Genomic DNA, 72089 nt, shown 5'->3' on the forward strand with positions numbered 1-72089 from the left:
AAAAATAAAATAAAAAAAATAATCAAACTCTTAACCCCCCCCCCCCCCCCCAAAAAAAAAACAAACTCCCTTATATAATATTATGTGGATGCAGGTATATAACTTTTATACATTATATATGTTTATATATTCATCTCAAAAGCAGGATTGCTGGTTTTAAACTAGTCATTTTTGAGGTACTTTATAGCTTGCTGTTCGGTATGAGCCAAGACTCCGTGTTGAAGACCGTACTTTGACCTTTACGTAATGGTTTACTTCACAAATTATGACTTGGATGTAGAGTTGTTTCATTGACACTCATATCGCACCTTCTCATATCTAATAAACATGAAACATTTATTTATTCATAGGCTGTACATAGTATGTATGCATTTTTGTGGAAACGACATTTCCCTCAAAGAGACCGAAAAATAGATGCTACATAGAGAAAAGACTTTTGTTAAAGTTAATGGATAAATTATTATACGGAAACTTGAATCATCAAAATTATTGTACGATACAAAACACTAACCAACGAACCGACAAACAAAAACGTAGAAATAAGAATAAATCAACAGCGATCATATAGCCGATACAGACATTCAATGTGAAAGAATAAGAGGGACGGTATTTACAAGGTGGATTGATTGAAGAAAGAAAAAATATAGTTTCTTATGAAAACTCTCCCTTCAGGAAACCCAGTTTTATCAAATGATTCATGAGAACGAAATATTATATGTAATAATCCTTTATTAAAAATTTCATTTTTAGTTATATATTTTTAAACTGATTATATCGTTCAAAAAGAAAAGAAAATGATGTGTGAACATTTCCCGCCAAAAATATCGTTAATAATGAAAAAAAATAAAAAATAGTCCTAGATTTATTTAGAAAATGAAGTCATGAAAAAAATAAATAAGAATAGAACATATGTAATTAATGTTTATATCCTGAGGTATTAGTCACATTTCAAACACAAAAAACGTTTATTTCCTTAAGTCTAGAAAAATTGTCAATGGTCCTAATAGGTTATAAATCATGTTATTACAAACGAGCAAAAACTGCAACTTATCATTTCTAAAAAAAAACTGTGACATATTAAATGATTTAACATTACAAATACAATGATCAGGTGTAATGATTAGTATCTTGGTCAGTTTTCAGGAGACATATTCACTTAGCAAGAGAGTCGTGTGTTTTCCAAACGGCGCGCATTCTTGCCTCGAGGCTTATTTCCGATTGACATGATCATAGATCTGACAAACATATGAACATAGATAATTATTATTTATAAAAGCAAATGACAAGTAATTTTTAACATGGAACAATTGCGATAAAAGATGTTCTTTTGTTAATAGCATGTGTGAAACTATTACAACGGGTGGAGTCGTGACACTGTTGACCGCCATTAAACAATTTCAGGAAATCTATAAGTTTTTGCACTGTCCAATTGTAGATAGAAAAAGTCCACTATGAGATGTTTCCCATGTTTACTGTCAATCAATCCGTGGCAAGCTGTATCATAAATTAACCAAATAAATAAACAAAAAATTTACATATGTAATTAAATATAGATATAAAGGCAAAAAAATATTTTGATTGCAAACATTTGCCATATAAATGTGATTTTTTATTTGTGTTGAAACAACATGAAAAACATCATACAGATCAATTCATCTTGCCTTACTTTAACGCTCAGTGCAGTACGTTCAAAGAAATAGTAAACATTTCTGAAAATAAAAATATAACAAAAGGCAATACAACATCATAAATACAGTAGGGTCATGGAATGTAAAGTATTATTGTAGTCCCAATTATGACCATTTTATATCTGAGTCTCAAGTGCTGATTGAAATGTTCAAAGAAAATAAGCAAATCTGGATTTTCAGGTTATTGCTGTAGAGGAAAAAACTTTCAAAAATGCATATATCCAAATTTAGCAATATATTTTATCATGTGAAGAAAACGTTTAATTACTTGGAATTGAAATTGATTACCAACTAAAGTTTGATGCACATGTAAGTAAATTGTAGAGAAAGACAAAAAGCCGAATGTTCTGAAGAGAATAGGATCCTATATCACAAGATTGGATAAACTTACAATTTTCCATACTGTTTTGTACAGAAAAAAAAAATCTAAAAAAAAAAAGATAAATACTTTATTTTTGATTAATAACAATAATTATAGCTTTACTTTCAATTAGTTACTGAAATGTTTTTCTGCAATTTTTTGTATAAATTATTTTTTTTCTAGATTGTGTCTTAGTACTTCACATATATGCTTTATATAGTGTTAGCAAGATACACATACATGAGGGTAGTAATCGGGGTACCTTCATGACGTATAACGGTAATTTTTTTTGCCAAATGACGATAAAATGTACACTTTCTTTTAGACGATTAAAAAATCAGCTGATTTGACGAATCAAACTATTTATTTTCCAAAAATAATGGTAACGATAATTATTTGAGGCATCTGACGAATTACGATAAGGATATTTTGACGAATCACGGTAAAATTTTAACCAATTTGACGCTAACGGTAGTCGAAAATGACCGTTTGACGCCTGACGGTAAAGGGCATTATCACCCTCATACATGTTAGAGTTTATGTATAATTGCTTCTGTTTTATTATCATTTATTTGCATGCTGCATACATCTTTATTTATCATTTTACATATGTTTTTTTTTATATATTTGGTAAATAGCTCATCGTAGAGTTAACGAATAATAAGTTTGTCAATATGCCGATTAAAAATAAATTTTAAGTTATACTTACTTACTTAATAAAACTTATTGACAAATCTTTCTCCGAAAAAGAAAATAAATGATAAATAGATGAAATACATCACAAAACACCAAAGAAAATTCAAAAGAATGTCTCAGAACGTCCAAAAACACCAAAGAAAGTCTACATAACATCAGAAATACTTAAAACACGTTCTCCTCTACAAATGGAAAAAAACTGACAAAGTGTTTTATTGCCCTTTTTCTTGGGAATGTTACTATTAAATGAAAGCTTAAGAATTTTGGGAACCACTGAAACCTTGATAATACGTATTGTCATCTTGAATAATAAAAAGAATGTGTTTAATTGAAACAAAAAGGCATGTTTCGCCTGTTACTCACATCGGAAGTTTCTGATGTGTGCCTCCGGCAGTCAGTGCACGCTTTATAATGCAATTAAAATTAAGCAAAAGCCATGTAAAAGTATCTTTATGACATCAATGACTATCTCTTTGTTTGAACTAAAGACATAAGGTCTACATGATGAACGATATCACAGAGAGCAAAGGGACAATGGACTAGAGTAGCATTAACGTATTCAGTTTAACTATATATACATTTGACAATAAACATGTTCGTTAATGTAATTTGAATAAATAACAATAATTTTATACATTGAAAATATACCTGCTTTTAAATATCCATACGGCACCCTGTTAGAACCATATACATAAAACAAATATATTGTTCGGTCAAGTCAAATCAAATGTGCACACACCATATTTTAAGTCCCAAACGATGCATCTGAACAATTCTGTCCGCTGCTTTAAATTGTCAACACATAATGCTGAAATCTATTTTTATGCAACGCTAGTACAATACACAACAAGTCATAGTATATAATACCATTGATACTATACTATAATTAGGGTAATATACTATATAGAAATGTATTGGAATAACATTAAATTGTATAGTTGATGCATATATATATATATAAATTCTTAATATAAGCTGTTCCAGAAACATAGACAGTTCCTGTTACACTCAGCACAATGTTGATTTTTCCAAACATATGATAAAATCATTTTGTCAGTGTGGTATTCGGTTGATATTAGATGTATATTTACTTTATACTTTTCTAATGTATCTTAATTGTATAGTTTGCTTACATTTTGATGCTAATTTTTATTCAGCCCATCCCAAGCTTGCAAATATAAACATGTGTTGTAAAAGTTGATGTTTCATCAAATCATATTTCATTGTCTCAACCAAATTTCTTCAAATTGCCTCAAGGTATTCTTTTATTCAATACCTTTCCAAATGCCTCCTGGTTCTTCCGTTTTGGCGACCATTTATACTTTTTATAACAGACACATATACAACGAATTCAACATTAATAAAAACGATTATTAAAACGATTTTTCAAAACATATCACTACTATGAAATCTGCATTAATTCACGTATCAAAAAGTTAATTATGATTTAGCATTGTTTTACTGTCATCTTTGCTAAACCATTCAAATATAGTTTAAAGCCTTTTTTAGAATATGGAAGACAAAACCATGGATAAAAATACAACTAAATCTGAGACATTCTCTATATTTGACATGAGTATTGAACACTAATTAAAAACAAAATGTGTTTTGAATTACCTTTTTGTCTGATAATTGATCTTTCTAAAAGATCTTTTAACTTAACATGAATCACCAGTCTAGGTACCATCTAGCTAAAAGTCATGCATGAACGATTCTACCCAGAAAGGAAATGAACATCGTTTGTATAACCAAAAACAATGTTGAAACACGTTTTCACAAATTGGAAAACATCTATTTTTTTAAAAATATCTCGATGGGTGATCAGCTTAATGAAAATATTGCGTTATTCAAGTGGACCAAAAGGCTTAATTATGAGAAGATTAAGTAGTTTAGACGAATGCAGGTATTGTCTCTTAAGCATTAGAAACAAACTGATTCTGAACAATGATACTTTGTAATTGTTCGGTCAAGGTAGGGATATTGTAGGCAGATACTAGATAAGGCCATTCCAAATGGAAAAGTTTAAAATAAAATGCTATTTATGGTCACACGATGAAGAAACATGTATGATGTGTTTAGCCTGATATTTTTAGTGTTTTATCATTCATTTATAAATTAGAGATGCTGGGTTTTCGTTAATTGGATATACATTTTACAACCCAATAAAACAAGAAAAGACTTCTAAGAGTTCAACATTTAAAATGCAGGTGTTAATACCATATGGCGGACCGTGTCTATAGACAAGAATTTTTAAGTAGAAGGGAGGGCCTTTCGATCTTTTAAACTCGCAGGATATCAACATTAGGCGTAAACTTCTATGTTCCAAAATAATTGTTTTTAATATTTTTTGGAAGGTATTCTAATACATGTTATCAATGCGAATGCTAAAAAATGGCTCTATCCTGTTTTATTTGGAAAGATTTTGGGAAATTTGATTAGTAATCCAAAAAGATAATACAAAAGGGTATTCTGAACCAAAAACACAAATTAGATAAGAGTTGAAATTATGTATGACCATTCGTTTGTGACCTTCCGGTCAAGAGATTACACAATGAAACAAATATTATTATGTACGGAAATAATCTTTATCGACCATGCATATAGCGATACACAACACATATAATTAATGGTTGTATGTAAAATTGTTGAAGTATCTTTGAATTAAGTCATTTAGACTGTTTGTATATTTTGTAATTACTAGGTGCAATAAAAATCACAGACTTTAACACAACGAGGGAAAATAATAGAGGGACATTTTTCAAAACCAGTATATTTTATATGTATGACCAAGTTCTGCCGTCAACAGGATATCATCATAGTCATTCCAGGACAAAACATATACTGAGACATAAACTGCTGAACAGATTCTTGACTTTGATAAAATCTTTTTTCCACATAAAGACAATAAAAAATATCTTTATTTTAAATTGATTGAATCAAATCTATTTCAAGAGGAAAGTTGAATAAAACAATGGGTCACGGATTCAAAGTAACTTAAAGAATACATGAAATAAAAAGATACATATGATATTACAAAGTATGATGCAAATAAGCTTCTACATTGCAGAAATAAGTCTGTAAATGTTCAAAACCTCTTAAACTCATATTTCCATTATAACATGTTATCATCGGTTATTGTTTGTTAGTGATACGAATATTCGTCTATCTGTTGTTAGTGGTACATTCATTCATCAACTTTTGTTTCACGGTAAGTGATACGTTCATTCATCGTCTATCGTTTGTAATTGATACGTTCATTTATCGTTAACCGTTGATCTATTTTTAGTGATACGTTCTTTCGTCGTCTACCTGTTGTAAGCGATACGATCAGTCATCTTCTAACTGTTGTAAGTGATACGTTCATTCATCGTCTATCTGAGAGGTTTAGTTAGCTATAAAGGTTGCAGTCTTGTAATTGACTGCTCCATAGGCCTACATGCAAAACAGCTCACCTTTGAAAATGAAAAAATAAAAAATGCTACATAGAACAAAAAATTCATGTTCATATCATGTATGAACTAATGTGAAATTGTGATTTAATCGGAAAAAAAGTGGGTCTTGCCACGAAGAATAAAAAGTAACGTAACCCTGAAGTCAAAACATTTTTTTTCTACTTTCTGTTTGCTTTTTTTACTAGGTCGCACCACTTCCAGTAAACATGATATCCTTCCCCTTTCCTGGATTGATATCTCTAAAAAGATGCAAGATTTTTTTTCAATCTATATATATGTTCCAATTCAGTATAAACCTAAAATCAAACAGAAAAAATTGAGTACAGAAAAAAATTCTGAAAAAAATGGACTATTTTGTTTCCCTCCATGTTATGACATGCACCGGAAACTGGAGTTGTAACACAAGACTGGTACCTAAAACCAGGTTCAATCCACCATTTTCTCCATGCGAAAATGCCTGTACCAAGTCAGCTATATGACAATTATTATTCATTCGTTTGATGTGTTTGAGGTTTTGATTTTGCCATTTGATAAGAGACTTTCCGTTTTTTTTGAGTTCGGTATTTTTGTGTTTTTACTTTTTTGTAAATTCTATGTTCATTCATCGTTGTTCATCGTCTATCGTTTGTGAGTCTTTAATACGATCATTCATCGTCTACATCTTGTTAAGGATATGTCTCTTCCTCGTCTCCCTGTAGAAAGTGATATGTGCAATGGTCGTCTACCTTATTTAGTGATATGTTCATTCATCTAACTAACTTTTGTTAAGGATACGTTTATTTATCGTTTACCTTTTTGTAATTCATACGTTCATTCATCGTTTGCATTTTGTAATTGACACGTTCATTCATCGTCTACATTTTGTATTGATTTTTTCATTCATCGTCTACCTGCTGTAATTGATACTTGCATTCATCGTCTACCTGTTGTAAGTGATAAATTCATCGTCCACCGTTCGTTAGTGATACGTTCATCCATCGTCCACCGTTCATTAGTGATACGTTCATCCATCGTCCACCGTTCGTTAGTGATACGTTCATCCATCGTCCACCTGTTGTAAATGACACGTTCATTCATCGTCTATATATTTTGTTAGTAATACGTTAATTCATATTCAATCGTTCGTTGTGATCCGTTTCTTCACTCTTTGGTTATCGTATGCACGTTTGTCCTCATTCTGTGTGACTGTCGTGTAACATACTTTGTCATGCAATCTTCTATCAGGGGACACTCAATGTCCAGCATGGTAAATTATTCAATTGGACTCATTATGTAAACAAAGTGGAAAATTGGAATATATTTATGCAGATCAAGAACACTTACAAAATTGAGCGTTTTTTTTGTTCTTTTGCTATGAATCAACCAGCTGCAGAAATCTTCATAGTTATTCGTTTATGCATGGTATTATACATAAGTAAAATTAGTAGTATTACATAGACGCAATGTTATTTGATTATGAATTTTCTTGCTCAGTCTCCATGTAACATGATTTTCATTTTAGTCACATGACCCGTTTGATGTTGTTTATAATGATGATTAAAAATAGATTACGTTCAATTTCCTGTAAACAATATAAATATGGCAGCACTAAGAATACAATATCACGGAGTTCAAGTATATTTATTTGATAAACATATTCATACTGACGGTTCACAAAGAACTTCAATGTAAAGATGGAACATTATAAAAAACAGTCCGTCTCGGAACTGATGCAAATAAGTGAACAATTGTTCAATCTCTTTAAGAATCATTTCAATAGTGTACACAATTGTCTAATTCCTTTTTATCAGATTATCTGATAACCAATTAGTAAAGTATAACGATACAAAAGTAAACTAGTTCAATAGGCTTCTTGTGAATTTATTTAAGCATGTGTGTTCGGATATGGAATGTAGCAGACCTACTCTTAAAGAGGTCGTAGAAAAGTCATATTTTAAGACTAAATTCGAAATGCAAAATCGAGACAAAAGTAGATGACATAAGGGGGCAATTAAAAATACTTATACGATGAAAGCATATATTCTGGTGTCTATTTTGTTTTTAAATTTGCGATAATGATCTGTCGATTTTATCATGGATTGAACACGATGAAGGCATATATTCTGGTATTTGTTTGAAAAAAAAAATTGGGGATGATGATCTGCCGTTTTGATCATGGGTTAAACATATTTATCCAATGTTTCTGTGTTGGATATACACTCTGCACCCGTGACATGTCATGTAACTACATAACGATTAATAAAAATCGTTTTATCAAAAACTTGTTGAATATCATGTCAATTTCTTTGAACATTAGTGATACAAGTTTCACTGATACAGACAATATCCGGAGAAAGATATGATTTCAATGTAAAAGTCTCTTCACTATAGTGGACCATATGTTACTGGGGCACTTATCAAAATGTAGGGACACTTAACTTGTCAAATACAGCAGAATTATTAAATAACTAAAATATGTGCACTCAACATTTACGATGAGGATAAAGTATCTTTGTCAATATGAACAATCGATAAGGCTTCCGTCATATCAAACGAAAAAAAAGTTAAATACAGATACAACCTCTGTCCATGAAGATGGGTCAGTAATGCTATCATGTATACTTACCTATATAAAAAGTGCAAATCATACCAAATCTTCTTTTTTTATAAACACAGATAATAAGATATTACAGAATCATTCTTGAAAATTACATGGTGTATAACGATTATATGTATAAGTATTATATATCCATCCATTACAGTGCTACCTAGCTTGGTGTATCTTATTAACACAAAGATATTATGGTTTATGCAAAGTTATAAATTTCTACAATAATTTTGGATAATTGTTTTTTCACGCAATTTAACCTTGACTTCAGTAAAAAAAAAGTTTGCAGGATATGTTATTACATAAAGTTATTGACATGTTGGTGTTAATTAGATAGCGAACAGGACGACATAAAACGATCAATTTGTTTCTTCCTCTTTCCACTTTATTACTTCCACCATTATTTTAAAACAAAATGCTACTTAAAAACACATCAAATCTAAATAGATATTATAGCTGACTTTGCTCGTTGTTGAAGGACGTACGGTGACCCATAGTTGTGAATTTCCGTATCATTTGGTCTCTTGTGAAGAGTTCATTCATTAGCAGTCATACCACACATGTTATTTTTTATGTTGAAATAATATAAGTTATCTGCTATAGTCACACTATTCGGTCATATCCGCCCCTCTCCACATGTCCCCCCCAAAGTAGAAAAATATATACATACATGATAATACAGCTATTATTGAATAAAATCATTGAAACATGAATATTTACATTAACTAAACCTGTGATATATCGATTAAACTAACTTGTTTAATTATTTTTGCGTTTTAAAATAAGATACTCAAGAACGCAGCATCCTTGTGAATATTATCACAGTGATACTTTATTACATTGTAATAACTCTTTTAGATATGCCAATTTATACAATTTTAACAATGTATGACATTCAACAGTTCATAATAATCAGGATGATACAATATAATTACACTGTAAATCTTCACATGTAATTTGTTATTGAACGTTCATATTAATACCATAATGAAATCAATGAATCAGGATAAAATGCATAACGTAAATAATTACTGAATTTCAATTTCCAGTCTTGCAGGATGTTAATAAAATTACCTTAAATTTAACCATATTTGCTTGTCCAATAAAATAGAGAAATTAGAATTGTGTTGCAAAGATGTCGGAAGCAACAATCAATTGAAACTCCAAATGCATTGTTATTTGACGAAATGTTCAATTTTGATATCTGAATTGTTCAGGTTAGTATTGAAGTGCAGACCATGGATATAATTCTCGACAACAATACACCACCCCATGGATCAGATAAATATCGTCCTCATTTCAATCATTGTTACCTGACAATGACACGGATCAATTTATAGAGTCTGGTAAAAAGTGAATCCGTCCTATCATTGTAATTACTGGGTTTTGAACTAATGGTAATTGATAATAATCACGTTGCTGGGTTTGTAATGGGTTTACATTGGAATTGTCAACCATCTTGTCACAATCTATTGTTAGTGTTTGAAAACAGAGTACGGGGGAATTTTACAGATGATTTACACCGCCGACAGGTCTATAATACAAGCCATATTGAAGATTTACAGATCAAAAGAGATTCTACGGTTTTGTAAGCATACTATATTTATTGTAGAAGTGCGTTTATTTAACACTAATTTTAATTGTAAATATTGCCAATTTATCCAACACGATTGGGAAAATTAAGGACCTAATACACCATGAAAATATTCTGGATTGATTACATCTCCCAATATTCAACATCGGTCTGATAGAATAAATGAATAAAACATAACATTCATGTGCAAACACAGATTATATGTTTTTCACATGTCCTTATAGTGTTTTTTTGTGTTTGAAGTACACGTTGCTGCTGTTACAGTTAAAAGTCAATATGTTTTTGCAAGTTGAACTCTTGAAAGATGAAATTACAAGAATTCGAATCTATTGAGATGCATTCTGTTCGTATTTTGAATATCTAGATTTCGTCATTGGAACTCATTAGTTGAAACCTGAAAGTATCAGCAAATAAGTGATTGTCTAAATCATGTCTTTGTTTATTGAAACAAGTGTAAGTGAATTAAGGCAACACCAGTTTTTCTATATTAAAAAAGAAAGGCAAAAGATAACAAAGGGACATTCAAACTCGAAATTCGATAAGAAACTGATAACGCAATGACCAAAAAAAAAGAAAAAGACAAAAAGACAAACAGACAAACAAAAGTACAAAAACACAACATATAGTTACTAGATACTGAGCAACTCGAACCCCACCAAAAAGGGCGTGATCTCGGGTAATCCCCATGTGGCACCCTTCATTTTGCTCATGTTAGTACATAATAATAAGTATCATTCGGTAGGCCACATTGATGGAAAGGGGACAGAATTGTAGTTACGACAATTGGAACATTTTCACTATCATCTATCGTCATATTAAGCTTATTTTATGCTGCCAACGTTTTCAATGGTATTATCAATTTACTGTTAATAAAATTAACGGTACCAATTTTCTTGCACCAGATGCGCATTTCGACAATACATGTCTCTTCAGTGATGCTCGTGACCAAAATATTTGAAATCCAAAGCTTATATAAAAGATGAAGAGCTATAATCCAAAAGGTCCAAAAAGTATAGCCAAATCCGTGAAAGGAATCAGAGCTTTGCATGAGGGAGATACATTACTGTTAAATCTCCATTAAAAGTGTTGAAAAAACATTAAATTGTTATAGATGTTGTAGGTTATCTCAGTAACAGTACCAAGTTCATGTACGGTACCAGTACCGTTTTCTGTTATAGCAGCTATCGGGTTTATAACGTCAATTAAAATGACATAGCAACGGAAAGTTGTGCAACTTTGAAAAATAAAGTTATCTGTGCGACAGACATTCTGTTACTAGTAGTTCAAACCAAGTTTTAATGACTATGCTATAACTATAACAATGAATATAACTATAACTACATCTTTAAGTCGGAAACAGTTATAGTGAAAACCGTCAATATTGTAACTGATCTTTATATTGTCATCAATAACACCATATCAGAATTGAAAAAAAAATAATGGTTGAACAGTTCACAAGTGTTAGCATTAAATTGACATTAAGCTACATGTCCTGATTAATAATAGTCCATAACTCTGTACTGCAAATTTGTTTATATCAAACTGGATCTCAAATTTTTCATCAGTAAGAATCTTTGAAAATTTGAAACGCTTGCTTGAACGGTTAATTAATTATTACACTTAAACGACAAACATACACTTTTCCATTTCAAAAGTACCAAAACTCTTGAAAGGTAAAGGTAAAAAGTCGTCAATATCAAAGTTAAAATCCATTCAGTATTGTATTGTAACAACAAGTTAACAACATCTAAACTGATAATTGATCAGAAACAGAAACAACTTAAGCCGCACACAGAATTGTACATACAGAAAATATCGAGCTCTAGATCGCACTGTGCCTATCAAAATTGTGAGTATATTCAACAGGAACACAAGACACCCATTTACCAAAATCATTTAGTTATGACAATTAAAGGAGAAGCAATCGTGATCTTCGTGAAGTAATATTCCTTAATACAACGTAAAGTTGTTAATGCTTATGCCCGCGTCACACTGTCCCGATTTTTACGCCGATGGCAACAAGATAATGGAAATTTTCAAAATCGGGACTGATCGTATCTAGATCGGGCTATTCGTGGTGCCATCTTTAACCATCGTAGAACCATCGGCCACTTTTTCTAGGCTTCGGGGACAACTTCGGGAAGGGTTCTAAATTTTTTAACATGTTAAAAAATCACCGAAGGTGCGTCCGATGTTGAGGGTTCGTATTGAGTTCGTATCACCATCTTCACCATCGTAATGTCACCGGGCATGCATCTTTTCACATCGTATTGCATTCGTGTTTCCATCGTTTCCATCGGGCAGTTTTGACATTACGATGTCTACATGAATGAATCACGAAGATACCCGAAGGTCTTACGATGGCAACACGACTTCGTGAAGACCTCGTAATCCCGTCGTGTTGCCATCGAATAAAAGTACGAAGGCGACAAGATGGAACTACGACGGCAATAAATCCAGCTAAATGTAAGTTAATTTTCGCGCTAAAATACATTTAAAGATCTTTAAAGTGCCATGCGCGATATGCACTGGTCAGTCTAATACGACAGTTAAGAAAGACGTTCACAAAACATGGAGCTCATATCATATGATTCTATGAGAACAAGAAAGGCGACAGCGTTGTTTCTATTAATTCAAATGGAACAACAGTGGCGTAGCTAGGCTATTTTTAAGTGTACGCCCCAACCCCGGCGAGGGATTTGAGAGCCCAATCGGACCCAGGTTATAACACCTTCTAGCAGTGGGTTTCGAAAAGGGGGCATTTCTTTTATAAAAAACTAATTAATAGCAAGTTGAACATACCTAATAGACTACTTTTTTTTATATATATTTTATGTGTATGTATTCATTGTGTTGATTTGAAATCTAATGATCATTGGTGTTAGAGTAAATATCCAAACCAATTACTTTAAAATATGTTTAAAGGAACCGTAGGAAAAGGCCCATTGTTGTGCAAATGTCGTTAATGGATATGAAATGATTAATTTGCAAAGATGTTTTAGACATGTTTATAGATGCATTATGAAAATTCGTAAAGGGTTCCGTGAAACCGTGGTTCTCGCTAGATTGCCGCTTCCCGCGAAAATTGAATCTTTTTATCAGTCTATTATAGGATTTTAAATAATCAAACATTTTCTTTAAAAAAAAATTCTTGATCTGGTATATTAACTTCTACCCTAGTCTCATGACAAAATCTGAAGGTTTTCAAAATCATCATGTATTGTCGACAAACCTTAATGAAATTTTACGAAAGTTGGACAGAAGCTTTTTATTCTCAAAAGAATATCCAGACCATTAAGGTTTGACAAAATCATTGATATTAAAAAGACAAAAACTTTTACAACATATTGAACCTAAATGTTGTCGCCTCCAATGAAATCTAGGTTCTCTTATATTTCTTGTTTTCGCGTCATAAATGTAGGCTCGACTGAAATTCAAAGCATATGGATCGAATCTCAGCTGATTATGAAATGCTTTAAACGAAAGGAAAGTAAGAAGAATTCCCAGAAGATTCAGACTTCGACTGACAGAAAAATGAACAAATATATGATATATATGGTACCATTTGATCGAAAGAAAAAAATGTCACTTTTATTCGCAATTACAAGCAATTGAGGAAAGATTTAAAAGACTGGTGTGCTTTAAACCAGATCTTTTTAATTTATTGAGATTAACTTTTTATGCCCCACCTACGATAGTAGAGGGGGCATTATGTTTTCTGGTCTGTGCCTCCGTTCGTTCGTCAGTTCGTTCGTCCGTTCGTTCGTTCGTCCCGCTTCAGGTTAAAGTTTTTGGTCGAGGTAGTTTTTGATGAAGTTGAAGTCCAATCAATTTGAAACTTAGTACACATGTTCCCTATGATATGATGTTTCTAATTTTAATGTCAAATTAAAGTATTGACCCCAATTTCATGGTCCACTGAACAAAGAAAAAGATAGTGTGAAGCTCAGGTTAAAGTTTTTGGTCAAGGTAGTTTTTGATGAAGTTGAAGTCCAATCAACTTGAAAATTAGTACACATGTTTACTATGATATGATCTTTCTAATTTTAATGCCAAATTAAAGTATTGACCCCAATTTCACGGTCCAGTGAACATGTAAAATGATAGTGCGAGTGGGGCATCCGTGTACTATGGACACATTCTTGTTTTTTTAACAAAATTCAAGTGTACGCCCGGGCGTTTTGACGTAAACGTAGCTACGCGCCTGAACAAAAAGAGCAGCTATTTCAGGCTCGGGATTTACTTTTACAAGGAAAATATTATTTTTTGTCAATTTTTCATATCAAGTAACATAATGAAAATCATAAACGCGCCTCGTACACCAACACTGCAGGTACACGTATATAGGGAAACCAACTTTTTCTTCATTATTCTGATTTTTTATGTATCGTCTGAGTTGTTGCCACACGAATGTTTACTCCATAACCATTTTGTTTTGTATATGACATATTTTGCCGCATTTGTTGCTTTCCCCACATCCTTTCTTTTGTCTATATTATTATGATATTCTCCTGGAAAGAGCTCTTTTTGAATAAAAGGGATCAACGAACCCATTACCTTACCTTTAAGATAGATCAGTAAACATGGGCCTAATTATGGGTGATTATTCAGACTAGTGCATACATTTTACAGTTCAAACAAGACAATGCCGAGCGTGGCATCCCCTCGTTTGTAACATATTGGGGACAAATATGGACCCTATATTTGTATATGACACATGCAGAAAATGGTAAATTGAATATGCATATTTGATACATAAACTATTTAGAAATCAATCAAAACATTCAGTAACTGGAAATACCTTTAATATTGTCTTTAGAACCAGCAGGTAAACAAATGAGCAACCAATTTCCTGTGTATTATGCTATTTCAAGGAGAAAAAACAAGTCCATCTGCATGACCTTGACCTTTGGCCTTGAACGATCATTACAAGGAGGAACAATATACCAAATGTGGTTAAAATCTTTTGAAGCATATTGGTTTTAGAGTGTCCACAAGGGTGATATTGCCTTGTATTACAACTGCCACTGTGACCTTGACCTTTGAACTTGATATTCCTAACGAGTAACACCATACCAAGTTTTGAGCATTTTGGTTCTAGAGTGTCCATAACAATTTTATCTACTCGCAACTTACATGTAGTAGGCGAGAGGATATAAAAAACTAAGTTTTATAAGAATTAGACAAAAAGATCGATTTCCTGCCATGCATGTCAGACTTGTACAGAAACGATATGTTGTCGAAATTCTGTTCGTATCGTTTAGACATCGTATGGCCATCGCGCCATCATCGTAATCCATCGTGTAACCTTCGTAATCCATCGTGTAGCCTTCGTGATCCATCGTGTAGGTTTCGGCTGAGATATGAAGCTTAAATACCCGTCTTCGGTTAACCTTCGTATGTCCATCTTTTGCTATCGTATATAATTTCGGCACCATCGTATAGACTTCGTTATTCATCGTGCTTGCTTCGGTCACTTTTTGGTATTTTAACGAGATCGGGACCAACTTCGTACGAACTTACAATTTTCGCATTCGGGTGTCCATCGTATATAAAAATCGGGACAGTGTGACGCGGGCATTATAATTTTATATATGTTGAATACCCAAATAAAGGAAAACTGTTTTTCCTATTAAAGAGCTAATTCTGGTAAATCGACAAAGATAATCTATGATGAGTAGTAAGCAAAGTCTATCAACTACTTTTTGAGGTCACTTTGCTTTATTTCAAACACATACTAATATGTATATTTGTCTGTGAGTATCAAAATTGCATATCTGATGTGCATGTTTCTTGATTACTCAAAGTTAAGACCCAAATGAATACTTTCTCAAAACCCGAACGGACAGAAGCAGCCATTTATGAGTGACAAAGAAATTCGGCAAACACATTAAGGCAACAGTAGTATACCGGTGTTCAAAAGTCATAAATCGATTGAGAAAAAGTAAATCCGGGTCACAAACAAAACCTTAAAAAAATAGTTCCGATAAAAAAAGTTCCGAATAAGAATATGCAGCAAATGTTTGGAAAATACGTGATAAGGCAATGTTGTGACCTTCAAACTCTGGCACACACACAGAAGGAAATGCTGCATTTTGGTTCTACCGCCTGAAGTGCAACCGACATCCACAATAATATTTAGACCTTAGGATAATTAACACTGTATCTTTTAGTCATGGTTGTTATCAAATGCGCTGATATTTGTGTGTTTAGCTCATATGTTAGCATTTTTATACATATTTTGTAAATTACTTGTTTGCTGTTGCAACAGATTTGAAGCAGAATTCATTCAAAACCTTCTAAAAGACAAAAAGAAAAAGCACATTGCGAAATTCTTTAATTTTACTTTCCGATATATTGATGATGTTCTATCATTAAATAACCCATATTTCAACCAATACTTACATCTCATATATCCCAGTGAACTTGAAATTAAGGATACTACTGATACTAGAAGGACTGCTTCATACCTTGATCTTTTCCTAAATATTGACGCAGAGGGACGACTTCACACGAAAATCTATGATAAACGGGGCGATTTCAACTTCCCAATTATCAATTTCCCATTTCTCAGCAGTAACATACCCTCGGCCCCTTCGTATGGTGTTTACATAACTCAATTGATACGTTATTCTCGTGCTTGTTCACACTATACGGACTTCATATACAGGAATGTGCTCCTTACGCAGAAACTGCTCCAACAAATTTATGAAGAGGACAGATTAAAACGGACACCATCACGAATTGGTTGATCCATACGATGTGCCTTTGACCAAACTAGCTAAGGACATTTTTACCACATGTTAGATTGTGGCTTGTCATTACGTCGTCTAATCTTTTAATTACCAAACGTGACTTGTTCCCGATTGTGACTGTTTTGCTGAGTGTGAATTCGCATTGCTATAAGACGTGTTACGGTACTTATCTATCCCAAATTCATGTATTTAGTTTTGATGTTATATTTGTAATTCTCATCGAATTTTGTCAAATGTCTTGACGTCTTTTCGGTTATATTCATGTGTTATCTGGTAAAGAAAATTAATCACCGCCTTCATATATTAGATTTAATTTGGTTCAACGTAATGTGTACGATGTATTACGTTTGCAGTTTGATTCTGAATTACGCGAACATAGAATATAGTTAATTGCCTAATTGCTACCTCAGTTTGATACTAATAAGTATTGCAATTTTCATTGTTATTAAATGTAATGTCAGTATTTAGTACAAATATATCTTAAATCAATCCTAATTATATCTCATTTTTGATAGATAGATAGATTTATTCATTTAAATGTGACGTCATTTTTCATTTTTGGTGACGTCACTTTGCGTTGAGGCCTGAACTTATTCGGGTGTGTCTATTATTTGTGTTGGATTGTGTTGGATTTTGTCGGGTTATGTAATGTATCCGGTTGTTTTCTGTAATTAGTTAATACTTCAGTTTTATCATGTATATCTTTTATATAGTCATTTTATAAAATTTACTGTTTGCAAAAGTATAAATAATTCTAAATAAAAGAGATGTTCTGGTACCTAACAGAAAACCCTGGCCGTTTTTGGCACAACTTTTGGTCCTCGATGCTGTTCAACTTTGTACTTGTTTTGGCTTTAAAAGTTTTGTATCTGAGCGTCACAAGTAAGTCTTGTGTGGACGAAATGCACTTCTGGGGTATTGAAATTTAAACCTGGTGCCTTTTGATAGCTATTATTCGTTTGTTTCTTTGTCAATTGTGTTCTCCTATTTATTTGTATTGTAGTCCTGTAATGTTGTGTTGTCATTTTAACGTAATATTTAACATGGCCATAAAAGAGGGAGGTTTGGCATGCCACAAAACCAGATTCAACCCACAATTTTTTTCTTTTTAAAATAAATGTCCTGTACCAAATCAGGAATATGGTCATTGTTATATTATAGTTTGTTTCTGTGTGTGTTACATTTTAACGTTGTGTTTCTTTTGTGTCGTTTGTTTCCTTTTATATTTGAGTGTGAATTTACATTATTATAAGACGTGTCATGGTACTTTTCTATCCCAAATGCATGTATTGAGTTTTATTGTCATATTTGTTATTCTCATCGGATTTTGTCTAATGATTAGTTCGTTTCTGTGTGTGTTACATTTAAATGGTGTGTCGTCATTCTCCTCTTATATTTAATGCGTTTCCCTCGGTTTTGGTTTGTGACCCGGATTTGTTTTTTTCTATTGATTTATGAGTTTTGAACATCGGTATACTACTGTTGCCTTTATTTTGCAGCATCAAATTCAATGGTAAAATCTTTTATATTCAATTATTTACAGATTTAACATTAATATATCATAAACGAAGTTGGCAATAAATATAAGGGATAAATTACCCTATTTCTTAAACAAAACTATCCTAATATCTCAGCATAATATGTCATAACATGTTCATAAAGAATAAATCTTATTAAGGCAGTATTATTAAGGCCTGTTACAAGTGTAGAAAAGAGAATAATAACAATATTAGCTTTAAAATAAATGTTGATTTTTATAATAATCAAAGAGAATTACAACTGTATATACTTAAATAACATATTGACAGTCCGGGATTTAATTCTTCTAAAATTATTTGTACAGTTAGCAAACATGACCTTAGTATAGTCTGACAACATTAGATCAACACTTTATCCTGAATATGATGAACACTTACTTTAATATGAAATAATAACAAACTCAGGTGTTGCAAAGTGATACATAAATGTTCTCATAATAATTAAACAAAATATACCCCCATATTTAAGACGGTAATAGCTTGTTTCTCAATACTTTACAGGATATACCCTTCGGGTTTAAGACGTTCGGTACACCTCTAATGTGAAGAGCAGACGACCACAAATAAATATTTACATGACCACATGTAGATGAAGATTAGACAAACTTAAGTATCTATACTAATATATACTGTCTTATAGGTTTTTGATACCCTAATTTGATATTTCGTCTAGCTTTATTTTAGAGAACAAGGTCACACATTCACAGTCTTAATATTTTGTGATTTTAAAGTTTGTGCGTCAACTTAGTACAAAAATGAATATAAGTGTGAAAAGTGTTTTTAATGTTTCAACTACAATGTATCAAATATAAAAATATTTAGATTTTTGCAAGCAGAAATTTTGGTGTCGATCTAAACGGACGCTGGTTATTCCAAATAACAAGCTCTAGTTTATGAAATAGTTTTATTTTATGGTTACATGGTGTTTTGCATATTCATTTTACAATTGTAGTACACTGGACGTTAAGCAAACAACAATCATTATCAAACAGTGTACATTTTTCTGTGTGATATCCATCACTATAGTCAAGCTATATAAGTTAAAGTAAAGCCATTAAATTGAAAACGATAAAGAAATTAAAAAAAAATTGACTATGAAAGTTTTGTCTTAACAGCCGATAAAACCCTTAACACCACAACCAATGGTTATTTGATCATTAACACGAGGTGTACTAAACCTTTTTTTATGTGCAACAAGACAATTACATACTATAGCTACAACTAACATTCGAGAAAGTAGAAAAATTCCTACTATATTATGTCGTAATTATGTTAACTTGTATTTGCTGTGTTGCTGCTGCTTGTATTTCACCGCACATGTATCAGAAGCAAAAAAAACATGTAATATTTCTTCAATAAACTTGTTTATTCAATATGTATGCTCATAAATGTACTTTTGTTGCGTGCCTACATTTTTGCAATAATTTAGCTCATTAAGTATTTTTTTTACGTTGCAAATGCAGTTTTTTTATTTTTTATTTTCAAAACCTTTTCTTCGATGATGCCTAAAAAGAATTCTGTTAAGTCTTATAAGTATTTAAAGGTACTGAATAGTTATATGATGTTCACTGTTTTGACTGATGTATTTTCTTATACTAAGTGATTCCATTTTTTTAGTAGAATGGTATCCTTGTATTACTAGTCAGCAATGACGATGAAAACTGGCTACAAATTATATGCCAAATTATATTCCTGTCCCACTCGAAAAGGGGAAAAAAGTTAGATCTACTCTAACATTTTGAAGTTGATTTTCTATAAACTCTATATATATCATATATATTATATACTCATGAACACAGTATAATTTAAAACCGTATAATACATGGAAGAATATATGAACCAATTCATTTTTTCTCACATTAAACAATGGTTAAAAACAATTATATTAGAAATATTTCATTTATGCAAAATTAGTCATAAAAAGATAAAACGCTGTTTTTGCTTAACAAAACTACACGAATATATCATCGTCAGAAAAAGCACACGCACAATATTTGGGACATATTGCCTGTTAAAATTGTACTGATCTTATTGTTCATTTTTGTTCCGGAATTATCGGTAAAAAACCCAAATAATCACGAAAAGTAACTTTTTATATATTGAATAGGCAATCAGTGAATTTGCAAGTCAAAATAGGCTGTACAATTTATGCAATATAACCACCAAATTAGAAAAGAGAAATGACTACTAGCCCAATAAAGATTTCGCTTACAAATATGGGTGGTAGAAATATAGGGAAATATAGGAAACTGATTGGTAAGTATCTCCTTCTCCTTTGTTTTTGCCCCCTGCATTGAAAAAAAAGACAAATAACAAACAGAAATATATAAAGAAATTTTATGCAGGATCTATCAATTCCTATGGTTTTATTTCATGATAAATTGTTTTAAAAATTTAACAAAAATACAAGTCGGTGCAACTTTTGTCCTGACGCATGATACACTTCGGTTATACATAATATACATATTTGACAAACTATTTAATTTATATTTAGTTTATAACAGTTTCTTTGTATTTTTTTTTTATTAAATATTATTGTTATAATTTTTTTTAATAAATTGCTTTTAAGTAATATTCGCAGTTGCATTAGACCGGGAATGATAAAACAAGAGAATAGGAGGGAATTCGAATTTATTGAAAATACTTACATATTTATCAAGCATCATAGTGGGTGATACAATTTTAAATATTGACTGGAAAACTAATAAAGAATATATAATTTTATTTAGTGTAGTTTTCTCTGTTGTAATGTTGGTCAAGAAAAATGTCACATATTTTGTGTAGGTTTTATATATTGAACCTGAATTTGCTGACGAAAAACTAAACTTAGAATAAAAAAGATTAATTTGATTTTCTGTTAACTGTATGTGACTGATCAGTTATGGAACAGCAAATACCTTTTTACAAAGAATGCACGTTGAATTGATGAAAAATGGTAACCTTATCATCTTTGTAAATTTTTCTTTCAAATAAATATCTTCTGGCTATATATATGAATTTTCGTTTAATCTTCATAAAACTCGAATGTTGAATTGATAAACAAAAAAAGTAAGAAAATCAACGCAACATGCACAAAATGGTAGACCAGCTGATATAATTATTATATCAATTAAAAAGGGTTTCAATATCGGCATCAATGTATTTTTTCTTTAGAAAAATCTATTGTAACAATATCGCAAACATTATAATTCTTGGTATCTATGATGAGTTTATTCCCATACATCATAAGTATATATCACAAATGATTATATGAACAGGGGATTTGTACATTAATATATCAGAAAATGAAAGAGATACACATTAAAAGTTTCGTTTTGAATTTAAGTTTACAATTCAAGTTACGTACGCCCTAGTTTTATGGAAAATCTCACTGAAGATTCGACGTCATTTTAATCTCACATTAACGTAACTAGTTTGCAACGTTTTTTGTTGACCAATAAGCTACGGACCATCTTTACCAAATTCCACATCAGACCTGGTCATCTCTCTGTAATATTAAACGTTTATCGCTTTAATTTAAAACTGGACATCTGTTCAAGATGAAGATTTTGTCTTAAACGTGAAATAGACACGTCTTATGGCCATTGAAATGGACAATTCTTGTTTTAGGTCTGGTCAGTAAAGGATAGACAGCATGAGAGACTGGTCACTAAAGGGATCATATCAGGTATTATTGTCATATCACGCTGAGGTTGGACAAGATAGTTATAATTAACTATCAGTCACCTTGTAAACAGAAGATTAATAAATATTTACTTCTGATAAATGGTCATAAAGTCCATACAATGTCCGATCTCAGTTTAATTAGACAAGATAAAAATTTAACATTGAATAATTTATCGAAGTATCAAAATTTGACAGAAATATAATTTACCTCAATTGATGAACTAAAATTTAAATCTTAACTGCATTTCGTCAGAATTAAAAAAATTGAAAATTAAACAAAATCCATATCTTTTATATATTGTGTCATCTAAACGAAAGAAATCCTACAGTTTAATTATTTTTGTGACGAAATACATTTGCTGCGAAATAGCTTCACTTATTGCATTAATACTTATAACATTATGTTAGAAAGTTTCTTGTATAATTTGAAACAAATTTTATTTTCTGCAGGGAAAGTATGGCATGGTACATGTACATCAAACAGGCATTTCTAAACTAGTAAATAGTATACTTGATAGATACAATAGGGTTTATTCAATCCACACGCGATATAATATATTCAACTATTTTTCAACGCAAATTGACTGGATTTTACTCCTTTATAATAGTAAAACTTGAATACTTTCAAACTGTTCAACTCAAATAATCGCTGCAAATCCTAATTGCATCCTTCTTTGGAAAGTTTTGTTATGTCTGAACTTAAATCGCTTAAAGTTAGACAACAAAACACTCAGAAACATCTAAATCATTCAGAGGATAGTTAAATCATGTTCTCTCCAGAATATGAAACTGGTGCTCAAGCGAGCCTGCAATAATATCTTAGAGTATGAAATGAAATGATGGTGTCAGCAACAAATATTTACAGCGGTATACTACTGTTGCCTTTATTTGTGTGTTTTCTTCAAAGCCCGACGTACACAAAGTTAAATCGTACTTATCAAACCTTAATTGTAGTCGACAGTATTATATTTTAACCGACTTTATCAGATACAAATCAGCCTACATATTGGTGCAATAGTAGTTTATCGATGTTCAAATCTAATAAATCGATTAAGTATATACAAAAACGGTAACATGAAAAAACTGTGGGACTCGTGTAAGCTACGAAAGGAGCGAGACAGTGTGTAAGACAATACTAGTTTACCGATGTTATAATCTTACAAATCGATTACGTTGATACAAATAAAGAAAACATAATAAACTGAGTGATTCACATGAACTCTCCAAGAAGGGAGACTGGGTGAATCGAGAGGGGACGTGTCACCTTCTATGCATTCATTACCCGCTATGCAAATACACACCAACTCAAAATGTTATATTCGGAATTTATCAACCCAAGCTAAAAGTAATTTTCTTTCTAAAAAGTATAACAACAACACAAAATTCCAAGGCAAATTCGTAAAAAAACAGGTCAATAACAACTTATCAATCAATCGTTAGTAATCAACGGATCAAATATTATACAACTGCCATTTTCCTGATCACCTTATTGCTGCTTGTTACGTTAACACACTTTTGGGAAACTGATTGTGTTATATGCAAACGTTTTTATCATAATTCCATGTTTCTAGGAAAGTATTCATTTCAGCCTTTCGAAACACAACTGTACGTTTAAATCTACAAATAACACGGACTGATTTTAAAAACAACACTTATAGTATCTTTTACGTGAGTTTCTTCCCGTAGTTCTGTACAACCAAGTCCATTTATTTCATACAGATAATTGCCGTATTGCCAATCAAACCCATAGGTCTGTGGTGAATATGTGTCTTCTTTGAAATCATCTTATCTGTATACCTTATTTTGTACATGGTTGTGGAAGTTGGGAACTACGAAGAAATTGATGGTGTTTAAACAACCGATATAATAGTACCTGTTTTATAATTATATATTATAAGTTATTCTTGGTAATCTTGACACCACTGATGATGAATGTGCAGCAGGCATATTAAGATTGTCAATTCAGTTGACAAACAGCAAACTAACACTTCATATTTTTCCAAGTCTGACTTTATGGTACCCCTATTTACCCATGGCTTATGTCGAATTCTTGTTTTCAATGATATCAAATATTTTAAGTAGCTAAGTGTTTTTGGTGACTATGGTGTTTTTATCTTTTTCCTCTGATCATGATATTCTATGTCCTTTAACTGTGATTTTGATCTTATGCCAATTTTTTCATACTTTTTGAATATTGTGTACGTTTGTGTTTTTAAATTCTTGAACATTGTACATATTTGTGTTTTAAAATGCTGGAATATTAAGTGTTTGCCATTTATATAACAAATAAGAACGGAATAAACAAGAAAATTATATACGTCTTAAATGTAAAATTTAGATGTGTGTGTGTTCCACACGAAATTCAAAATGTATCCGTATAGGTTCTGAAAATCCGCATAAATGTTTAAATATATCGGTACAAAGCACACATACAATCATGTACATGGTGTAAGGTTGCCATGGTCGTGAAAATGACAGTTGCATGGTTTCCATTAATTTTAAATGTTTGAGCTTTTGATTTTGCAGATTGATAAGGTATAATCCACATTTTGAATTTTCCTTAGATTTCGGTAAATTTTTGTTTACTTTTTGTATGAACTATCTAACAGAAATAAACTTTATATTAAATGGCATATTCAATAGTAATACCTTCCATGTATGGTCTCAACAAAGTATATGTTCACAGAGTTAGTGTTTCATGGGGTCAAACATGTAAGTGTTATATACCCAAATACAGCAGGAGTTAAATTAAATCTTACAAACGAACTGGAGAAATTTATCCATTCGTTTGATGTGTTTGATGTGTTTGAGCTTTTGGTTTTGCCATTTGATTAGGGACTTTCCGTTGTGAAGCTTCCTCGGTATTTTTGTGATTTTGTATTTTACAAGATATTTTATAAAAAAAGAAGATGTGGTATGATTGCCAATGAGACAACTATCCACAAAAGACCAAAATGACACAGACATTAACAACTTTTGTCTTTTATATTGAATCAGCTTTTTGCTGGATTCTAGATCTACCGTGTGACAATGATACAAATATACGATCTGTATTATACTTCTGATTACACGATAGAATATAAAATTTGTAAGTATATTATTTACTGGTAATACAAATGCATACACGGTTGATAGTATGTAACCGTTGGTAATTCAATTTGCGATTGATAGTACCATTACTGTCTATACAAACACTAGTATCAGTTGTTCTTTATTTCACATTTGATGTAGGACTTTACGTTTTGAAATTTGATTGTAGTTCGGTATTTTTGTTGTTTTACTTTTTGATGCATGTTGAGCTAGATATTTGCATTTTTAGAGCATCAATATAATACTCATTTATGTTTTCATGGGTATTATTAATATCTTAGGTTTGTTTTTGCTTTAACTTTCCGAAATTTTGTATGTTAATGTTTTTGAATTATATTTCACATATAACTGAATGTTGCACAATGATGAGTTAATCAATTCCCAAATTCCAAATATAAGCCCTCAAGCATCATTGTAGACATATTATTAGTCGTAATGCGTAGGTAGTACTTTGGAATCGATATTGTTATTTGATAAAAACACTTAAATCAGAAGAAACAAATGTGGAATATGAAATTGTGGAATATGAAATTGTGGAATATGAAATTGTGGAATATGAAATTGTGAAATTGTGGAATAGGACATTATGGAAAAGTGGAATATGACATTGTGAAATGTGGCATTGTGGAAAATATGGCATTCTGGAATATGACATTGTGGAATATGGCATTGTGGAAAATGAATTCGAAAACAATGAAACCAATGAGATAATGATTTTAACTTTATTGTTTATTAAACAAATAAATAAGTTTTGTAGATGTGTCTGATATAACATAACATATAATACATTCTGCCCTCAAGTTCACTCCTGACCCATGAGATGGTCGGTAATGTTAAAAATAAAAAAACACTAACAAATATTTTAAATCTGTATACATGTAAATGTTATCAGGAACATATATTCAAATTACAAAAAGTTAAAACAAATACTATATTTTTTTCTATATAATATCACCATTTTTGTTTAAAAAATTAATTAGCACTTTTTCATGAACTTTATTTCGACGTTAGAATACTTTAATTAAAACAAATGACAAATCTATTTATCATATAAAAGAACCAAAACTGTAACAGTTTGATTTTGAGATAAAAAAAAAAAAGAAGATAGCTTTACAATTATTATGCAATATCAGACATTAAACAAAGGACTAGAATTAATATCTACATATTATTTTTATTATTTGTATGGAAAATATTATTAGTTTTATTAACCTGTGTAACTTAAAGCATGCAGTTTGATAGGTAATGGTTTGTTAAAAACATATATAATAGAACCACAAATAATTATTAATGACATTTTAATACTAAATATATTCGATATGTCATCTTAGAAGAAAATTAATTAGATATGAACATTTTACAACAAATACCCTGTTTCTTAACTACAAACTTCGAATATTTTGCCGCTCCTAATAATTTAAGTACATTAGGTTATTCATTTGTTTAATGCTTTTCCTCATCCGACATTTGATGTCCATTTCATGTTTCAGTATGACCTATATTTTGACCTCCTAGATCTAAGCCTGGCTATGTTATAAATATTGCATTCTATATTTCCCGCCTGAAAGGAATGATTAATTTAGTTTCTGACTCGAAGTCGATCATTGGTGATCTTTGTGTCATACACTGATTTTTCTGTAAAGAACATTTCTTGACATCGATAGTGTTTTAATCCAATGATATGTGACTAATTTAGCACTTAATATGGCAAGTTTGATATATATCACAACAAAAACATGGCAAGATGGTTCTTCTGTGGAAAGATTCATTCCGTCAAATATATGGACATAGTCCACACTGTATTCGTTGTAATGTTTTGTTATTTTAATATTTAACAAATGCATTAAAGTTATTGTTATCATATTGTACCATTTGGTATCCTTTCGGAACCTCTTGATCCAGAAGGTGAATACAAAGAGGTTAGAGAAGGATATGGCCGGAGAAGAGAAGACGTGCTTCCGGATGACACACCATTGAAAGCTGAACCATTTATAGAGAATGGCGATTTGTCACTTTGTGCAGAACCCGAAATGTTTGTATATCCAGCAGGACTAGGTGAAAACATTGATGATCCTACTGGAAAAGTACTGTCCATCCAGGATCGCATAGAGGAAGTGTTAGTTGTGAAAGAAGATCCAGGTTTAGAATAATTCATAGCAGTGTTTTGATCCTTCATACTTGCTGATAAAGAGGTAGGAATAGCTGTTGATGTGGCTACGTGGGCCAATGACCATATCCGAGGTCTTAAAGCATCACTACTGTCAAGAACAGGTCCATTTAATGCAAGAGTGTTATTAACATCGCTAAGACCTGAATCGTTGCTGTTTGAACATGGAGAATCTAGACGTTTAACAACACCCATCGTCGGTGTCTTTAAGTCATTTACTGGGCCACAAAATCCTTGGGGAAGACCATTCGGTTCATCTTTTATGATTCCAATAGGTTCAAGTCCAAGAATATCTTGTTTAGTACTGCTTCCAAAGGTAGTAACATCAATCTGATCTGGGTCCGTTTTAGCATTTGAAAGTAAACCTGCAATAAATGAATAAAAAATTGAGCATAGGAAGATTAAACATTTGGAAAATAAAGATTCGACAACAACAAAAATAAAATTATTAATACTTTTCTGACAAGTTATTGAGATGAAATTCAGTATATGCACAACACCGATCTATAGTATATGAGCATAAACTTATGAAGAACGTTTCTGTTTATATGTTAATTACATCATTTGGTTTAATATTGGACCCTTATCAATATTTTTAGCTTAGTTTCCTGTACAGCTGTCTTTCTATTCACTGAACAAAAGACAAAAGTTACGATACATTCGTTGATAAATGTGGAACAATGATTTCAATGCGTAACGCAGATGTTTCTAAAACATATCGTCATCTGGTACGCTAGAAACCAAACGATGTTGATGCCAAATTCTTAAAATGTTTGAAAGCTTCAAACTAAAAGAACCTTAACATACCAGCCAGAATTTAAGTGGGACATTACAAGCCCATCGAAAAACCAAATAGAAAATAACAATAACAGACCAGCCAGAAACCAAAATGGTCATTAGCAGACCAGCCAAAAACTAAAAAGGAACTTTGCAGACCATAACGAAACTAAATAGGACATTAGCATATCAACCAGACACTCGTACGCCAACTTGAAGGGATTGCAATCTTGTTTTCAAATATATGCTCGATTTATAAACTGAAAATCCAATGTCAATATTTATCATTAAAATCTTACAAGTGCAATGCATGATTTAAATATCAGTTAAACCATATACCAGTACCGTAAATTACACTTCTATAATTATTTATTCTAACTTAAATTATATTATTGAAATGTCTACCGTAACGTGTAATCTTCCCTGCGATGTGATTATCCATCAGTTTAATTTTAAAGAATAAAATGTTTCATTTAAAAACCTTTCAGACTTTAAACATGTATCATATCACGTTTGTTGAATACTCAAACCCTAAAATTAAGCTTATGATGGGAAAAATGGAGACAATTTAAAAAAAAAACTTTGACATTTTAATCTTGGTTTGTCCATTGTAATAATAAATAATTCAACAATATATGTGAAAGCTGTTCTAGTTTCCAGACATATTGATATTTTAATTTCAATTGTTGCACTTTATTCAAACAACTTAGATACAAACGCAATGCAGATTATATAGTAATGCACTAAGAAAATATTTTTTCCTGAAATCGAACGCCTTCTTATACTTTTAATTGTCTCCAAATTTCTTTGTTGAACCCTTATATCCCAGGTGTTATATTAATTTTTGAATGATCTCCGGAACAACCGTTTACGGAAAGCTTTGATATGACAGAGGCTGGAAAGTTCTGCCTTTTAAATTTGAAAGTTGTATGCTTTCTGTGTATAGGTAAATTAAGCATTTAAAACATATGATGACTGATTATTCTACAGATTTCAATCTGTTTAATATGTTATTACGGAAATTGATTTATAAAAGTGTCTGAAGTCATTCTTTAAAAGATTAAGTAGTATAAGACTAATAGAAGTGGTTTCAAAATCAATAATCTTAACACCTGCAGATCAGAGGACAAATTTAATACATTTATACTCAGGTAAAAATGGACCACCACCTTCGAAAAACGTGCAGCTAATTTTATAGGAAGGCAGTAACTAAGAGGTTTCTGATCCGGGTACTTCATAAATGCATCTCCTTTTATTGGAGTAATACACACTTTTAAACCATTTAATCGAAGCCACAGATTTTAGTAAAAAAATATAACAAAATGAAAAAGATGTAGATATCAGAAAATAAAGAAACTTTGGAAAAAAAATAAATAAATATAAAAACAGATCGTTAGAAAATGTGAATGCAATACATTTATATTTACATGCATTTAGATTTATTGATTTACTTAAAACAATATTTGTTTTTCGAATTCATTTTAATATTGCCTAAACAATATTGAAAATATATTTCGTGTTTGTCCGGATATTTTATTTTTATTTTTTAACCACTCGTTTCTTTTATCTAATATATATTAGTATCCGAAACCTATATTTTTCTTTCTCTCCTAAAACACACTTGTTACCATTAGAATTATTATTATTATATTATAATTTGTAACCAACTGTAGAATTTGTAAGTGTATCATTTCATAAAATTCATAAATAAATATTACATTTAAGCATTTTCGAGTACGTTCTTCGACTATGCATTCCTTAATTTCTAGATAAACTTAACAAATCTGTTTATCCAATAAGTTAAACGATTAAATAAAAAAGGAGACTGCACATATTATGAAATTATTTTTTACAAATCAACAATGAAAAGGTTTTGTTAATGTATAAAGGGATAAAAAATCAGTGTTGAATATCACTATGATATTCCATACGTGTTCCTATCTGAATATGTCATTAATTATAGAAATATATATATAAATATTTTATAACCTGTATTTTGTTAATATGCATATATATAAAGTAATATCACAAAAATACTGAACACCGAGGAAAATTCAAAACGGAAAATCCCTTATCAAATGGCAATATAAAAAGCTTAAACACATCAAACGAATGGATAACAACTGTCATATTCCTGACTTGTTATATTAAATTGCATTTTACAGGAAAGGCTGAAGTTGACACTACATTAATAAACTCATCATAGATATCAGAATTAAAGTTTTACAATCATAGTTTGTGTCTCAACTATCGATGGAAATTTTTACGTGGTCTTGGAGATCTTACAATACCAGAATTTTAAGGTCTGACAATTTGGTTGTTATGGTTCTAATGATGGATGGCGCTCGCCGATGTTTCCGCTCACATTCCGTTTCGAGTTTCTGGGATCCCTACTTTTATTTACATGCATATGATTTGTATATTTAATAATATATGAATTTACGAGATTTGAAAACTAATTATTTTCTCAAACATTTACACAGCTACTTTTGCATAGGTACTATTTCTGTACTAAAAATATGTAGTACTGGAAATTTACTTTTAATATTTAGTACTATTTCTGTACTTTAAAATTATTGTAATATTTAGGTACTTGTATTTTACAGTACCTGATTTGTACTAAATATTTTGGTACAGAAATAATACAATATTCCATGTTTGAAAATCATAATTTTAAGAGATTTGAAATAGAAAAACTTTCAAAATGCTGAAAATGTAACGGTAGTAACCAAAAATCTGAAGTACCTAAATTTCAAGTACAAATTAAGTACTGTAAAATACAGGTACCTAAATAGTACAATAATGTTAAAGTAACAAAATAGTACTGAATATTAAAAGTAAATTTCCAGTACTACAGATTTTTAGTACAGAAATAGTACCTATGTAAAAGTAGCTGTGTAAATTTGATTTTAAATTTCAGACGTTAACATTCTCAATTAAAAACAGTTTCTTAAGTCTGCGACAAAAAATCCTCGTAAGTCATGAATATTTCAGTTTTGACTTACGATCAATTATTGTCAAACATTTTTTGTTAAAAAGCCCCTGTTTCTTATGATTGTGACGATTGTAAGTTGTTTATAATTTAATGTATTTCGTATAACTCTAATAATGACAATTGCACAAAACAATAATAAAAGTTAATAAATAAATCATGTTTTTTGTATAATATAATAAATTTTCTCGTTTTATTCAATTAGCGATATTCTGTATAGCACATGGGACATGAGACTTTGAAGGTCCCTTAAGGCAATGACTAAAAACATCGCCATTAATCACGCACTAAATAGTAATAATTATTTGTTGTCATAAAGTAATCACCGATCCAACATGTCCATTTCTTCTACTGAAGACGGCTGTATTTCAAAATTTGTAAAAACTAAATTTATGTCTGTCGCCTTGTCATTGTTTCTTTGAGGTCTATATACAACATAACGTAATATTTGAACCGTGACATTGACACGGCAAATGACGTCCGCCATCTTGTGTTATCCATTGTCAAACAGTCGAGAAGGCTCCGAAGTTTACAAGTTGATTAATGTATCCTTTTATAAAATGAGTTGTCATTATTAGTTTCCTGGATAAAGAAGTTAGAAAACATAAGTATGATATGTAATTTATACATACGGAAAGGAGGTGGTTAATGTAAAGCCATAATGACGCCGACGCATCAAAACAATTCGACAGAGATAAAACAGACCTTACCTCGTAGAAATAAACAAACTACAGTTTTTCATGTTTCTAATGTAGATCTTCTACGATTAATGTTACTTTTCGATGGATAGGCAGCGATCTTGATGAAAAAAAGCTTTTTTTGTGATCTTGAAATGGAATATTGATAGCGAAATATAAAGCGTGAGAGGGTTTTGGATATTGGAAAGTAGCGATGTTTTAAAGTTTTTGAAACCCTTAAAGAAAATGAGTTAAATATAACTTTTTTGTTATAAAATGTCTTAAATTTGCACTTATACCAAATTAAATATTATTACATATCGTTCATTGTCAAGTATTCAAGGAATGTATACATGGCTTTGTTAAATAATATATGATATCTTTCTTCGCAAAATTTTGTTTAGGTATCTCACTTCAGGAAATACTTAACAAAATACTGTAAAAAATGTATGCTTTGCAATAATACTAACTTTAATACCACCTAAATTAGTTATATGATTTGACCAGTAAACCAATGTTCGATTATTTATTTATAAGTCTATTATGTTCTCGATATTTTATATTGATATATAAGAATAAGAAATGTTTAAGAAATTGTATTTCCATACAGACGTAATATATTTTGACATTTGTCTGTGTTTAAAAAGGAAAAGTAATGGCAAAGAAATGTCTCTTGAATTCGAAAATTGAAAAGTTTTATTAATAATCTATCTTGTTCACGATATTAATCTGACATATAACAATGTCTTGACTTTAGAAATTTATAGAAAAACTGCAAAAGTTGTCATTTTAAGATTTTGTGCTCAACATTTTGGATATAAGCAATATTGATTACGTAACCCCAAACCGATATTAAACTTTTAATAATGATGAAAACACGTGCAAATTTTCAATTTTAGACATACTATGCCAATTTAAACAGGTCTAAGGGTTTTACATTGAAGCAAAAAAGAAATCAAAGAAAATAAGACTCCCTGAATTTTCTGAATCAGAAACGTTTTCTTTGAATTTACCATCCAATCAGCCAGGAATGCTGAAACCCACAATATAGGACTAAAAGACATGTCACGACGTATAAATGCAGTTGTACTTGAAATATACTGTCGTAGCTTCAAGTATTTGACCAAAAGGGGAATAAAGAGAAAAATAGAATCCAGCTACGGTCAACTTTGGCTGAGAGACTCGAAACATTACTGTATCAATCATTTACTATTTCATCAAAGGATAATTGAGGAAACGTATATACCATATTATACATGCATCAAATAAAATAAATCATTCCAAACAGATTAAAAAAATGTAACAGTTTTAGTTATTTCAGCAGCATAAAGTGGCCATTATATTGATTTCCTAAAATCATATCATACCGGATAATAAAAAAGACAAATATTCAAAATTGCCACCAGAATTGTTCAGTTGGATGCCAATTTAGAAAATGTCCACATTTACTTTATTACGCCAATGTCAAGATGCAAGATTTCAGTTTTTCTTCTTTTTTTTAAATATATTTTTAAAATAATTTACCTCATACATTTTTAAGTTCTTATCTTTTGAAACTGAATTGGGAACTTAAGCAGAAAGGTGTAGACAACGAAACTTAACCATGTTCTCTATCAATTATATTATAAATCCTGTCCCAAAAATGTAATCGACAGAAAGATAGCTTTTCATGTGTAGTTATATGTAAGAAGCTATCTGGAATAAGTATATGCCAAAATGTTTTTTTTGTTAGGTAGTCAGTAATGCGATATTTAATTCCTCAAAAGAGGCGAACGCTTATAGATTCAATTTACCATATTGTGACTTTTGAGATATTACAAGGAAAGATTAACAGACAAAAGAATATATGATGTCGACAACAGACACCAAGGGATGGCATTGTGTATGCAATCATATATAGATGAAGGTTTATACATCTATGATATAGTAGAGCGTTTTATTTTTTCATGTTAATTGAGATATCCTCTTTTTGAATTAACCTAGGAGCTCGGTATTTTTGTTAATTCTTTTTTATTTGAAACTTTTAAAGATGCCATAATCTGTTTTGGTTCCTGTGGGCGTCACTTTTGTTTCTTATTAATTTTTTTTTATATTTAGTTTATATCTATTGACATTTGGCATAAAAGCTTAATTGTCCTACACATAAACAGAAACTCATATATAATGCTTTCACTTTCCTGTAAAATGCATGAACCCAGTCAGGAATATGACAGTTGTTATCCCCTCGTTTCGTTGATGTGTTTGAGCTTTTGATTTTACCATTTTACTAGGGACTTTCCGTTTTGAATTTTCCTCGAAGTTCAGAGTATTTTTGAGATTTCACTTATTTTCATCGTGGATATCAATGCATGTATTTCACTTTAAATACATCCTAGCTTCCATTTTCATTGTTGTTTATTGTTTACAAAACCACTTTCTTCCCGTTTACAACACTGAAAATCTAAATTAGTCACGATGACTATTCAGTTAGTCAAATATCAGCCGAAAGGTAGTCAAAAGCATATATGACTACCCATCAAGTCATTATGACTACCTTCGTGGTCAATTGACTATGTTAGTGGTCACAGCACCACGTGGTGTAGAGTATCGGTTTTCACGCGCACTCTTTCGCGTTCCCTTTGTTCAATAGATTGTGTAGATGCAAACAAACCAGAAGGCACAGAAACTGTTATTTTGTCAAATAACCCAATTGTTTAAAGTAAGTATGATGTATATTTGTTTTAATTCTTACTTACAAAAATTGATTTTAAGAAAAAGAAGTGTATAAATGAAAGTTATATCGGCACATGTTGACGTAACGACAATAAAAAAAAAGGGGGATACGTATACGGGATATCAATTTTGATACACATACAACGTATTGTGGATTGAAAAGAGTATTTAGCGATATCTTTTTTTCACCTGAGCAAAAACTGTTAAAAATAAACACTGCAATCGATGTTCACAACAATGAATTAAAAACTCAGGGTGGCTGTCAAGATCCTGGTGCTTACATTACAATGCTGTGATATAGGATGGGTGGCTGTCAAGATCCTGGTACTTACATTACAATGGTGTGTTATAAGATGGGTGGCTGTCAAGATCCTGGTGCTTATATTACAATGTTGTGTTATAAGATGGGTGGCTGTCAAGATCCCAGTGTTTATATCACAATGTTGTGGTATAAGATGGGTGGATGGCAAGATCCCGGTGCTTACATTACAATGTTGTAGTATAAGATGGGTGGCTGGCAAGATCCTGGTGCTTACATTACAATGTTGTGGTATAAGATGGGTGGCTGTCAATATTCTGGTGCTTACATTAAAATGTTGTGGTAAAAGATAGGTGGCTGTCGAGATCCTGGTGCTTACATTACAATGTTACAATGTTGTGATATAGGATGGGTGGCTGTCAAGATCCCGGTGCTTACATTACAAATTAATGGTATAAGATGAGTGATTAAATCACTAGATCAAAGATTTTAAAATAAGTTTTTTCTTTAATCTTTTAACATGACTGATATACTTGTTTATTGCTATATTTTAGCTTCTAAAATGATATAATTATATTTTTCAGCAAATGAAGACATTGCTATTTGTATGAACACAGCTGAGAGATTTTTTACCATAGAGAATACCACACGGACACATGCAGAGTTGATACCGACAAAATATCTGAAATAAACACTTCAAATTAACAATGAGTTTATAATAAATTTATTTTCTTTATTTTCTTTTTAGACTTAAATATATGTCACTGAGTAATGGTTACACATGGAAACTTAAGATATAGGAAGGTTTTGAACATTGAGCATTTTGTGGTCCTATACTATTGTCATTGTTAGTATTGCTGCTGTGGTATTTTTAATGATATGATATTCCAGATGTATTTGTCAATCCTATGGAAGAGAAACGACAAAAAGTAGAATAACAGAAGAAATGAACCATTACAGAAAGAAACGGAATAAAACGCACACAAATTAAATGGTAGAACAAAAAACACAACACAAATAAAAATAACAGTCTAACAGTCGTGACTATTCACAGTAATCATGTTGACTAACCAACATGGTCACTTCCGACTATTTCAATCAGTCATATGGACTGCATTCAATTGTCAAACTGACAAATGTGCATAGTCAATTGAACAATCTAATTCGTCATAACGAGTATGACATATAGTCATTTTGACTTCCTAACATAGTCATAATGACCACCCTACTCAGTCAAATGTGACTAACCATCTAGTCAAACGACTAAGAGCATAGTCAAAATGATTAAAGTGCATTGTCATCTAGAGGACAGTCAAAATGACTAATTAAATTAGTCAAATTGACTAATTTAGATTTTCAGTGAATGTATGTTAACTGATTTAAATTTAACTAGAAATCGTTTTATGAGATTTATCCCATGGTAAATAAAACCTTGTCAATTTCAGAGTCATGTGACTTAGTTTTCTCATATCTTTACATCAATTAATATTATACAAAATGTCACAAAACAGTTAATATAAAGCTAAGTAGTATTTCTAGAGCACTTATCGCAATCATCGTGAATGATCGTGTAGAACTCTGCATGATTTTAAAAGCACAAACCGTCCATTGACAATTCTACAAGACAATTGACATCATATGGAGTCTCGGTTTCATTGTATTGATTTCAATTACAGATGCTTAGCCACGCACGAAATAGTATTAATTCTCAAAAAGACAATTTAAAATGAAACTTCGATTATTATCGGTAGATGTCAAATGTCTTTCTTAATTCCTTAAATCTGATAACAGTTTTTAAAAAGTAGGCATCGCTCAACATAGACTGTTGTAAGACTAACACGTGCAGAGATTGATCGTTGCCGTACCGGACTCGTGTTTTCTAAAATAAATTCAATAAATGATGTGAATGGATAGAATTTAAATCCACAAACATCATTGAATGTTTTTCATTAAATTACAAAAGCTGACTGTGCCATGCGCATCGGCATATGACTAAAATGATAGGATTCAATTTCAATTTGTTTGTTTGTGACCACATTACAGGGGTGGAACCATTATTAACAACTGAAAGAAGCCCTATAATTATCTTCCCTAAAATCAGTTGATATCACTATTATAATGTGACATCTGTATAATTATCGATTTAAGATGAGCCGTTTAAACTGCAATTTTATGCGTTAAACTTTTCAGTAACAGTTAATTTCTCTTAGCTGTTATGCATTTCAAACTGATACATCCGATTTAAGAAGAATAAAAAAGTGTATTGAATATATTGACAAATATACCTTTTGAATTGCATTCTTGCACAACCTCATGCATGCACATGGTGCAAATTAAATGCACGGGTAATTTTTTAATATTTTAAAAAAAGGAAATAGCACGTACGTGCTCTAATGTATTGATGCACGATTGGATTTTTTTTGTAATTACACAACAAAGTATTAAATTTCCTTTTTTAAATAATATGTTAGTACAAAATGTAAATAAAAATAAATTACTCTAATCTAAAATTTTGTACCAACGTATTATTCCAATAATATATAATCTCAGTTAAATTTATAAATGTTTACAATAAACAAACAAAATGTGTTTCAATTGTTATTCATTCAGAAGTATAGTTTGGAAGCTGTGGTATGAGTGCCAATGAGACATCCAAATAATTTATAAAATAGTTTGGGTACATATTCTTTTAGGATTAGGATTATTTCAAAGTATCTTATATAGTATTGAGTATAATTTATATAGGTACTTGTTCTATGAATTCCAATACAACATATGTATAAGATAATATAGTCTATCGTTTGATTTTGTAATGTTTTCACTTTCTGAATTTACTTTGAAGGTTTGGAAATTTTTTGGGAGACATTTTTTCTTAGTCAATTTGGGTATTCATTTTACATATTTCACAAGAACTCTTGGTTTATATAAATAGAAGAAACTACAATAAATTGTTGTAATTGAGGGTACCTATTTTTCATTTGGAATGAACAGAAAAAGGTAAAGAGAGGTGAACAATAACACCAAATGTATACTTCGTTGAGTGCCTTATACATTGTAATGGTTACGTTAAAATAAGGAACCATTGTAAGGTATAAAACCCACGAAAAAATCAAACAATTATGTGCATGTAAATATGAATATAAACCAGTAAAGTAAAAACAATGTTAATCTAAAACAAAACGAGTACTTAGTATTAAACAAATTAAACTTACTGTTCTCGCACTTGTCCATGGAGTCTTTAATTGTGTCATTGCTATTTTCGTCTATTTTATCTTTCTTTTGTTCCTCGTCATCTTCGTCTAATTTATCATTGCTGTTTTCATCATCTCCGTCATCACCACATCTGTTTCTCGGTGACCAGGTCATTTTGTTTTCCTTCTTTAACCTCCTTCTTGCATTAGCAAACCAAGTACTGACCTGGGTCAGAGTCATTTTAGTAATTATTGCCAACATGATTTTTTCTCCTTTTGTAGGATAAGGGTTCTTTCGGTGTTCATACAGCCATGCTTTAAGGGTGTTGGTAGTTTCTCTTGTGGCATTTTTACGCCTTGCAGCACCATTTAAGTCCATTCCGCCATATCTAAAATTCCCAATAAACATATCAAAACCAATATTCAAGTTGTCATGAATAGCTTTGCTGTTGAATGCTAGTAACTTAACTGGAAATATATTTGTTAGGCCCAAAACAATGTCTCCATCAATTCTAATTGCTACTTATTTTTAGCGTCTATTTTTTTTTTTTATCTTAGGCCACAGGTTTCTAGACTGAACGATTAACATTTTCTGTTACTGAACTTTTCTGGTGGTCGAGTATATGATTCTACTGAACAGACTTGCTTGGGTGTTCAGGCTCTAATATTTGACTTTAGAAAATCTGGGAGGAAAAATAACTTGAATTGTTTACTAGTATAATAAATTTTACTAAATTTTTCTTAGTTTTTCTGACTGCATAATGATCTTATAAAGGCTGGTTGATAAATATTATACATAAATGTAAAAGTACACTTACGTATTTCCATACGGATAACTGGCCATGGCTGGGTCGTATGGGTAACAGGCTGTTGGCTGTGTCAAAGATCTCCATGGTGACTCGCCATTCTCCTTCAAATCATAATGTGGATTCTGTAATGAAAAAAATCAAATTCACATCTTTAATTTATGCATCGCGTGTCTTTTTAACTTTGGTATTCATCTGCATGTGCGCTTCTAAATTGCCTTGAATTAAATTCTTAAGCTGGCTAGATATATAGTTATATTTCATTTTGCAAAATAAAAAATATTTGAAGGAAGAAACATCTTACTTTTGTATAATTTCAAGCCAAGTTTGATGGATTTAATAATATAACTTTAAAATGCCTATCATTGAATTTTATTATTTTTTCTTAACAGTAGGTTTGTTGTACATTTTTTTAATATACTATAATAATGAAATTTTACGAATAGTAAAGTGGATATTTTTGTCCGAAACATACTTATATACCTGATTCTATTCTTGCTACATATAAGTAAAAAAAAAAAACGTTAAAAAAGACACATATGGGTATAATAGGTACGTTCTTTGAACTCAGGCATAAATTGGGTATTTGACGGTATTTTCGACAATGCTCACCGAATTGCATACTATAGTGGTTCAAGGCTATACGTTTGGGTGCGAGAGAAGCTTTGTAGAATATCTTTCAAGATAGACGTGATAATAAAGTCTAAACAAATACACAAGTAATTATATGTATCACAGAATTGTTTCAAAAAATCTACAAATATAAAGATATGTCGTACTTCGTTAGCGACATCATATCATCTTGTTTTTATTTATCCGTCTTAATTTGCAGTAACACGATTCTGTCTTGATATTAAGTACGATAGATAGATCTCGTTATACCTCGTTATAACATTAGGATACACGAGATTCTCACGGTGCTATTTCATTTTTGTAATATTGCTATTTTTTCAAAAGAAACCTCTCGAGAGGAAGCTATTCACAGTTAGACATAAATATCTTTATTCTCACGGTTTTCGTACTTTTGAGGAACACTTCATAAAAGTTGGCGCGAGGTCGGGGTGTTAAGTATGCAAGAAAGAACGGAAGTTTGTCGCAAGAAGTCGAAAGAAAAAATCGTTGATATAAAAGCCTCGTTCGTAATAAAATCTCAGTAATATCTGTGGAGATACTAATAAGTGGGGGAGCTTCATGCTGCGATTGAGAGACTTAGAAAATTTGTGAACAAGATTGCTTCTAATTGCCCTACCGTGCACGGAAAACACACGACGGTTCCGTAGACAGCCAGTCGGCCTTTGTAGTCTTTTTATCAGATTTTCAACAAACTGTTAGTTTATCGAAAATTTTTCCTGCTAAGTTTTATTTCACTTGAAATTTGAAATCGGTGCATTTGACTATCGGACGTTTACATAGGGCGTCAGTTTGGAGAAGTCAAAATAGACAACTAAGTTTGAGGAATGTTTATTTAATATTTTTGCACTTAAACACTCTTGATCGATATAACTAAAACTTTTATAATGGAAAACTAGAATTAAAAAAAGTGGCGAGGTTGGAGAGGTTTCTTAATATGTAATATAAATTACAAAATATTTTACAAAATAAAAATTGCTGATTTTCAGATGTTTGAAAATATTACTAATTTTCTCAATAATATTTAAAATTTGAAGGCATACGTATCTTATCAATAGTATTTGTGCGTTTTAAAAGAAATTTAATAAATTTTAATGCTACTCAGCCTAAGCCAATATGTTTGACAAATATATTCAATCCGCTTTATATGAATCTATAAAAAATCATCTCTTTTTAAAATGAAAAGATTTTAACTTTTGTAAACACTCAAAAACGTATGAAATCTTTATTTCCATACTACTTAAAAAAGATTTAAATGGCCGTTTTATCAGATAAATGACTTTTTGAAGATCAGCATTTAATACACACATGACATGCTATTATACCGCTTATCTAAATATTACATAAAAATGTGAGAATTGCAATTTCATAAAGACACTTAAAAAGGCAGAAAAATCAATGATTATTCATAAATTTTCTAAACTCGTTGAGGTATAATTATTAATAATTATTTTCCGATAAATCCATGTTTTATTTGTTGTTAGCCTTGTAATTGATTAATATAGAAAGGATATGTCATTTTATCTTTATTTGATACAGTGCATTAGCTTTTAAATGGTTTTTCTTTTTTTCTCTCATAAAATTTAAAAAATAAATAAACATCCATAATAACAAGAGAACAACGAACGATCAATTTTAGGATACAAAAACCGTACATGTTAAACCTGGATTGATATAAGAGATTTTTTTTTCAAATACAGAAATAACGTTCGTTTAAACAAGGTATGATTGAATAAAAAACATCACCTTAAAAATATTTTACATTATCATTCTAATCATACTGAGGAAATATATATATTGGATTTCAAGAAAGCTGAACATTGGATATACAAATACGGTTATTTTTCAAATTATACCTGTTTCAGGTTTCAAGAAAGCTAAAAGTTGGATACAAATGTATAAATACAGTTATTTTTCAAATTGTTTCTGTTTACTAGTAATAAAGATATGATCTGAAAAATAACCGTACTTATACTATTTCCATTTGCCAGGATAAGTAGACTTACTAATTTAGTTCAATAATCTTACTTTTTCAAGGATTTTGTATTATTTTTGACAAATGCACACTTTTTTTTGTGCTAATATGTAACCGTATCTATACCCTAACAGCAAAATATTATTAAAAGACATCTTAAAATGTTCTAAATTCAATACTGGAAGTCTTTCAATGTATTTCTTTTATACATATTCTATCTGAAATATTTTCCATGACTTATTTTTAATAAAGCTTTTAATAGGCCTTAAACATTCATTGCGTTCAAAATGTTTTGGTTTGAGCGTTCCTGAAAAGGGTTTCGGACGATGTTGTTTTCCTTTTCTTATACAAAAAAACAATGTCTACGACTTTATATAAACAAAATAAGATGCGGTCTATATGTTGATATAGAAGAAAGACAATTATTGTAGTAAATACGACACATATTTCTGGAATAACTTTCATCAAAACTCATGACCATTAGTTTGAGCGGCAAAGTATGAATATAACGTTTGAAAGAATCAATCCAAATTTAACAGTCAAAACCCAAAAAAGATATGTCTTGTTTAGGTCAGCGTTTCCAACCTTGATTCAGCAATAACGTCTTTTTTATAACTGAAAATTTACAAAAAAAAGTATATTGAATCTTAGGACAAGCAATAAATGAAATAAATGTTGAGTTATACAAGTTGTATTTTATTATCTTAAATAGTCATTGCATTAGTAATGTACTCCTGACTTTTTGTCATATCTGTTTCATGACATGCATTTTTGGACATGCATGTCTACCTTAAAAAAAGGTTAATGATTTTAGAATAAAAGGAACGGCTAAATTATTTGTATTAATCCTTATCTAAGTAAAATTATACTTGGATTTTTAACTCGAAAATCTTCATGTTATTATTTTCTTTGAGTACTTTTCAAAAACCACCAGACAGTAAGATCGGAATAATTATTTTGATATTCAGATTATATAAAGTTGTTGTCATATCTCAAGTTCTGTTGCCTTAACAAGCTAAATTGGGATGGATATTAAGGTTTCAGATTTTCTCAATATTTTTTCTTTGGAATCGACTTCCAGCTGCAGAAATTAAAAAGATTAGTATTAGCCACAAAGCTTAGGGGATACAAAATGCAGCTTGTAAATCGATTTGTAAATTACCAAACATTCCTCAAGCTATTGTAGGGAAATTACATTTTTCCATTGTAAACATTATACATTTTTCATCCAAACATCAACAATTAGAAATCGATTATGAAATGTACACCGAACTCGCAATCTATCACCTGGATTTTGTATATTTACATTATTTTTATGATCAGAAGTGGCTTTAAGTGAAGTCAATTACGGTTTTATCTCCGACTTATTTCCGTATCTCGTTGACTTTGACAAATTTGACAAATATTTCATCCCTTCAGCACTGTTGAAGCTAGGGAAATTTACTTTTATTGAATGAAGTGGGCTTAGATATGTTTGCAGAGTTAAGCAAACAGATTTAATGAATAAGTTCGTGTAATACACTCGAAAAGAACTAATACATACCAAAGGTGAGTAGAATGCAGACGGGTCGGTTCCTAGAGGGACGTAACCTTGGGAGGGGTATGGTGTCGTACTGTACATAGAGTCAGTTAATCCCGGGACACGGGAGTATGCACTCAGTAGACCAGACCCATACTGACAAGAACAGACAGTCTGTCCCGTGTGTGGGTCTGTCATGATAGGACGTCCATTCTCACAGCACGAGGTTGATATAGAAGATATTGAAGAAGTCGTTGATGAAGACATTAGGATCTGTGAAGATAACAATAAATTATTAAGTAAACAAACTCAATTCTTAAAATAAATAAAATAAATATTTAAATATTTATATTAAATTTATCTTTTTCATATTTCTCTAAGTCAGGTTATCTGAAACTTGTGTTTAGCATTGTTTTGTGTTTGTATGTATGATTTTTTCTCTCTTTGATGAGTCGGCTGTTGTTGGTTTGTGCTGTAATATTGTCTTATATAATATGTTTTCATATAATTCCTTTTATCCTTTTTTTGCATTGATTTTAATGAGTTAGTGATATCAAGTTGGATCGAAAATTACACAGACTAACCAAATTCGAAAAGACTAAATGTTGGATCAAAAAATTAAAATGAATATTTAATACTAAATAAGAATCCTCTGGGTTAGGGAAATACTTGCAATAATTATTTTAGAAGACTACTAACGAAATAACTCAGACGCAACAACAAAGTATTGGCTTATTTTGATGCATTTACAATGTGGCATATATCTTTTTCAAGTTTTACATAATAAAGAAACCAGGGGAATAATTTCAATGTCAGTGAGAAAACAGCCTAATGAAACAAATAAATAAAACACCATTTTGTGTCTTTAGAGTACGATTGTCTTATTCTTGTGATTTCATTTGTTGTATATAAAATAAAAATTCTAAATATATTTTCGCAAAACCAAGGATTTGTACTATACAAATCCTTGGCAAAACTAATTGTGTTTGGTTATATCTCAAAATCCATAGATATTTCACGATTATATGATATTAAAAAACATTAATTTAAGATAAAAGAAATATTACGAATGGAATGAAGGTAAAAAAACTAGTTTATAATTTTATCTAAAAATATACCATGGAAATCAAGAAATTATGGAAACGTGTATTACTTTTATTATACTAGTATCTCCACTTATATATGGAAAGAATTTTTAATAACTCTTTTATAAAATTCAGAATGGCAATACACTTCTACTTGTCGATAATGGTAATAAATATTCTTTTAACGCATTTACTTAGCACATAAAACGGATGCTGGTTAAAAATGTCTGATTTTATCAGACCCAAGTGTAACAGTGAAAGCGAAAAACATCTTTTAAGTATACTTTGGAATTCACTTATTTAAAGAATGATAAAAATAGACAGTCACTTTCTGCAGCAATTCCCAAATTAATCTTTTCTAACGTATCTCATGCACTAATTTCACACGAATGAGTTCTCGTTTTCTTTTATCAATTAGCTGTAACTTTTCTCTTTTTTAAGATGTCTGTTAAGAGTTCACCGTGTTGCCATTCAAATATATTTTATTGCCTGAACCAATTAAGTAAACTATTAGGTGTCTATTATAGATGTACATATCTCTGTAAATTTATTGTCTTTTTTCTTTAAGTATAAGTAAACAAAATAATTTACGGAATTTTAAGATGACATATTTGTTAGTCGTTTTTATTTTAATTGTTTTTGCAAATAATGTAACTCGTAAATTATCTCCAAGAAGCTAGACAATACAACTTTTCTGTACAATTAATTAATTAATTTCATTTGATATATATATACGATATTAATAATAAACTTATAATGCTTACCTGGGATGGAGTTGAAATCGTTGTAGGGGTATACGAATATCCAAATTGAGACAGGGACATCACCGAAACAGTTCCGTCTTTTCAACAATCCAGTTTTGTAAAGTTATTTTTGTGAAAATCCAGAATCAATAAATCTCTCCGTGTTTTGATAAACAATATCAAAATTATAAACAATTGTAAGTTTTCACTTATAATAATTCTTAAAAGTAATAAATTCACAAACTTCAGTCAAACTTGTGATAAAACTAAAAGTTTACATAAATTATTGATAACTATACATGATGTTCATTGATAAATATGTTGGTAAACTCTAGTTAAATCTACGTAGTACACAAAAGAAGATATAGCGTACTATCAGTAATCATAGGGCCGACATAAGAATGATTCTTGTTTCCACCTCTGTTAAATATTGAATTGACAATCGACATGACAGGTCCGTGTTTAGAAATTCTACCTGATGTTGAATAAATATATGCAATATGATTGGATAGTCGGTGTATATTTGTCAAATTCTATTGGTTAGTTGCATTGCGCGTGAGAAGCAGACGATAAATTTCTCGATCCGCCCTTCTCTCCGCCTACTAATTAGATTAACATTTGCTACCGGCAAGTGATTATCTGGGATAATATCTTGTTTTTACCATAAAACATGTTAAAATTATGACTTTTTAACTGAATTTAACTAGATTTTTATGTTTTATTTTATTATGAGGCAGATATATTTCATCATGTTAGAAAGAACCACATTATAAATTATAAATATATAACTACAAGAGCATAAAATCCAAGATGTCATGTATTAAGTTTTCAGAAAGCTTTTTGTCAAAATATTCAATCTACATGACAATTTGTTTCTTAATTATAACATTTATCTGGTAATTGAAAAAATATTAACGGATTTTATTACAACGTTAATTTAAGCATCGCATGAAATATGAAAGAAACGGAAATCGGAAATTGGAATCGAACGTTTTAAATGGAACTATAGCACAATACCATAATAAAAACAATGTTTCGATGTCATATAGACTCTTAAAAATTAATTCGGAATGTCAAACATGATATTTGTCATGTTTTCTCTTAAATTATGATTTGGCATGGGTGTAATTGGTTCTAAACAAAAAGAACAACTATGCTTTAACATCAATTAATTCTTTCTGTACCACGCCGTTGATCAGAATCTCCCGCGATTCTGAATTAATTTCTCGAACAAAAATGCATTAACAGAGAATAATATTCCGTGTGAATTTTTTACTGTATAGTTTCCAAATAAAACGTTCCAATGAACCATAAAGTTTGTAATATCAAAACAATTTCCGATGGCAGGGATTTCCGAAACTGCATCAATTAAGTTTTTCTTTTTCATTCAATTAAAATATGAAGGGAGTTCCTATTTGGAGGTTGTAGGTTTATGTTATTTAATAATTAGCACGAATAACACACGATCAAGATAAATTCTTACATTGAACAAGAAAGTGTTCATGACGAATACAAAACATGCCAAGTATTATTTTAGATTCAACGCGTTTTGATGAATTTATTACTGAAATGAATGGAAACAAAAAATTATAACAGAAAAGGTCATGGGATATCAAGATTGTTTTCCGATTTTTCAAGATAAAATAAATCAGAATTAAATGCATTAAAAACAGCTATTTTCCTTTGTATTATATAAAAAGAGAAGATGTGGTATGATTGCATAGATACAAATTTTGTTGCAGGTAAAGGGCACGCATCTTTAATCAGACCACACACTTTCAATAGAGTGCCTCTATTTATTTTGAAGATTGCACATTACTTTGGTATGACGAAAATCTAAATTATAATAATACTGCTAAGTTGTTGTCGGTCATAGTCGTTTAAGGCTTCATTGACTTGCAACTTTTACTACGGAGGTAAACTGGGCGACGAAAGCCTCAATAAGATTGTGGAAACAGACTTTATCTGACCAAAGATCGACTGACAATTTACGTGAAAATTATTTTAGATAAAAATAAACACATGTTACTTGTGTGTCAGACCTGCAGAACCAATGTTAATCTAGTAATCAGAGATCGGCGTCGAAGTGGGATTTGGACGTGCTTGCTTCATACCAAAGATAAACTGATTCCAATCAGGGTAGGGAAAGGCATGTGTTCCGAAGAGATGTATCCAAATCTTTATACTGGCATATAGATTGGGTTAAAGAAAATTTAAATAAAAAACAAATTCCAACTTAAAGCTTGATAAATCGTACCAAACTTGTGGGTTTTAACACTTTTTGTGTAGAAACTGAATTATTTCTATATAAACAATGTATACAGTAAACACAATTCAGGCAAAGTTGGCTTTAGATGAATTTGGCTATTTATTTTAGGTATTTTTAACATATAGCTCTTCAACGATTTTCGGTACTTATACATCTTCGGATTTCAAATGTTTGGCTTTGAGCGTTCCTGATGAAGGTAAATCCAGAAAAGCGCTTCGGACGCAATAAATTATTAAACGTGTTGTTTAATATTTAAAAAAAACAAACAACAAAACCAACAAAGATCTGTCAAAAACACTAGAAAGTTATGCTGTTTAAAAAAAAAACAACATAATACTAGTAAATGTAGTTGGATATATTTTAAACATATTTTGAAACGATCTGAGCGTAAAAAAACGACAACACAACAGAAAAGCAAAGATACTACTTCCGATTTGAGAACCTATTAAAATTTTCTTCTTCTTCTAGTTAGTTGCTGGAAATGAAAGCAAAGTCGGTTTTGTTTCAATGAAATTTAAAAAGCATTCTATATACTGTCCAATTTTCAACTTATTTATACTCTTTACAATAACATGTTACACATGCTAAACGGCTGTGTTTCATCCATTAACCAAATATGCACACACCCTTTAACAAGTTTTCATGTTCAATACTGTTGATACATTGTAACATGCGTTACAAATTTATATCGTGTATACCCGTTTAACAAGCCATTTTTACAGGAATTAAGCTGTTTAACAACATGTTATCTTGTTTATGATAGATAAACTGCAATCATTTGCAAGCCCATAAGATAATTCTGAGCAGACGATCGGTCAAATCTCGCGAGATAAAACTGAAACTGATCACAAGTCAAATTCATTTTGTACAAATGTCGATGAAATAAAATAAAGTAGTCGATTACACATAAATTTTCAGTAAAATATTAAACATGATGATAAGTCTCGAAATATGTTATTTTCACAAGAGCAAGCATGCACGATTTCTGATAGAAAGTCAATAATGTAAAAATTATATTTCTTAAGGATTTTAGTTATAAATCATAAACTGTTTAATGACCCAATGTTTAGATTTTACATTAAAAACATGAACGCTTATGATAAATTATTATAAATCTCCCGTGAAAGTGGAGAAGGTTTTTAAAGTTAAAATGATTCTATAAACTATTATGCTCATTCATTGAGGATTAAAACAAATTTAATTGAACAAAAAATTAAACTGCTAAACTTTAAAACGTCTTGAAACAAGAGAGTGTCCATATATTTCCAGATTCAATTTAACAGATGTTTTGTTTACTCTACTGGCAAATACAAACCGTTTCAGCGGACCATCTTTACTATATATTGCTAAAATGAAGTGTCACTTTAACCTAACACACACGTGGAAATTAAAATCCAGAGTAAAAAAAAAATTCTTCACACATTGTTTTTGGTAAAGTTAAGTCTCAGCAACAGAAAAAAATGTAAAGAACACATATTAATTAATAAATGTGATGCTTCCGACGCGCTTTTCTGAAATATCATTCAAGGACTCTCAAAACCAATTGTTTGAAAGTCGATGATATAGTATCCTACTTGAATAGAAATAGTGTGAGGTCTATATCACCAAAAAACGACATAGAACAGCAAAATTTATCTAAGGTTAACCAATACTTAAGCGAACAGCGCAGACAAAGAAGTAATTTGCTCACATATATTGAAATGGTGGTATAAGACATCAATTTGCAAAATGCACTTAGTAACTTAAGGGGTTAAAGTTTTGCTCATAATATCTCCCGATAGAAATTAACAGGGTTTTTCTTTAATGCTTAAAAAGGCCCTAAAGCAGATATGTTAATCAGAATTAAAAACTTATCTGACACACAACTTCTACATGATTTTGATAAGTTTATAAAAATTTAAAAAAAGAAAGGTTTGGCAAGTTTTCTTTCTATTAAAGCCGGGGTAGTTAATACTAGTTACTTTAGTATAATATATATGTTATGCTATTGATTTTTATTAAGCAAATATGCATCATCGTCCCTTCGCTGTGGATTTACGATTCCAAACTGACAAAAACCGGCGTGGCATGAAATACTTTTATCTAAACACACATATTTCATTGTAATAAAAAACCAGTTTATTTACACAATAATTTTGGTATATTTATGAAAAATTGACATCCACATTCACAGTGCCAATCTCTGTTTCTCATAAACTTCCAGGGAGTGATCTAACACCCCAATTAGCAATATCTAAGAGAGATAACCCACATAATTTAAATCATTATATATATTGATCTTGATCTTTAGGAAGATACATGTCCCTAAAGGACTGTCCATCTATGTAGTACACGTGTATATGATATTCTTTGACCGCTTGTTTACTTGTTAATGGTATAAGTTACATGTGATTAACATTATTTTGACAATACTGTAAACAATTATTATAATCTTTCTACACACATATCACAACACAGGTGCTGTAATTATCTCCCTTGTATAAATATTATCGTTACACATAAATCCCTTATTTATTTTGCTACTTATCTGTCGGTCAGTGGTCAATATAGGTGTTAATATTATACCAATGGCTATCTAAATAAATATGAAATATTTAACCTCGGCCACAAAATCAGTATACTAAACAGTTATGATCTTTTAGATCAACAAGTCATTTGCTGCGAACCTGTTGAAATTCCAGAAAACTTCAAAAAGTTTATACTTTGTTTTGAAAATCTATTACAGATTGCTTTTTATAAGTGGTAGAGTGTAGTATACTTAATAACTTGAAATAATAAAAATGAGGACGCTTTCTTAAAAGCAGAGAGAAGATGCAAAGCGGCTGGAGCTATCAAAATTCTTTATGAAACATATTATTATCGACGATTAACACAAGCAAGCTTATTTTTGTGATTTTACATTATTTTTATGATAATTGGCATTTAAATACATGTATGAAAATCAGATACTTTAATTCAAGGACATTTTGATTTTCATATCCAGGCGAAGCAGGCAAAAACCCACAAAGTAATGGGAATCACAATATTAACTGTACACAAATCGTTATCAGTTTCGAATATTCAATAACATAACTTCCTTTTAATTTAACTTAAACTTGTATAACATGTGCAACAGGGGTGAAACTGCACATTTTCTGTTTTTTACATTCTGAACTTCTTCAAAAAGATCTGTAACGTAGCAGGCTACCCACAGCTTCTAATAATCCTAATTAATTTACTGTTAAATGATGGAGACTTCAAGTCGCTTCTGTTTATCTTTTCTCTATCATCGGCATTGATAAGTTCACTTATCCAAACAGTGATTAATTGACGAACGATAAAGCCAGAGATAATCGAATGACAGGAGAATGCACCTCATTAGCCATATTTACTCCCCAAGTTGACCCTGATTTACGTCAATCAAACGATTGAAATTTAAGTAAATTATGCGAACATGCATAAAATATTGATAAAGATTATAATCTGACACGTTATAAATAATATTTGTTTGATAAAAGTCTGTACTATGTTAAATATGTCAATTGATATTTCCGTGTATGAGTTATTATAGAAATCAATTTTTCTGTCAATACATCCAATTGAAATATGAGAATCATCATTTAAAAAAATGAAGGTATAAGAAAAACTTTCAATAAAAAATCTATGTAATTTGCCAAGAAAAATACAAGTTGCAATTTATTTCTTTAAAGTCAATAGAAATGGTTTCCGGCTACGATAATATCTTGTTTAACATGGAAAAACGCCATTTAATGCACTTAATGAGTAACATAATTAAAAGTGGATCTCTTGAAACATTTTAAATATCGCCATTTTTCACAAAAACACGAAAGAAGAACACAAGCTTGTTTTCTAGACATTTTTTTATTTTTATGAGAGTAATTTCCGTCTTGAAAACATTACTTTATAAACCTACATGCACATTAATTAACTTTCAATTTGAAAAAATATAAATGTGAAAAGTCGCTTTTATCAATATTGGAAGACCGTCAAATTAGAAGTGTTATCATTACTGAGTTGTTGACATGTAGAAGAAGCGAAGTCAAGCTTTCTTTTGTGCGTTCATATATTTTTGAAAGTCTTTATTAAATACATAAAACAAATTACTAAAATTTACCAACTCTTCAAACTTCAAGAAAATATCAATTTCAACAGTTGTTAGCATTTTTTCTAATCATTGACATACCAATGTATATTTCATAATTGTCTTAATTGCACGGGCGCCATTTTTCAATGAAATGCTCATGATTCGAGTACAAATCGTTTCTTCATAGACCGGTATCTCGTGTGGTCGAGAGGCTAAACAAAAAACTTCTAAGTTATTTCAAGACTACAGGTTGAGTAAAACATGATTTAAATAAATTCTACATTATTTGAGAGCGACAACAAACGTTTTTCTGCCTGTACTTGCATCTGAACAGTTGTTCGCTCGCGTATTTACGAGCGTAACGTTGTCGCCAACATAGTTTTAATAGAACTATATTACCAACATACAACATCTTATTACCGCTATATAACATCTCAGCCTCTGTGAAATATTTCATGTTTAAGTGCTCCTTACATTAAAAAAGGATATCAACAGTTTGACGATAGCTTAATTGATCTAAGTAAAAAGTACATTATCAAAGATCCAACTTCAGCTAAAATTACCAATTGAATATTTTTCATTCAGGAATTTTAATTCATCCTTACAAAAATAACAATAAAATAGAGAGTTAGTTAATCCAACATTACTACGTCCATCTTATTACATGTCTCAGACCCTCAGCACAATTAATATTGTTAACAGTATCTATATTCTTTGATCCTCTTTAAAAGAGACCGATAACCAGTCTGCGGTTTCATTTTCAGCAATAGCGAATGTTCTCGCAGAGCATCTTAGTTAATTGATCATCCATAATCAGCATCAATTCTGTCAATTATTACTGATTGGAGCAGATCATATCGATATTAAACAAACAATCTTTTATATTTCATTGGTCAAATTTCACAATATTGACGGACTGAAAAGCACATGTCAGATCGGAGGGTTTGTACAAATACCAGACAACCATCACGTCCCAGATGGGAATTAACAAATTTACCAAAAACACTGATTAATATAATGATATAGATGAGAATGTCTACATTTTCAGGGTTGGCAGGAATTAAATTCTTAAGCTCAGATCATGAGATTCAACAATTTACTCAGGATACAACGATGAAATATTCGCACCATTGCCTTTTAATTGTGTAGTTTATTAAAGTATACATTTGGAATAAAACAATGATAAAAATACATCAAATATATATGATGTCGTATATATCCAAAGGAAAAAAGTGACAATTCATATATCAAATATTAAATTTGCCGCAGGTTTCCCTAAGGCGGACGCAACATACAGTTGTTAAGTAAAACAGATTTTCAATTCAGTATTTCAGAAAAAAAATCAAAAGGAACTTCCTTTGAAATGAGGTTATACTGAATAAAATTAACAATCAATTGTAAAAATATCAAATGCATGTGCGTTCCGTACACCTGTTTATTTAGTTATTTTAATCAAAATTATGTAATATCAGTGGATGGATGTCAGTCAACTTATAGAATAAAAAGCTGTCGATTTCATGGTTTATTCCCACAATCCATTTCATTTAAATTCTTCCAAAAATAATCCACATTGATATAAGATTTAACTTCAAACAAGGGGTGGGCTTTTCCCAATCAATTCAATCAATACTTAGAAAAACTCATATTTATTTTTTCGCGTATAACTTGATATTAATAAAGGCAGAGTGATTTGGCGGTAATTAGACAAATGTAAAGTATAATCCCTAGCTTCAAAAGAAATCTAAGAGTATCGGTATCACCTGGACCCGTTTATTGCTTGAAGATGCTTTATTAATTGACTTTTATACAGTTTAAGTAGGAGGGCAGCTGGGGTCAGCCTTACCCACTTGAGAAATTCAAAATATTAAATTTCTTGCCGTTTGTTATTAACAACATCAGTAAGACTTTTGTTGTTACGCTAAGAAAGTGTTAAAAAGACTCGCTACAAATTTAGACGGACAATTGTTGTTTAGCACTGAAAGTATAGAAATATGTTGTCAGATAATATTAGCATATAGAATTTTACCATATTTTCTACAGAAAGTCCTTTTCTACATCTCTGAGAACCGAATGCAGAATGTTTTTATATCTAAAATATATGTAATTTTTTTCCTTTAACTATTTTACTCTGGATATTTGGATTTCTGTAACTTTGAAATTTTATCAAAAGCGCAATATTTTATATATTTGTTCAATCACGAGATGGTATATTTTTTCAGTATAAACTCATTTCATTTGAAGGTAAATTTTTAGTTAAATTTTATACTACTTTTCTGAAATACTAATATTAAAAAATCCAAAGTCTTAATAAAAACAAACTTATATAAAATTTGATGAAATTAATTGAATATTAAAAATCCAAGTTATTCAACTTTTTCACACCATGTACAAGTCATGTAGATAAATAGAAAATAACAAAATTTATTACGAAATTTTTTATTGCTTTATGATATTGAAACATTTTGTAGGCAGGATATATGATTTTCCCTTTCAAATAATCTTTTTTGTAAACTTTAAAATACAATAAATATATACAAGTTAGTATGGTTCCTTTTCTCTCAACAATAAATTCATACCATATATAGATATTATTGTCAAAGTTTGTTTTTTATAAGAAGTAGACGTCTCTGTAAGCGTACATAGTTTAAATTATTATACTCCAAAATGTCTTCTCATTAAGATCCCCATTTTCAAAGGCTTAATCATTTCATTGCTATTTAATATTCTGCTAGTTTTCTGCTTTTTGAAGCGCATAAATGACAATGATTTCTAATATGTCGGATACTAGAAGAAGATGGTCAATTGTGTGTTTACAAACACCAAAATTCTTTAATAGCATTAAAACCTGGATTTGACAAAGAATAATATTGTGAAAATCTCGTGCTTTACAAATGTTAGGATTAATGAGAATGGACAGTTTATTAATTCGTCTTGGTAAAAGAATTTATCAAATAGACAGATGTCCTGTATTATGCTCTGTAAATTAAGTATCAAATCAATTTCATTGAAATAAATTTAAATGGAACCTCCTTAAAGGATACGATTAAGCCTCTTTTCATGTATTTTTGTAAAAGTCAAAATATTAATAAGTCTTGATAATTGTAGCATGAATAGCATGGAAATAAATTAAAATAAACAGATCTTTCTGTAGTAAAAATACAAAAATACATTCATAAAGACTGCATAGAAAATCGCGAAGGATATAACAAATTAGGCTTTGGAACGGAAAGACGGAGCACGAAAAGAGAAAACGGAATTCAAGACAGAAAAATGATAGCGAAAATATACGGGTTAAAAATCATACAGGAATATATTTCTGAGTAAGAAAATGTGTTAATAATGATAATTTAGTAGATCTACATTTCACTTAGAAAATGACGATCATAACAATATTTTTAACACAAAGGTTCCTGGTTCGATCCCTGCTTTGGGAAAAAAATCAGAGACTGAATTTTCGGCTCTCCCTTGACACCATTTGCGAGTTTGGTATTGAGAAACGATGATAGTCCGTCGAGAGGGGACGATAAATGGCTGGCCCTTGTTAAGAGAGAGCCATATCTCTTGCACGTAAAAGACACCCTGGTTGATTTCGAAAAAGAGCAGGCGAATCCCGCTACAAGGCATCACTCGAAACCGCAATGTGAGAAGGGATTACTATATATAAGTTGCAATAACTTGTTTCCCAATGCACTATAAATAAATATGTTCAAACTAACATATGATACATATAATATAAATACATTTCAAAATGACACACACAAACCACACTTAAAGGAGTTATGACAGACTATTTCAAAATGACACACACAAACCACACTTAAAGGAGTTATGACAGACTGTTTCAAAATGACACACACAAACCACACTTAAAGGAGTTATGACAGACTGTTTCAAAATGACACACACACAACCAACTTATGTATGTTCAGGTATCACCAGCCCAGTAGCCAGTACTTACTGGCATGAAAATACGGATTTTTTTGTGTTGTTAAATTTGCTGTTACAAAATATTAAAAATTATTATAGATTAAGGAATGTATCTCCCTCATGCAAAGCTCTGATTCCTTTCACGGATTTGGCTATACTTTTTGGAACTTTTGGATTATAGCTCTTCATCTTTTATATAAGCTTTGGATTTTACATATTTTGGCCACGAGCATCACTGAAGAGACATGTATTGTCGAAATGCGCATCTGGTGCAGAAAAATTGGTACCGTTAATGTTATTATCAAACATATAAATACATTTTCTTTTCCACAATATGCACATGTATAAAACTTCACGGAATAATTATTAAACATCAAAATAATATGGTTGTAACATTGTTTTATTTAAATATTGGGATATTTAACATTCAACAATGCTATTTAAGAAATGTACAACGTTCTTCACAGAAACTTGATGCTCTTATTGTCAGACGGTCTCAAATAATTATTAAATTGAACATGCAAACAAGCTAACACGCAATTAATACATGACCTGTGTCCATTCACCTATAGAAATGATACACTATAATAGTATAACCCGTAGAGTAGGTTTTGAATGGTCAGAAAACTACACTTTGAGGTATGAATAAAGTATACACCCCTCTCTCAGCAAGGAATGATGGTTTAAATTTCTTTTTAAAAGTTTGAATGTAATAATGAATACATTATATATTTCTTATATACATTAAATATGAATTTTAAGACTTATAAATCTTTCATTAAAATATCAAATTAATATAAAATTATGGAGATAAGGTATGATTGGCCTCCAATAAGACCATGCAGTACCAAGATTGACACGATAAGAACAAATATCCCGTAAAAACCCAAATGAAATTATATTAAAACCCAACAAGTACCGAACAGGAAAATAAAGTGTGAAACATGCATTTGTTCTAATTTTCAGAAAGACTATATTTTTTTTATTTGACAGGCTTTGTATCCATAAGTTGGAGTAACAAATTATACGATATATGACATTAAGGAAACTGTTTAAAAGCAGCTTATTTGAGAATACTTAAACAAATATTGAGTTCATTGGACGTTACGTATAAGTAGATTTGCAGCTTTAAATTCATCTAATGTAGTTTCCAACTTAAACATTAGGTTAATTCACATATTGACTGTATTCGAGTCCTCATGATACCTTGTTTATGCTCTGTATATATGAGAGTATATACACATATTTATAGGTATTTCCAAATAAATAAATATTCATATCGGGCTCAAGTAACGATTTCCCTATAAACAGAAAAAGTGGAGTTTTAAATCCAGGATCCCTTGCAAGTAGGAGAGATTCATAACAGAGAGGGACTGAGTTTTTCGGGTAATGATCAAATCTAGTTTTTTTCCCCTACCAAATTTTCAGGTAAATATCAAATAGACTGGATATTTTGAAAAAACCCCTGAAAACAATCTTTCGAATTCGGTGCAAAATTTTCTTGCATATTTTTTTCCTGAAAAAAACCCTGTAAATAATGTATTGGCTGTTGATCGCAAGAACTCCTAAAGGAACTAGACATGCATGCAAGGATATATACACTTGCTGAAAGCCATATGGTGACTTATGATTTCTTAAATTCACTGCATTTGGTCTCATGGCCAATTATACCGTTTATCGTTACTGTTATATTCGTTCGAAAAATGGCCAGACAATATAACATATATTAAGATATGCAAATTTCTTTCTTTAAGCGAGATCTGCAAAATTTCTTTTCTTTAGCGGGATTTGAAAACCTAGCAAATGAGCTGTTTTTGCAGTCGAAAATAATGATGGAAACTGACAACGTAAAATCACATCAATGAGTTTTTTTGGTTCTAATGATATATATAAGAATGCATTAAAACTCATAAACATCGAAAAAAAAAACAAAAAAAAACAAACTTCAAAATATACATAGGACATCTTAATCAAATCAACTTGAAAGTACCTGTTGAATAATCGAAAAAACAAAAACAAATGTCATACATATAAAAATACCAACGAATCTAGACGGACACACCCACAGTCGATCTATTAACAGCAAAGCGGACACTACCAACAGTGCGAGTTATAAACACGAGCAATATCAACCAGTGGATGCATAATCAATGTACACGTGTATATGGTTTAGTGTATACGAGACGTTTTCTTTCATTCTGTAACTGCAATCTTCAGCTAGGCTTAAAGTCAGAAGTCTGAAAAAACGTGATGTTTCAAATGAAATATACGAAAAAAATGTTACAGTAAATAAATACAGTGGAAAAAACTGTATTTCGGTTTAATACATAACAATAGTTTTTTCCACTGACATTCACACTACATTTGTTTTGATACAATAAGTCTAATATCTTTGAAAGAAATAGAAAAAAATAACTTAGTCATTGAATGAATAGAACATCTTCAATACTTAATACTACAAAAGTACTGTTTAACTTTTAAGCTTTGATATACCCTACATTCATGCACAACTTATTTGAGAGCTTAAACCATAATACAAAAAGAAGACTTCAACTGTAAAAAAACTTTATAAAGAAGTGATATCCCTATTAAATCGCATCACCAGCCCAGTATCCAGTACTTCTGTACTGTCACACAAATACGGATATTGTGTTATCAAAATTTGCTTTTAAGTAAAATAGAACAAGGAAATTATACTTAAATATATCTCTCTCATGCATGCAAAGCTAAAATTCCTTTCCTAGCTTTGGCTATACCTTTTGTCCTTTTTAGTCTATAGTAACTTCATCTTTTTAATAAATTTTTGAATTTTCAAATATACTGGCATTGAGTATCAGCGAAGAGACTTAAATTTCTAAAAGTGTATCTGATGCCAAAAAAATAATACGGTACCGTTTTTTTATTTGTATTTATCAATTACGACTTTTGGTTTAACTTCATTGTTCATCTATGTACATACCATTTATCCATTTTCATTTATAACCAATTTATTTTTTAATTTGTTTTGTCACTAACCAAATCAAATATTTCTGTTTTCCAATTGATAAATTCCAGTTCTTGAATGACAGATCTACCACATGGTGCATATATTAACACTCACGTGCCATACACCTCATTATATATTGTGTCTTAGTTTCGCTTGTTATAATTTATCAACTAACTAATGTGTATTTATTAATTGTTCTTTTATTTTTGTTATGATTGTATGTACGCAAAACATAATGGTAAATGAATAAAGACAACAGTGTAGTATACCGCTGTTCAAAAGTTATGAATCGAGTAAGAGAAAACTAATCCGGATAACTAACAAAAAACAAGTGAAACACACCAACTATATGAGGAAAACAACGGAACAACAGAAATACTAAAGTGCAGCAAAAACAAAAGCCAATATACAAAGAAACAGAGTATTTGATACCAACTGCCATATTCCTGATCTGAATTGGTACAGGGCATTTTAAGAACAAATGGTGGGTTAAAGTTTTCCTATTGTGACTTGTTCTTTCCTGAACCATACTTCACCTCTTTATCAATCTGTCATTTGCTCTTGTTTGGATAAATGTTTTCAACTGGATGTAATTTGGTAATTAATTGAAGTCAATGTACGATCTGATTTTGTTCAATATTATGTTTTGCCAGTTCTATGCATGATCAAATGTTATAAATTAAACATCGGTTACCTCATATTTCCCACTTACATGAAGAATTTAATGCGTTTTGAAAATAATAACAGATACAAAAGTTTTTTTCTAAAACTAATCCAATCACTTCATTCCTATCTATACAAATAAAGGAAACAGTAGTATACCGGTGTTGTTAACGATGATTGATGTCATAATCTGTATTTTTAATATCTTTGAACAGGAAATTTGTTTCCATCAGTATAAAACTAGGACATTGCTTTTCATTTCATGACCCTGAGCGTTTCAACTGTTTAGTCTTTCAATTCACATATATATATGGTTTTGTCCTGATAGTATTATGAAAAATAACATGTTTTGTCAAATAAGCATATACCATTGATAAATGAAGAGAAGAAGTTCCACATACATAGTTGATTTACTAATGTCAGGAACTGTCCGACTGGATTAACAATGTACCAGCAGAAGACGCTGATAAATATCGTTATCAAGCACACCTTTAATTACATGGGCTACATCTGCTGATCTGTAATGTCTGTAGATATTTATTATGACGTGCCCTACGTCATATTGGTCAGCAATCGTTATCGATTTTCGTTTGATGACCACTTCTTACGAAAGGGTTATATTCATTTATCAAATTCTAGATATATATGTTCAACATGTTTAATACGTATGTCTTCATAACAAATCGACTTATAATCTTGACATGCGCTTCGTCGACAAAGACCCACTAGTAACACTAGAAAAAAATGAAAGGGTAAAACAGTACGCATTTGAAGAGCATTGAGGACAATTCCGAAAGGTTTATACGGATAGGACATGCGATTTCTCTTATCAATTGAAAAAGGTCAGAGGCTACTTTGAAGTTTTAGATATTGATATTTTAAATGTTAAGTCATTGATATTGCAAAGCCTTCTCATTTTTACAAGCTACAAGGACGTACACTGACAAAATAATTCATCATTTCAAGTTTCTTAACTCTCACTTTTCTTTCCTTTTATACTTCTGCTATTGCTATTCCGTCAGTATATTTTTGGCTGTTATATTGATTTTGAAACTTCTATGATTTGAATATCGGTTGCCTATATCGTCGCCATGATTGATCGACACCGCTGTATTTAAAGAACCACCACTGTACTATGATTTTGTTTCGGTAGATAAATGCATTAGTAGTATTCCGCTGTTCAATAGTCATAATTTGATTTAACTGAAACACATCCGGGTCAGAAACAAACTGGGGGAAACACGTCAACCATAAGAGGAAAACTTCTGTTGTTGTCTGTTATCTCTTTGCATGTAATATATTCATGATTCAAATGCGTTCTTTTTTGTTCAACCAAATCTATAGCCAAACGTAAGAATTAAGTTTGAAAACTTGCATATTACGCCAATCATGTGAAGGGGAAATAGTTGCATATTTTGCAGTACAGCTGTATAGCCAGTTATACGATCTTTTCTGATGTTGCAACTTAAGCATTAAAACGCAGGACAAGAAAGGTATTTGTGAAACAAAAACTTTGTTATTCATTTAGTTTTAGAAAATAAATTATTTGAGGTTTGTCCATAGTATCTAAACCAAACAGCATTTTGAAGTATTTCACAGAACTATATAAAAAAAAATCTCAACAAAATTTCAATGTTAGTTTACATAGCAGTTATTTATATTAAACATCTTCCATCTAGTCACAACGCTCCAACATGCACTTCTAGGATGCAGAGAATCCTAATTCCATGGAAATTAATTAATATTATTTGCCAATTGTTATATTATAGAATAGTGATCGATATTAGAAATAATTTTACATCAAACTATTAAAAAAAAAATACAAAATAGAATTAAACATTAATAAATGAAGAAAAAAAAATTACTATCATGATTCCAAAAATCAAAATAGTTTGTATACTTCTTACGTCATTTTACTGTACTACATGTGTTTAACCAAATATCACATACTGCAACAAGCTTGAAACTTAAAGATAAAAAGGTAAAAGCCAATTTAAGTGTGTCCACAACTATGCAACTATGACATTAACATATGCAAAACAAAAAAAAACAAAAAAAACCAACAATACGACTTTCTAGATGTATAAGCTTAGCATATTAAAACATTTTAAAACATTTCCGACACTATGTTTGTATACAATAAAGTAAAATTAATTATTTTTCTTTTTACACATTTTTTACATATAGAGTAACCAGTTTATTATATTAATTATATCTTAAGTAATATGTTTACATTCCAGGTTATAAACAAACACAACTTTCTGTCTGCTACTATAATGCACATGTACATGTGAATTAAAAATGAATATCATTAGTACATGTCAATAATCCCATAACTATGAAGCATGAATATCCAGTTTATTATTTTTCTGACTAAAAATAAAATAAAGTCAAGCGAAACTGCTTCAATTGTTTAACGGCCTGAAAAGCAAACATTAAAGAGTCAAATGAATAAAAAAAAATAATATCCCAGTATCAAAAGGCCCATCGAGATCATGTTAGTGCATATATATTTAGCTACAAGTGCGTTTCTATCCGTCTGTCTTTTAATTTCACTCCTCTTACTAAACGCTTTATTAACTTTTTTATCGTTTTAATGAAAATCTCAAATGTTTAGATTCGTTTAATTGACCTTTATGAACAATCCTGTTCAAATTTCTCATAAACTTTAATAATGATTTTTGCAGCGTTTAGAAACAAAAGTTGGCACTTTAATTGATTGTACATCGAGTCTTGCCGTTTTCATTTAGTGCTCACTGTTATGACTAGTTCTTTCCTGTTCATTTACATCTTTTTCAGAATGAACTTACAAATGCATTGCTAATAGCGATAACATATTGGATTTGAAATCGATATGATCAAAGTGGCTCCTTATGGGATACATCCATTGGGAATAGACTGGAAAATATTGTAGCAAATTTGTCAAAGACATTTTCTCCTTTTATGTTATAAAAAGTTGTTTCAATCCAATTTTAGAAATGCGTTACAAATAGGTATATGAGGTGTCAAATGCTTAACCCTATCAAGCGCCTACCTCCTAAAAGAGTAGCAAATATTATTCAAATTGTATACTGATATCTGGTGCAATGTCTGTATCCAATATGACCAGGACAGCTCTTAGATGGACACCCCACCGGAAGAGACCAAGATGAAGACCATAAACCACCTGGCGTCGAACAATTGAGGCAGAACTGAAGGAGCTTGACATGACCTGGAGAGAAGCCGAAACAAAGGCTAAAGACAGATATGGATGGCAAAATCTTGTGGCGACCTTATGCTCCACCAGGAGCGAAGAGGATAGGTAGGTAGGTGTCTGGTGAAAATGATGAAACACATTTGAGAGTTGAAATACCAAGATTAGTATGATTCCGTAAGAAATTGTTCGCAATTTCTGATAAACACAACTTATGGAATTTTAAAGTAATTTTACCAGTTGGAAGTGACCGATCCATGAAAATGATAAATCCGATAATAGTTTCATTTGAATGCTATAACATACTTTTACTCGTTGCAATATTGCTATTGTAGGCATACTTTAGTATAATTTTTTGATGAGGAACAACATTGTATATCTTAAAACCCTAAAAGTGAAGAAAAGGTGTTAACCTGTTTAAAGTGTCAAAAATGTCTTCCTAGACATTATTCTGTAACTTTAACAGTGACATACCCTACAGGACGTGTTTTACTTTATATCTATACCGCAACATTTTTCAAAATGCTTTTTTTTAAGTCATAGGTCAGGAATGCAATATATCTCCATACATTAAATAGAGGAGCCATTTTTTTAGAACATTGGAGCCTAGAGAAAAATGTCACTATTACACTTTTATATAGATGAAAACAAAACCAAAAAAGTAATGATGTTAACCCAATTCTAAACTCAAATATCTAATTTTGCATCTATCATTGACGTTTTAGATATAAGAAAATACATCTACACTATACCGATTAATTGACTTGATACTTGTGCTATAAACATCATTAACTATTCTTTTAAAGGAGACTTTTCGAACTATTTTTGACATCTCCGTATAGACCATCTCCTTAATAACAGTAATGTGATCGGTTATTTGGACATGGTCGATAGAATATACCCTGATACAAAACAATACAGAGAATTTTACCATCATTGAATATCAGAAAGACCCTCAACTAATATAACAGTAGGGAACTACGGTAACTTTGACCTAGCCAGTCCGAGGACATCGTACTTAATATCCTACCCATATCAACGGATATTGTTTTCTAATCTTCAATCACGTTTTCAATGCTTTTGACAGCCATTTGTCCGCGGTTACAAGTTATTAACACGCTGGAATTACCCTAGTCGTTTTTCTTGACAAGTTTCTGACGGTGACATTAAGCTTTCTCTAACTGTCCTGTCAGCCATCAGCGTCAGTATCCCGTCTCCGTGGCTTTTCATTTTTGGACCTCGGTTATCAATTTTCAATCCGGTCTGACTGCGATTCTGAAACAAAACAAAAACGAGAACTGTGGGAAAACTAAAAGTTGAGTGGCAGATTTCTTATTTCCTTTCACGATTTGTCATTTTATGGATTTTCAATACAGTTTTTCTTGGTTAACAGTTTGACAATTTTAAAGTCTATAAAATATTGCAATTAGAACATTTAAATGTATGTTAATAATAGAATTTAAACAACAAAAAGAAGTACAATAATCCACGGTAACCTTATTACATTTAATTAAGTTTTTTTCTGCTCTATTATAATTGGAATTTGATTCCGATTAGATTTCCACAGAAATGTATCATGCACTTTAAACGGGTTTTTATAAGTTGAATTTGGTACAATACAATACTAGTATATTTAAGCCATAACTGTGAAGTAACAGAAATGTCTTTTCAGGGTGTTTGATATTTTGTCTTGAATTTCCTTAATTCATATTCTTATTACTTATAAGGATGGTTTAAATGCAGAGACACTCCTGATCTAAATGATGTCACCATGACCGGACGTTTTCATGACTTGGCAGCTTTACAAATATCAATTTCATAAATGATGACGACTGCATGTTTAGAATTTTGTATCAAGGAAGGAGAAATTATATTTATACTTCCTTCGTACTTTTTTTGGTGTTAAAAATTTTATGATTCGAGCATGGTTCTGGTATTTTTTGTGAGTTATTATATTAAGTGGCCAGCTAAATAACGATGACAATGATAAAATTATATCATATGTATCTATCTATACACCAATACACATGGTTAGAATAATAAAATAATAATAGGCGTATGAACAGTTCTGCTACATCGATCACCAAAGATCCTAAATATAATAAGCATATGCCCTAGCTGATGTTGGCCACGCAGATTGGGCCCATGGCAATACAGTATAAGGTTGGTGAATTAAATTTCATGAATTGATTGATAGAGGAATAAGGTATTTAGAATTTGCATCGAAACTCAAAATAAATCTCCTATCACTAACCATGGAATAAATCCTGAATAGTCACATTAGGTGTGTTCTACGTTCCTTTGGAACTTTAAGCAAAGATGGAGAACTGGGTCTTTCTTCGATGTATTGAATACCTACCTCACATATATATTTCACAAACAGGATGATATGGTTTGGTCTCTAAAGTGTTACTCGAAACATCTTTCCAAACTATAAACATGAATTTTATCAGCAATCAAAGTTGGGCTTTATAGACAAACCTTCTTTAGTGTTTATGTGACCTAGATGTGATTACCTAATATTCACAAAGATATGTGATAGAAAACATAAAAGCTAAATATCTTTCGAATTGCAATAGTATGAACATTTAGGACTTTTCTACTCTTGACATAATAATTTCCTATGCATTACTTATGCTCTCATATATGGTTGCTGCTTTCAACGAAGGAATAAAACCAAGAGTTCCAAGTGGTTAGGTTGAAAATTAAAGGTATTAAAAGCATACCGCTGTTCAACAGTCTTAAATGGATTAAGCGAAAACAAAATCCGGGCGAAAACAAAAACCGAGGGTAACGTTTAATAAAAGTCATCCCTTCGAAAATTTAAAGAATGCTATAGCCAGTTGATAAACCGTTCTGGAATATATGCTTCACAAATCAAAATCAAAACCTTAAACCTGTCCTCATTTCTTCGATTCCCACATCATCGAATGAGATTTATCCTAATATGAGTTCCTACACAATGTGCACGAAATGCTTACCCGCTTGGGGAACCCAAGATCATGTCGACTTGTGGCTGGATAGGTGTTGCTTAGTCTTTAATTAACGATGTTGTGTTTTGTAATTGTTGTTTGTTTGTTGTCATGTTTCGGTTTTATTACATCGTACTCAGTTTTTCTTAGAGTTTGGATATCCAGTTTCACTTTGTATCTGCCGCCTCTTTTTCTGTTTTATAATTTGCAGTCAATGATTTGTCTTTAACTGCATTAGAATAACTTCTTTTTCTAGTTAATGTTTAATATATCTTATTGGTATATTCTATCTTCTGATTGTACGGTATGAAATGAAAATCGTTGATAATGCCTGAGATAATTTGACAATTGTAGAAACTTTAGGACAACATAGATTGTACAGTGCTATTTGTAATTCATTTCCTTATTTTGGAAGATTATCAAACAAATATCTGAACATTAATTTTTTGTTTCAATGAATAAAGTTTAGATTGCATGTTGCTTTTTGAAACAAATGTTTTAATTTAAGTCTACAATTGTTCCGCAGCAACAATTCACAGCCATTTTTTATATCAAAGTTGGTAAAAGAGGGACGAAAGATTACAGAGGGACAGTCAAACTCATAAATCGAAAATAAACTGACAACGCCATTGCTAAAAAATGAAAAAGACAAACAGACAAACAATAGTACACATGACACAACATAGAAAACTAAAGAATAAGCATAACGAACCCCACCAAAAACTAGGGGTGATCTCAGGTGCTCCGAAAGGGTAAGCAGATAAAATATTCAATGCCTTTTAATATACTAGGATCGTGATTACACTGATAGATATTTTCTATCTCATCTACTTACAACCAATGTTTCAGTGGTACCCTGGAGAAGACGTTCGAAGTTGCAAAACTTGTGTCTGATCCTATTGTCAATGTTTTGGACAATGAAATATGTTTAACGTAATGATACCCTTTGAGCTGTTTCTAAACTTGTAGGACGCAATAATGGTCGTTATTTTGTTCACATTTTAGAGGGGATTTCATTTTTATTTTTAATTACCCAATTTGACTTATCCACGGAATGTTACTTGTTATAGCTGAATAATGATGCTACGAAACTGCTTTCTTGATTCTTTACCAATACAGTTTAAACGTATAAACGTGTAATACTTTGTATAAAAATATTTGGCTATCGAATCGTGTATTAAAAAGTAAACCAACAAAAAGTCCTTCATCAATTGGCATATTCAAAATGAACAACACATCAAACTAATGGAAATCATCTGTCATTTTCCTGACTTGGTACAGGTATATATAGGAGTCTTACGCGTCTGGCGTACTAAATTATAATCCTGGTACCTTTGATAACTATTTACACCACTGGGTCGATGCCACCGCTGGTGGACGTTTCGTCCCCGAGGGTATCACCAGCCCAGTAGTCAACACTTTGGTGTTGACATGGATATCAATGATGTGGTCATTTTTATAAATTTCCTGTTTAAAAAACCCTTGAATTTTTCGAAAAACTAAAGATTTTCTTATCCTGGCTTTATAACTATTTTGATATGAGCGTCACTAATGAGTCTTATGTAGACGAAACGCGCGTCTGGCGTACTAAATTATAATCCTGGTACCTTTGATAACTATTTATGTAGACAATGGTTGCTAGCTAAACATCTCCCTTGTATGAGAGTCGTATAGAATATCCTTATGTTGACAATAATGTGTGAACAAAACACACAAATATAAAAGGTAATGAATATTGTTCACAATGAAATGTGTATCATACAATTTTGTATTAGAATAATTTTAAAGGATATTGTAATATTCCTCCCTGCAGTTCATGACTTTAAATCAATATCACCACCATACGGTTGAGATTATAACGAATTTCGCTATCTGTTTCTGATCGAACTATAACTCTGATAAATCAGGTTCCTTGAATCACATATACATAAACCACATTTGCTATAAAAGCTATAAGATAATTGGTTACGTATTTGTATTTAACTAGCGCTTTCAGATTGTCGTAATGATGATCTCGAAAGTATTAAAACTGTTATATTGCTAGAGCTTTCTAATGCCCCCGCCCCTTAAAAAACCAGATTATTTGCTAGAGAGTAACAGTACTATATAAGATTTTTTTTAAATGGGGATACTCTAGCATAAATAAGATACACTGACTCTAGAGGAGCAGAAACTGTTAACTCAGTTCACATCGGATTAAGTGAGGTTATTGTTCTTCAATCTTTTGTTTTCTGTGAAGTGTTGTTTGTCTTTTCGTTTTGTAGTTCTGTTTAATTGGACGAGTGATTTTTGTTGTTTGACTGTGCGTCTGTCGTTATTGTTTATAAGCCTGGTATCTGATGAGATTGAAGGACGATAAAAACATACTTTCAAAAACGATGCAACAAAAAAAGAAAAGAAAAAGAAACAAACAAACAAACCACTTGGGGTATTAAATCACAATATTTTTAAAATGAAATTCTTCAACCGTGAACATCAGTTTTGAAATGATAACCATATATTTCGTTCTGTTTGTTATTTTGAAGGCGTTTTACATCAGATAGTTTGTGTGCCTTTATGGTAAACTACTGTGATGCTCTTCGTGTCGATTTGTTCCTTTATTTTTATGCAGAAGACTTCATACAGAATCTGAATAATTATTTAAGTTCATCTTGTAGTGAAAATATGATCGCTGCATAATTTAATTTGTTAATTCTGGATACAAATTATGGAAGGAATTACTTTTTATCTTAAATTTCATTTTATGGTCACAATGGAAGGTAAGTTGTTACATGATTGACAATCAAATAGATAAGTTCAGTTTTCATTTTGTGAACTTTCCATTGTCAACTACGAATAGAATATCTGTATTCGTGTTGCTACCATTTACCAATGTTTGTTTCTAGAGTCTAAACGACACTTTTGTGACTTTGAAAGACCTGCCATGAGTTTGCATATCCCTTCCGTATCATTCAACTCTCTTTAACTTCGTTATTTTTTTCCCAATTTCAACTGTTTTACACACTTTTGTTCTTGTTGAGTTTACGATCAGATTTTCGGACACAGATGATCGCGGACATGTTTCTTTTGTCATGACACGAATCTTGTTTTCCTTTTTTCTTTGATGACGGATCGCCAATTTCAACTTACAACCAGGTTTTCATTTGCAAATATAACGCTTATTTAACTTATATAGCTTACAATACTAGAAACATGATGGGGGCAACTAGTGAAACAAAAACTGTTTATCTTTAGTTCACCAAAGTCGTTTTGTTGGATTCTAAAGTTTTATGTGTAGCGTTCTATGAACTGTTGCTTGGTCTTTTCATCTTTTTTGTCATACTGCTTTGTGTCTTGCTTCCACTTGTAATTTCGATTGCCTCTTTTGTCACATATTTTCCCCTTTTAAAGTCACTAGAATTCTTTTGTTATGCTTGCTTTATGAATTTTTATAATGACTAGGCTTTCTTGTTTTTGCAATAAAATGGTTTGTTCTTATTATATGAAAGATCATCTTATCTATATCAACTAACGTAAATGATATTGTATATACTCTAAGTTTGTGAACAGCAAAGTTCATTTTAAAGTTAACTCTGTAAATAAATAGTGTATAGACATTAAAAGACTTATTCAATAAAAATGTGTGAAGCAAAGTCAATTCAGTGAAATCTGTTTATAAATAACATCATCGGTATCATACGATTAAACATCAAAATATGTAAATAACTAAACATACATAAAAGAAGTATAGGAGATAAAAGAAGACTACAAAGATGAAAGGAAAACGTTCTATATAACATGTTGTATTACAATCAAAGTGATTTGAATAGAGCAATGATATCCCGGAAAATGATACATAAGCTTTAAAACACCTATAGTTACCAATAAAGGTAAATAGAAAAGAGGAAAAAGCAAAATAACGTTAATGTTTTTCTCTTAAAATCCTTATCGTGTATTACACGGGATTCAATGTACAACCGTACCACACACACACAATACATAACAGAAAACAAGTCCATGTTAACATGTTGTTAAAGTCCAAATCCATGTTTCAGGTATTATTACTAGACCAAATTTGATTTAATGAAAAAAGAATTAAGGGATTTTTTGCAACTGTCGACATAATTTTTCTGGTAATTTTGAAAGATATACATATATTAGCATAAAGTTCTTTATTGTGCGGATTATTTATGAAAATTTTGTAGGGAATTAGGAATAGTTGCTAACATATGTAAGACAACATGTGAAACTATACAGTGAAGGAAATATAGAGGTCATCAAGGGAGATTGAAAACAATTAAATCTTTTGAAAATGTAACATGTATGTATACAAGTTAAAATTTGTATCTTAGGATCGCTGTTTATTTATTGCAAAACTTCTCACGATGAAATGTCCGTCTTTGTACTAGCTTCTAGCATAATTATGTATAGATTGAACACATTATCCTTCTTAGTCTAATTTAAGTCTTTTTTTTTGCTAGGTGTGTAGCGGTGAAGCTGTTTTTGATTCAGATGATTCAGTGCAAAAACATATTACTTTTGCGTTTTAGTGGATTTCTCAAACATGCGACTCTACATTAGATTTAATGTGAGCCTTGCCATTTAGTCACAGGACTTCAAATAGTTAAATCGTTTATTGGTTGATTTAAAATACATATATAAGTAAGCAATGAATGTGGTTATCAAATTTGATAGATGTTTTTTGTGCTTCTTTGTCAAATATTTGTTTGTTTTTGTTCTAATTGAGATTGTCATACGGTGATGACTGCTTTTTCCCTATTTTGACAATTTTACCTATTATATCTGTTTTGTTTACACATCGTAAATTATAATGGAATTTGATGCGACTGTGATATCAGTGAGAGGTTTAGCGCTATCAACCGGCTTCAAACCACCATTTTCTATTTTTGAAAAAGCCTATACCAAGTAAAAAATATGAAAGTTGTCTATCATCGTTTGACGTGTTCATCGGAGTTCAGTATTTTTTTTATTTCACTTTTTTCTCATAAGTCTTATACAGCAATTCATATAATAAAAATGAGCAGAATTTATTTGATCTATACAAATTTAGTATAATGTTATGACCGAGATAGGTTTACATTTCAATCTTTTAAGATACTTCTGTAAAAAGTGAGTCCACTATACCCAATTGGTATAAACACAAATATATTCCTGATGCATTTCGGTCAGATGTGTCGTAAAAAGCTTTTGTAAATTGGGTTTCTTTCTTTCTTTAGGTTTAAAGCCAGTTTATATACATTCGTCTAATATATAACCAGGCAGTTTTGATCAAAATGTGACCGAAGAGCTCTAAGTGAACCACAGTATGGTATACGAAAATCAACGAAATGTTTCAATCAATTGTTTTTTTTCCTATGTATTATATAGGTATAGGAAGATGTGGTGTAAGTGCCAATGAGACAACTCTCCATCCAAATAACAATTTATAAAAGTAAACAATTATAGGTCAATATGACTATATCTTATTCAAAAACTTTTATGGAGGTAAATAGTTATCAAAGGTACCAGGATTACAATTTAGAAATTTGGGAATTAGTCCCGATAGATGACCAATAATATACATGCATATATAACAGCTGTATCATTGCATGACACACATGGAAATAAGGGTTTTCCCATTAAATTAAAAGTCATTGACCAAAATGGAGTAATAGTCATACCATTGAAATTGATGTAAAAGAAGTGTCCAATAATGATAAAATTATAGATATTATTTTTGGGTAATTTTGATTAAATAATGGACTGCATGATAACTTCTACAAGTATTTTGATTATTTGTTTCGTTGGGTTGTTCTATCATTGACGTAAACGTCACACATATTTCATTCATTAATATTTTAAAAAGTGTCAATTAAATTTACATGCAGTAAGATAGATTATTTTGTCTTTCTAAACAATGCATTCTGCCCTCTGCTTATGTAAAACATCACATCTTTTCAGCTGACAAGCATTTAAACTCCATTTCCGACAAATGCCTGGTTGAAGATTTATTTAACGGGATGTACGATATCTGTCATTGAGACAGTAATCCAAAACACACAAAAATTAGGAAGGGGGACGATAAAATTCAGAAACTGATCATCCACAATAGACAGGTGTTTTTACAATATGTCTAAAGAACACCAAACTCTACTGTATTTTCCCCTAAAAGATAAAAAATGAAAACAAAATATAATAAATTTCAGACGTCAGAAGCGATCAAACGCATTTTCTGGATTGTCCGTCATCAAGAAAGTGAAATATTTGAAAGCAAAGGATGTTTAAGAACCGAAACTGTTGAAGAGCTATGTATGAAGAAAATAACCTAACAAATAGCCAAATCCAGCTAAGGTCACCTTTGCCTGAGGGAGCTGAAACCTAAGTTTCTTTATAATTTCAAAATTTCAACAAGTTCTTAAAGTCAGGAACTTCTTCGATTTATCATTAAAACAAACAAAAACTAAATAGGTACTTTTTTCAAATTATGAATTAGGGTAAGCCTGCAAAACTAAATTACCAAAAGTTTAATTGCCACCAAAACAACTACTGACTTCGGATTACCAATTAAGAACGGACGCAATTTCTCTGTGTTCATTCATTTATACATGTATGCGTATGAACAAGTGTAGATTCATAAAGTTATAAATCCTTTATCTGCATATATTAACTTATAATTAAGATCCAAGTGGAGAATTGTAATTTGCCAGTAAGCATTTAATAAACATCAATAAAATTTACTCTATTCACAAACTTGATAACAAGTCATACAATAGATTGAACTTCAGGTGAAGGGTACTTTTTTGAAACATCGTGTCCGACAGTTAGAATTGAGCAACAGCTAATTGTTATCCATGTCTCTATATAATATTTGTGGTTTTTGGTTCGATTTTAACATGCATTGTCAACACTTGACATGCAGCTTATTTTTGCACACAAACAATATTAAGTCATTGTACTGAATCACCTCTATAACATAGTCTAAGGATTGCATATGTTTCGTTAGTATTAAGATAGATTTTTATATACGTGCACTAAAGGTTAACATTGAAAAGAGAT

At 30.8% G+C, this 72089-nt stretch overlaps 1 protein-coding gene across 1 annotated transcript; it reads right to left on the reverse strand.

Annotated features, from left to right (window-relative positions):
• Positions 1-26135: 26135 nt before the first annotated feature.
• Positions 26136-45447, reverse strand: LOC139523227 (Iroquois homeobox protein 6a-like). The gene is made up of 5 exons (XM_071317072.1): positions 44982-45447; positions 43157-43405; positions 39021-39133; positions 38224-38591; positions 26136-27959 (listed from the first exon to the last, which is right to left on the reverse strand). Exons 1-5 carry the CDS (start codon positions 45039-45041, stop codon positions 27286-27288), a joined length of 1464 nt encoding a protein of 487 aa, XP_071173173.1. The 5' UTR covers positions 45042-45447; the 3' UTR covers positions 26136-27285.
• Between the last annotated feature and the right edge of the window lie 26642 nt (positions 45448-72089).

The sequence above is a fragment of the Mytilus edulis genome, chromosome 5 (assembly GCF_963676685.1).
Source record: "Mytilus edulis chromosome 5, xbMytEdul2.2, whole genome shotgun sequence".
Taxonomy (NCBI): Eukaryota; Metazoa; Mollusca; class Bivalvia; order Mytilida; family Mytilidae; genus Mytilus; species Mytilus edulis.

What these genes read in the sequence shown, in the direction of transcription:
- LOC139523227 (XM_071317072.1), bottom strand. Translation starts at nt 45,041, where the DNA reads ATGTCCCTGTCTCAATTTGGATATTCGTATACCCCTACAACGATTTCA. An exon ending in CGATTTCAACTCCATCCCAG is followed by an intron (nt 43,406 to 44,981) that starts GTAAGCATTATA and finishes TTATCTTCACAG; the next exon opens with ATCCTAATGTCTTCATCAAC. An exon ending in AGTTATCCGTATGGAAATAC is followed by an intron (nt 38,592 to 39,020) that starts GTAAGTGTACTT and finishes TGGGAATTTTAG; the next exon opens with ATATGGCGGAATGGACTTAA.